This window comes from Bos taurus, chromosome 3 (genome assembly GCF_002263795.3).
Source record: "Bos taurus isolate L1 Dominette 01449 registration number 42190680 breed Hereford chromosome 3, ARS-UCD2.0, whole genome shotgun sequence".
Classification (NCBI taxonomy): Eukaryota; Metazoa; Chordata; class Mammalia; order Artiodactyla; family Bovidae; genus Bos; species Bos taurus.
Genome location: NC_037330.1, coordinates 116,944,953 through 117,010,261, shown reverse-complemented (window position 1 = coordinate 117,010,261; position 65,309 = coordinate 116,944,953). Strand labels below are relative to the sequence as shown.

The window sequence follows — 65,309 nt, the reverse complement described above, 5'->3', positions numbered from 1 at the left end:
ACCCTGTTCCCCATTTCACTTGGGCCTCATATTCTGAATAATGATAGGAGGCCAGCCAGTCCATCCTAAAGGAAATCAGCCCTGAATGTTCATTGGAAGGACTGATGCTGAAGCTCCAATCCTCTGACCTCCTGATGCGAAGAGCTGACCCATTGGAAAAGACCCTGATGCTGGGAAAGATTGAAGGCAGGAGGAGAAGGGGATGACAAAGGATGAGATGGTTGGACGGCATCACCAACTCAACAGACATGAGTCTGCGTAAACTCTGGGAGTTGGTGATGGACAGGGAGGCCTGGCGTGCTGCAGTCCATGGGGTTGCAAAGAGTCGGACACGACTGAGAGCCTGAACAGCAACATAGCAAAGGTCATTTACACCCCCCTGAACATCAACCCGAGGAGCCCATCCTGGGTTGTTCCCCCCAGACATGTGCAGGGGCCCTGCAGCCCTTCCCCAGCCCCCATCAGACTTTGAGGAAAGTTCCAGAGCAGCTCCCAGCCCTCAGAGGGTCACGTGTGCTTCTCTTTCCTCCCACGGCTGCCCATTCCCGGTGAAGAAGGTTTTGCGGGGGGGCAGGTGGGCTCCCTGGGGGTCTGGAGTGGAGGTCGGGGGGAGGGGTGCTGGTGAGGGGGGTGTCCACAGAGCGTGAGGGGCAGAGGAGGGGCCCAGCCCACACCCCAGCTGCAAGCTGAGGCCCCTGGGATGGAGTCCGTCCGGATCCCTGGGGATCACCGGGTGAGCGGGGGTCAGAGTGGCTCTGCTGAGGAGTGCTGCTGGAAGCAGCACTGAGGCCAGCCCCCGTCTGGAGGGTCCTCTCCTCCTCTCCCTGCAGGGCTGCCCAGTGAGGCCAGCCCCCGTCTGGAGGGTCCTCTCCTCCTCTCCTCCTCTCCCTGCAGGGCTGCCCAGCACCAGGCCCTCGGGGGAGCAGACTCCGTGAGACCAGGGCAGCTGGAGGCAGCTTCCTGGGCAGACCGTTGGGGGAGCATGTGCTTGTGTGTGTGTGGGAGTGTGTATGTGTGCATGAGTGTGTGGGATAGCAAACCCTCCCCTTTCAGCCAAGCATCTTCGTCACAGTGCAGGGTTGGTGTTGATGAAAGAAATGTCCACATACTGAGGCCTGGGGAAGTCATGCTGGCTTGTAGGGGAAAGGAAAAGTCGCTCAGTCATGTCTGACTCTTTCCAACCCTGTGGACTGGAATTCTCCAGGCCAGAATACTAGAGTGGGTAGCTGTTCCTGTGTCCAGGAGATCTTCCCGACCCAGGGATGGAACCCAAAACTGGGATCTCCTGCATTTCAGGTGGGTTCTTTACCAACTGAGCCATCAGGGAAGCCCCACTTGTATGTGAGTTACCCTGAATTTGATACCAACTAGAACAGCCTGTTTGTGGCCCATCAAACATACTTTGTGCAGCTGCTTAAACTCAAACAGGAAAAGGCTCACTGCCCACAAGGAAAGAACACCACTGTTGCGCATGCTCAGCCGTGTCCCACTGTGCAACCCCAGGGACTGTGGCCTGCCCGGCTCCTCTGTGCGTGGGATTTCCCAGACAAGAATACTGGGGTGGATTGCCATTTCCTCCTCCAGGGGATCTTCCCGGCTCAGGGACTGAACCCGTGACTCTGTGCCTCCTGCATTATTGGGGGCTGGGGGGTGTTCTTTACCACTGAGTCGCCTGGGAAGCCGCCCAACGAAGAATGTCCATGTTCAAAATAAAGATGAGATGCCTCCCGTCCTGGGACCCCAAGGCTGGTCCTCCTTTGATAAGACTCCCCTCCCAGGTGCCAAGGCCTGCTGACCCCCTGTGCACGGGCTGATCTGTTCTGCTTTTGAAACCTTGAAGGGATGTATCCCTGACTTGTTTAATGTTTTTTTGTTCTGTTGAGACGTGAAACTGCTGAAAGCCGCTTCTCTGGAGCGGATTCTGAGTGATCTGAGAGGCCATGTCTCGGGCCGTAGCCCTCAGCTTGGCTCAGATAAAGCCCTTTCCCATTCCCGCCGTAGACTTGACTTCACTTTCCTGTTGCTCGCTTTACTCGGGGCTCCACCAGCCCTGCCCCCTCATCGCAGAGCAGAGAGCTCGGCCCAGCTGACAGAGCGGAATGATGCCCCCCACCCTGTGGTCTCTGGGGGCAGTCATCAGAGGACCCAGAGTGACTGAGGGGCCCTTGGGGAGCTGAAGATGTCATGGCAGCTGGTGGGGCAAACGCAGGTGAGATGCTCTGCTGCTCTTGCCAGGACCCCTGAGCCCTAGGGAGTGCCTGCAAGATGTGTTTTTTTTTTTTTGGCAGGGGGTGTTCACGTGGCACGTGGGATCTTAGTTCCCCGACCAGAGATCGAACCCACGCTCCCTGTATTGGAAGCATGGAGTCTTAGCCACTAGGCTGCCAGGGAAGTCCACACGTGACCTTTTCCAGAACAGGGTCTTTGCTTGTGCGATTGGGGTAAAGATCTTGAGATGAGGGGACTGTCCTGGAGAATGCAGATGGGCCCTAAATCTAGCGAAGAGGGTCCTTGTGAGAGGCGGGCAGAGGGAGGTTTGGGACAGACAGACAGGAGACACAGGGATGGAGCCTGGGTGGCAGTGGAGTCGCAGACTGGAGGGAGGAGGCCACCGGCCGAGGACAGCGGGGGTCGCCAGAGCCGGGCAGAGGCCGCGGACAGCCTCTCCTGGAGCCTCTGCAGGGAGCACGGCCCTGCACGCACCTCGCTTCTGGACTTCCGGCCTCTGCCAGAGAATACGCTTCTGTCGTTCTAAGCTGCCCAGTTTGTAGCAATCTGTTCAAGCAGCTGGGGGCCCATGGAGGTCAGGCTGTGTGTGGTGTGTTTTCCAAGACACAACATATTCGGTTTTTTGCTGAGATGGTGAGTGAATGGGAGATACTGGCTCCTTCCTCCTCTCCTCATTCTGGCTCCTTTGGGGTTTCCTGGTGGCTCAGATGGTAAAGAATCTGCCTGCCAAAGGGTTCGGAGGGTCCTCTGGAGAAGGAAATGGCACAACACTCCAGTATTCTTGCCTGGAGAATTCCAAGGACAGAGGAGCCTGGTGGGCTACAGTCCATGGGGTTGCAAAGAGTCAGACCAACTGAGTGACTAACTCATCACTTATTCCTCGCTTCTGGCTTCTTAACCAAACAAAACTTGCTGTAATTATAAAACAAGAGAGCAAACAAGGCCGGACTTTGAGAAGAGCCTCAGGGGGGCAGACAGGCACCTGGGAGGGAAGGTTTGGGCGGTGGTGGCAGAAGCCGGGGTGCGGGGAGGCTGGGGTGAAGATGCAGGAGGTAAGCATGGTCTGGTCCTTCCTCCCTGCTTGGCGCTGCCTGGGACGATGCTTGCCAGCCCCTGCTGCCCAGGTCAATGCCACGGGCCCGGACCAGGGGTCAGCACAGATTTCCCGTATGCACTCAGCTCTGATTTCGTAGCACAGAAGCAACCACAGACACAAGAAAACACAGGGACGTGGCCAGATCTGCTGACCCGACACAGGCTGCTGGGGTGGGCAGCCTCAGGAGGGAACAGGAGCAGAGGGGCTCTGGAGAAAAGGGAAGGGCTGATCTGCCTTGGATGTTGTCCCTCCAAACCGACAGGACCGTGGGGCCCAGGCCAGGGGGCTGCCTCCTCTCAAGGCTCCCCGGGGCTGCAAAGGCAAGGTGCAGAGGGCTGGCAGTGGGGTTCTGGTGACCTTTCTGACGCCCCAAGTGTGGCAGGTAGCAGCCAGTGGTCCCGGGAAACCCAGGTCCACAGGACACAAGGATGCTCTCGAGAGGACAATCACACACTGGACCACAGGTCGCCCTGGAAACAAAAGCACAGCATCCATGCAGCACAAGCTGGTATAAAACAAGCACAGGAAGGCACTGCGGGCAGAGGCCAGGGGGCTCGTGAGACCAGGCCTGGCATCCTGGAAACAGCGGCGTGCACGTCTTTGGCATAAAAATGTATCCCAGGGATGTCCCTGGAGGCTCCACTTTCCAATGCGGGGGGAGCAGGTTTGATCCCTGGTCAGGGAACTAACATCCCACATGTCTCGTGGCCAAAAAAAACCAAAACATAGAACAGAAGCAATAGTGTAACAAATCCAATAAACACTTTAAAAGTGGTCCACATCAAAAATAAATTTGAAAGAAAAATCCCGAGTCAGTGACACAGCTGCTGACGGAGTGGGAGGGCGGAGGTGTATGCAGAAGGCAGAGGCCAGCTTTCCCGACACAACGTGAGGGTGAAGAGAGGGCAGAGCCTTGGCCAGAGCCCCGGGGAGGATGGAGCTGATGTGAGTGGGTGCAGCAGGGTGTGGGAGATGAGATCCGAGGTCAGCAGGACGGGCTGACGTTGAGATGCTGGAGGAAGGGGTGGCTGGTCTGTGCAGGGGACCTCGGGGCGTTTGGGCGGCAGACCAGCCACGGGCACCTAAAGCCATGGTCCTAACAGGGAAGGAGAGGAGGCAGGAGGGGCCGGGGACCCAGCACAGGACCGGGAGAACTCACATCCCTGACGACCCGGCCACGGCCACGGATGAACACAGATTCCTGGGCTGTGCCACCGTCAGGTGATTGAGTGAAGGAGTGAGAACAGCTCTGGACCTAATCGGAGACCCCTGCGAGGGGGCTTTGGAAAGAAGGACCAGTGTGTTTCCAGGCTGGAAGCTCTCTGCACTTAAGTTAGCCGTGGAGCGGAGTGGCCACTCTGGTCCTCGGTGGGCCTGTTACCCTCACCTCCAGGGAGGGCTCCAGGCCAGCCAGGACCGCCTCCCCCCAAGGCTAGGAACTCACAGCGACCTCCCGTTTACTTTGTGAATAAGGAGGACTGCACATCACAAAGGACCGACCCTCTTCCACGTACAGGCGTCTTTAATAATTTCCAGCACTGAATTGAGGAGCTGCCTATTTGAAGCAGCTTTCATTCGGAGAAGGAGGATCACCTCCATCGTTTCCACAAACCCCAGCACACTGCCAAAGCCCAAGTCATCTGGATCAACGCGGAAGCCAATTCTGAAAGTCCCCCTGGAGCAGCCATGGGCCAGCTTGTGGGCAACGTGGCCCCTGCGGGGACTGAGACCCTGTGGGGTCAGTGGGGATGGGATCAAAGCTCGTGGTGCAGAATCCATAAGCCGTGGTGAGACAGTCAGGTTGGAAGAAAATCTTAGCGGGCAAGGCTCTTGGGCATCACAGATTCACCATCTCCTTTCAGTTGCCACTGAACACAAGCACCAAGCATTTGCGAGAGGGAAGTGAAAGCTGACCTGAAGTCACCTCGGAAAGCATTAGAGGGTCACGAGGTGGCTTCCAGCCCAGAGGGAGGCTGCTTCACCCTCGGGGCTCCACTCTGCAAAATGGGCTGCTCTGATGGTCAACCAGGTCCCCGTGAGGCCCCCAGCCACGCCTGGGAGGGGGGATGCGGTTACTGTGCCCAAGGCAGCTGCAGAGGGTCCCAGGGGGCTCCCCTTAAAGCTGGACCTCACTCTGACTTCCAGATTGTCCGAGGTGGAGGAGGACTCGGAGCTCGTCTACGGACAAACGGCAGGTGGCCGGTGGGTGTCACCAGCTGGTCCTTTGCCCCAGTGGATCCCACCACAGTGAGCGGCAGTGCCAGGCTGGAGCCCAGCCTTCTGCCCGCCCGTCCAGAGTGCCTGACACCTGGGCTGTAGTAGACACCACCTGCTCCCCCTGCACGCTCTGTCCTCAACCACAGGGTCGTGTCTCCCAGCTTGCAAAGCACGGGTGTACTTGAAGACAGGGTGTGTGTGTAAGGAGACCTGACAGCCTGCCCCCCTTCTTGTTCAGAGAGACAAGAGTCCAGTCACTGTAAGGAGATCTGACAGCCTGTCCCCCTTCTCGTTCAGAGAGACAAGAGTCCAGTCACTTGTCCCGACGTCCAGGAGCACTCACACATCCGGCAACGCTCAGGCAGACACACTCAGGAGTACATAGACAGCCAGGGCGGTCACTGCGTCCTCTCCTGTCCATGCCGGTCATGAAAGCAGCATTAGGAAGCCAGCAGGGAGGGGGTAAAAAATCACACTGAGGAAGATTTTTGTGCTCTTCAGAAAGCTTAAACCACAGCGCCCTGGAGGAAAGACGTACAGCCTAGATGCCTCTTACGAATCAGAGCAGCCTCGGACCAGGGGGCCTTGGAGGTGGTCTGTGAACTTGGGTGAAGAGCTGACGATCTGAGGACTGCTGTCAGCTCATGGGCGGGTTTCCAGCACGGGCCGGGGTCTCTTCTTCCTCCACTGGGCTATGTGCAGCGGAAAGCGTGGGGCAGGAGCGGGGACGCGGTGACCGAGGCGGAGGGGAAGAGGGTGGGTGTCCCGTTCAGGCGAACCTCTCCTCTTAGGGCTGGTGGGTCATCACGGGTTTCTGTGAAGCACAAACACACATGGACACACCATATGCACAAGTGGGTGTGAGATACACAGCCATACACGTAGGCACACACAGGCACAGAAACTCACAGGCGAGGACAGAGGATCATGGAGACACACAGGTGTGCACACGAGTAAAGATGCGCTTAGCTATATGAGTGTGTGCACATAAAAACACACGGGCATGAGCACAGACGCACACACGCACACACGCAGGAGGGCACACAGCTGCACACGAACCCACGGACCTGCGGTCAGAAGGCATCGGTCAACCCCCTGCCGGTTTTTCACTCAACCCCTCTCTGCCTCCGTCTCCCCAGCTATGAATTTGGGTCCATGACACTGGCCCTCATCAAACAGGCTGTGAAGATGCAAAGTATTTTGACAACTGGAAGCGCTGAAACACAGGAAGGTGTGTTCTCATTTGGAAGCACCTAGATTTTCAAGGTCCCATTGGCGATTTCATTATCAGTCTCCTGCAGTGAATGGCCCTGCTCTGGCCACAGCCCAGGTGGCCTTTGCCCGGCTCACGTGGGGCTGGGCAGGGAGCCTTGTCTGGGCTGGGGCTGACGCTGGCTGTGTCGGACCCGTGGGCCCCACCTGCCTGCCCGTCTCCCAGCCCCAGGCATCAGCAGTGAGTGTTGTGAAATCCTTTGAAATCCGTTTAAAGATGGAGTCCGTGGAAATAACAGAGTGGGCACTTTGTCTTCTCGGATAGCCAAGGCATCTGCTCAGACTTGCGTAACCGGGATGAAGTCAGAATTGTTGCTGGGTGGTTGCAGCTGGCAGGTGTGGTGTGGGTGTGGACAGCAGTGGGGATCCAGGGTGTTGGGACCCTGATGGTGGCCACTGAGGCCTCCTGCCCATCCCTGGGCTGTGGGCATGACTCTGGTCCCTCAAGGTCGGCTGTCTCACACTGTGACAGCACTGTGTGTGTGTGTGGACCGCTGTGGGGGCCCCAGGAAGGCAGCACCTCCATCAGAGAACCCGGCGCTTCCCCCAGGATCTCGTGCAGCTGGAAACACCAGGGACCGTGGTGTAGGAGAAGGCCTGACAGAGGTGCTCCTGCAGGCGTCAAGGCCACAGCCGCTCCCGGGCCAGCCTGATGCTCCCTGGGCTTGGGGAGGAACCCCAGACTCCTTCTGCATGGAGGTCCCTCCCAGAGAAGGAGGGGCACAGCGCCGACCCCAGCATCTGCACTGGTGGCTCAGCTGCACGACCTTTAGGCATGCGGGGCTGGGTGGGGAGTCCCCACTGCCTCATGGGCTGTCCCGGATCCCAAGCCCAGACCCCCGGGGGGGTGACGCCCCTCAATCAGCCTGACACTGGGGTACCTTTAGATATGTTTTCCATTTTCCTATAGATCTTTTGTTGATCTTACTTTGCTTGTGAGTTTATCCCAGTTCTTTACTTGGAAGACTTCACGTGTCAGCCGGACAGGTCACAGAGTTTTAAAAGCCCCAGTGAACAGAGAACACTCACTGCAAAGCTGTGGTTGGTGGCTCTCTTCCTGCCGTTGGGGTTTCTCTGGGTCAGGGACCCACGGTACATGGACTTCCGACTGAAGGAGTCATCATCTTTGTCTTTGGGGAAGACAAAAGGGGGCTTGTTTACTAATCACATGCTTACCTCAAACAAGTGTCTTTGCCTCCTAAGAAATTTTAAAAGGAGCATGAAAACAAATGCACCATCCAGGACGAATGCCGTCCTTGTCACCACCAAGACATCAAGAAACTGTGTCCCACGCTCTGTGTGAGGTCTGGAGCTGAGCACCGTGCGAGCGCGTGCCTGCTCAGTGATGTCTGACTCTTTGACACTCCGTGGGCTGTAGCCCCCCAGGCTCTTTTGTCCATGGGACTTTCCACGCAAGAAATACTGGAGTGGCTTGCCATTTCCTTCTCCAGGGGATCTTCCCAACCCAGGGATCGAACCTGCGTCTCCTGTGACTCCCGCACTGGCAGGCCGATTCTTTACCAGTGGCGCCACACTGTGTCCGTACAAATCGTATCACAGACACAGACACCACACCTCCACTTCTACGTGCTTAAAGTAGCAAATTCCAGGGGTCCAGGCGTCAGCTCCCTGCAACAGTCCCGGGGGGTGGCCAGGGACACTGGGGTGTCCTGTGGGTGTCAGGGCATGAGACGCTGGGTCCCCTGGCTTACTTACAAATCTGGGGCCCTGATCAGTCATTTTCTCGCTCTCTTAGGCCTGGGGAATGAGGGGAGCAAGTGACTTACCTTGGCTTTTGGGGTAATTGCTGAGCTCCCTCCTCACGAGACAGGGCACAGCCTCCACCTAGGAGAATGACAGTCTCTGGGTGTCACTATGTCACTGCGATTGTAGGGGCACCAGAAGCTAAACGCAAAGTTCTCATCATTCAAGCAAATTCTGACAAGTGAGGGTAACTGTCTTCTGTTCTTTGGCAATATTAGAACTTTAAAGTACTAAAATGCATGTTATCAATAAATCACCAAATACCAGAATATAAAAGAGATGTATGCCTTTTGGAGAACTGCACATTTTGGGAAGGGATTCTCAAGAGTCTGTGGTCTTGGAGAAGACTCTTGAGAGTCCCTTGGACTGCAAGAAGATCCAATCAGTCCATCCTAAGGGAAATCGATCCTGAATGTTCATTGGAAGGACTGATGCTGAAGCTGAAACTCCAATACTTTGGCCACCTGATGCAAAGAACTGACTCACTGGAAAAGACCGTGATGCTGGGAAAGACTGAAGGCGGGAGGAGAAGGGGACGACAGAGGATGAGATGGTTGGATGGCATCACCAACTCAATGGACATGAGTTTGAGTGAACTCTGGGAGATGGTGAAGGACAGGGAGGCCTGGTGTGCTGCAGTCCATGGGGTCACAGAGTCGGACATGACCGAGCGACCGAACAACAATGATACATGCCCAGCACCCACGGTTGCTGACTCACACCTTCCCTTCCCTCGCCCTTTCCTGTCGCTCAACTCTCTACTCCGGGACAATTCTTTCCCCTTCCTCAGGGGGAAGTGAGAGCCAAACAGCCTGACTTCCCGGGAAGTCCTGCCAACGCCGGCCCCCTGGGATTCAGCCCAGCTCCTCTGGGGCTGTCCCAGGGGCCTGGCCATGGACGCCTCCAGGGCCGGGCATCCCGGGACACGTCAGGGAGGTCTGGCCCCAGGAGAGGCTGGGGTTGGGGCCAGGGGTCCTGCCTGAGACCCTCTAGCTCGGTGGTCTGTGTGGTCTCCTCCCTGACCCCCAGTCTCCCCATCACTGCAACGGGGGTGGCATCCGCCCCGGCTCACTGGGTGTTGTAAACCTCAGACGAAGGGATGGAAAAAATACTGTGTTTACTGGGAAGAGCGACCCAGCGCTGCTGTCACGGGAAGCAGAAGCGACTAGATGGTCACTCGAGATCCCCAGAAGCTGGCAGGACATGGGGCAGATCCTGCTCTCCGTGGGGCCCTGGGAGGCACTGCCCGCTCCCTCCCACCCCACCCCGTGTCTTCCTGACGGGCAGGCTGAGGGGTGTCGCCACCGCCCCCGCCATCTACCCTTGTGCTGCTGCCTGCACGGAGGCTCTGTGCTCCGTCCCACAGGCTGGACGTGCGGCTCCCAGAGCAGGGCCGTCCCCAGACCCTGTGCCAGTGGACACGCGTCCCCCGTGACCGGTGAGCACGCAGGGGGCACACGTCCAGCACGTGGTCCAGATGCAGGACGGCCCCCCTGTGACCTGCGGTGTCTCCGGGGCTCTGGGTTACCCTGAGCCGGGTGCCCTGCCTGGGGGTCTGCCCGCCTCCTCCCCAGCCCCTACCCCAGCCCTGCCCTCTGTCCCACCCTCCCACTCCCCTGCTGGGTTTTCCCAGCTCCCCCCTCCCCGCCCCCTCTCCAAGCCGTGCCTCTGGGGGAAGCCAGCCTGGGAGACTCGCCAGGCTTCTTAAAGTCTCAATATCTCAGCTCCACCGCCCACCAGCTTGTCCTGCTGCTAGAAAAGTCAGGCCAGTTGTTTACCCTCTCCCACCCCGTCGAGCCTGGGTGCAGTGAACACATACCTCGGCCTCATCCAAAGGGTCTGCGTTTGGATCCTTCAGACTCTGGCCAGATTTCCTGACAAGCCGGGGGAGAAAGATCTGGAGAACAAGGAAGGCGTCTGGGCGTCACGACAGCCTGTCTGACCTCCAGCCGCAGGGCAGGTGAGCGGGACTAAGGACGGACGTGCTCTCTGATACTCGGCCTGAAAGGCTGGGATGGTCTGTCAGCCCTCCAAACACACCACTGCAGTGCTGTGGGGTTCAGCAGGTTAAAGTACGGAATGCCCAGCTGGCTCTGACTTGCAGATCAACCATGAGGGAACACTGTAGTATACGCAGGCCCCGAAGAGCGCACAGGGTGTACTTATACGAGGAAATGACTTGTTGCACATCTGAAGTGTTCAGGTTCAACGGGGGTGTCCTGGGGCTGCCCCTGGGGCTCTCCTGGGAGCACCTGTCATTCTTCTGCCAGATTCCCTCACAGTGTGGTCTGCCTGGAGATTCCCGACTTGAATCTGGGAGGAGGATGCCGCTCTCAGGTCTCTGCTGTGGGCGGATCTGCACCCTGACCCTCGATCGCACCCGCTGTGAAGCGGAGCTCTGTTAAGCCTGTCCAGGCCCCCTCACTCTGCCTCCCCTGGGTAAAGTGCTCTTTATGTTAGAATCGGCAGTAACAGATGAAAAAGAATCCCATCCAGGTCACTGACATCAGGGGAGGCGGCTGGTGGGGGCCATTGCTGCCCCAGGCCGCTCCGTGCCCCTCCCAGGGCTCCGGGCACGACCCCCCAGGGCCCCGAAGTCCCTCCACTCACCGGGAGGTTAGACTTCCTCTGGGGTGTTCCCGAGGGCCGCACCGTGAGCCCCGCTGCCTGCAAGGCTGCAATCCTGGACTTGATATTCGAAACCTGGAGGAACGACAGATAGACATCACTCGGAAGTGCCTTCTCGATGTCGCGGGCCAGGAAGAGCAGCTGCTCTGGCTTCATCAAATTTGCTAACATGGTACTCCCCCTAAGATGCGTGTCGCGACCAGGGGCGCTTCCTGGGGACCTCATTTTCACCCATCTTCCATGGTCATCGGAAGGGTCACCCATCCCCAGGGGTGAGGAGAGGGGTTCCAGACATTGTCTGGAGGCTCATCCTTGAGGGTTGGAAGGAAGACGGTAGTGACTAGGGGGAGAGTGGGAGGAGGAAGCTTCCAGGAACAGGAACCAGGGCCCATCAGCTCCATTCAGATGCCTCCCGAGGCCCGCCATCATTCCTGAGGTCCCCAGGGTTCTCTGGAATCGGCCCGCCCCTCACACCTCACTCCTCTAGTGTCAGGGTTTCACTGTTGATCCCTGAACATGCCTCGTTCACACCGCTGCAGGGCCTTTGCACACGCTGCCTTCTTCTTCTTTTAATCTTTGCTTATTTGTCTGCACCAGGTCCTAGTCGCAGCGTGCAGGACCTGTAGTTGCAGCATGTGGGAGCTAGTTCCCTGACCAGGGATCGAACCCAGGCCCCCTGCATTGGGAGAGCGGAGTCTTAGCCACTGAACCACCAGGGAAGCCCCATGCCTTCTTCCAGTGTTATCCCTTCCTGACCACCCTTCTAAGCGGCCTATCCGAGTACTCCCTTGGGCTCTCCTCTCCTCGTGAACCGAGATGACCTCCTTGGTCATGGACTTGCTCTCTGTCTCCTCCCACTAAGGATGTGAGCTCCACGAAGGCAGGGGCTTGGTCTGAGGTGTTCACTGCTGCATCTGTGTGTCTACATGACACCAGCCACACTCGGGAGGTTGAGGACTGTCTGCCCCACAAGAAGGAATAAGTGAACCCAGAGTTCCCAGGCTAGCTTGCTCCCCATAGCCTGCCCAGCCTGGCAACACACTCCTCTTCCCAGGGATGGAAGGGCACGTGCTGGAGAGAACAGAAGCAGGAATGAATGGGCAGTGGGGGCTGGGTTCCCCCAACTCTGAGGGCTGAACCCCTATTCTCCAGGGTCCCCTGGAGGGGGCAGGCAGAGTAGAGCCCAGGCTCCTTCACTGTCTCTGGAAGCCCCTGCTCCATCCTTTGATCTTTGCACACCACTGACCCACCCCCACCCCCAAACTCAGGCCCTGGACCCAAGCACACAGGGTGACCCTCGGTCAGAATTTGAGCCCTGGGGCCGTCCTAAAATCTAAGCCTCCTTCTGGACAGCCCTCCCAGGACAGGGAGGGGAAAGGTCAGCCTCTTCCTCCCACACTGCCTGTCTCTTGCCGACCTGAAGGGGAACAGGCAGGGCTGGGGTGCTGGGGGTGGATGGAGGGCGGCTCCCACGGACACCCCCAAAGTCCTGCTCTGGAGCTGACAGCGTGGGCTCCGCTATGCGAGCTCTTCAGGGCCCTTCCCCAGGCTTCAGGGCCCCCACCACCTGTCTGGGGCACCCTTCGGTCCCCGAGGAGAAGGGCGTGTCTCTAGGCCATGCACGTTCCAGGCGGCAGGCCAGCCTGGGGACTCCGGCTTCACTTATTCCTTCTCGTGAAGCGAACAGTGCTCCATCTCCTGAGCGGGGCAGGCATCGCGCGGCCAGCCGCCTACCTGGCTCTCCGTCCGCCGCACCTCGCAAGTTGTGGCGGCCACTCGGCCCTCCAGCTCTGCCAGCTCCGCCTCCGTGGTCCTGCTGGGCTGCTCGGGGTCCCCAGGACTCAGCGGGTCCTTTCCCCGGCTGGGCGTTTGGCCTGCAGCCGTGCGGACCTAGGACAGGGAAGCCCCAAGTGTGACCACGGGGCAGAGAGGCCGCAGGGCTCTCACTGACGCACGTCCCGTCCTGACGATGCTTCTCTCTGCACTCCAGGGGCGGCCGGGCACCCGGGGCCCTTAGGACCCACCAACGGTTGTGTCTGGTGGCTTAGTCACAAACTGCTGATCCCTGGCCCTGCCTCCCCGTCTCCTGCTGAGACTGCTCGGGGGACCTCACCTCCCGGGTGGCCCCAGGGTGGTCCTCGACAGTCTTGCTTCTGCCCATCTCAGCCCCTGCATCCATGCCCTCCTCCTCCTCCGCGGATGAGGCCCCTTGGTCACTGATGTGGCTGGTCAACTCCTCCAGCTTTCTCTTGAGGGCCGCCTCTTCTGCGTCGGCATCTGTGGGCTCGTCACCACCTGGATGCTGAAATGGACAAGCGGGTGGGTCTCACTCAGCAGGTCATGTGGAATCACCGTGCTCAGAGGCAGGGCTCCGGGAGGCGCCCCGTCCTCCGCCCCCCTGGGACTCGGCTGGAGCTGTGGTCTCATCCACCCTCCACACGAGCATGGCCAAGGTGCTGCCCACCCCTGCCTCCAGAACCAGGCAGGGTGGGGCGTCCTAAAGATCCTAACAGCATCCAAGCCATTGGAGAGGCACCATTTTGAATAGCTCTCTGTCCCCAAACTGGGTCCCCAAGCTATTTCCCAGGGCTTAGCATCATTGTTAAGGTGCCAAACCAAGATCTCGGCCTGGACTGTTTGGAAGTGGTTGGCTGAGGCCCAGCGAGTTGACACGTTCTCTGGGTTTTCCTCTGTCCGCTTCATGTTTATACTGAAGTAGGGCTCAGGGGTGGGTCCTGAACTTGCATAAGAACAGTGGCATTCACGTCCACTGACCACGGCATGTCTCTGCCTGCCAGGCTCTGTGCCCACGCCTCCTGTCGGCTTTGCAAGGGGAGTCAGAGTCGCAGATTCCTGCCTGGAGCTGAGACGTGTCCACAGCATATCTGTGACTCTTGTGTGAACATTGCAGGCGTGTTTTCTGTGACACCGTGAGCAGCACCTTTGCCGCGAGTCCCTTCTTGAATCTAGAGCCAGGGAAGTTTGTCATCTGGCTTGGATGAGATTCATACAACCCAGAATGTCTACTTATCTGCCTCAGCTGCTGAGAAACATGGAGGAAAATAGTGCTTGTATCTGGCAATCTCTGCTCCAGGCTCTTATCTGTGTATGTGCTTCTCAAAACTAATTTTCAGGGTGGGATTATTTTGTCAAAATTGTTAAAATCTCTGTTATAAATGCAGTTGCGATTGCAGCATAAACAGGGGCTGGAATAGAAGGGAACCAACATGTATGGATGTGAGAGTTGGATCATAAAGAAGGCTGAGCCCTGAAGAATTGATGCTTTCAAACTGTGGTGCTGGAGAAGACTCTTGAGAGTCTCTTGGACTGCAAGGAGATCCAACCAGCCCATCCTAAAGGAGATCCGCCCTGAATATTCATTGGAAGGACTGATGCTGAAGCTGAAACTCCAGTACTTTGGCCACCTGGTGCGAAGAGCTGACTCATTTGAAAAGACCCTGATGCTGGGAAAGATTGAAGGTAGAGAAGAAGGGGACGACAGAGGATGAGATGGTTGGATGGCATCATTGACTCAACGGACATGAGTTTGAGTAAACTCTGGGAATTGGTGATGGACAGGGAGGCCTGGCGTGCTGCAGTCTGTGGGGTTGCAAAGAGTCAGACGGGACTGAACTGAAATGCCTGAGACTGCACCCCTGCACGCCTCTGAGTTTCCTGCACCTTCTGCTGGGCCCACTGAGGCACAGGCTCTAGGTACAGCTGATGGCAGGGGGCCTGGATGGGGCAGGGGACTCCACTCACACCACCACCGCCCCCACCCCAGCTCTCTAAGCACCATGCATAAGCTCACAACCCAGGAAATCTCAAGAGATCTGGGTGGGTGCCTCAACCTCCCTTAACAAAGGGGCTTCAGCTCTCTCTCCTTACTTGGCTGGGACCTTCCTGGCCCCTGCCTGGCCCCTGGGGGTCACCTGCCTGCCAGAAGCATGACTGTATCAGCAGGAAATCCACAGCTGACACCTGCATATCCGCTCACAGATCTGGAGCAGAGGGTGGGACTCAGTGGTTGGAAGATGGAGCCGCACCCGCCATCAGGACACTGACACCCACCACCCTGGGAGCTCCAGACGCCAGTCGGTGGAAGGAGAGCTAAGCGCGCCATCGGGGACATGGGCTGGGAAGGGAACTGGGAGGCCTCTGTTCTGACCAGAGGGCTCTGGGGCGCCAAGCTGCAGCAGGAGCAGGCAGCAGGGCCTGGGGAACATGACTAAAGCAGGAAAGGTGACACGTTCGGCGTCACTGCCGTGGGCAGTGGACACGTCACCACTGATCGTGAGCCATACAGGAAGGTGGGAATTGATCGCGCCAGCCTGATGGAACGAAACGGCCAGTGCCCCGGGTCACCGTGGGCCAGGAGGCACCAAGGTAACGACCTGAAGTGACTCAGTGTACGGCTTCCTCGTCCCTGAGTCACCAGCTCTTGAATCTTGAGTCACAGTCTATTAGCTCCCAGGCTGGGACAGAGGAAATCAATTCTTCCATTTTCCTGCGAGCCCAGCAGATGTATCTTTCCTGCCATTATCTTGTCCGTGGGCCGCCTTGTCTTAAGAGGCAAATGGCGCCAGCGGGCTGGGAAGACTCTTCCGCGTAGTTTCGTAGGTAATTAATTAGTTTGATCTTCACAGCAGCAAGGGCCCTGAGTGGGCAAGTCTGCCCAGAGAAGAACACGAGCTGAGAAACTTAAGCATGAAGGTTTCAGGCAGGAGGGGCCCTGCCGTCACCTCAAGTGGCTGCTGGCAACTGGAACCAGCTCTGGTCGCACGCTGTGTCATCTGAGAAGCAACAATCAATCCCTGGTGGGGCGGGTCGGGGTGCTCAGGGGACAGCCTTGTGTCCCCAGGGAGCATGGCTGGCCTGGAACACGTGGCCAGAGGGTAAGAGCTGAACCAACCAGAGCCCAACACAGGCACAGTGAAATGTCACATCCAGAGTGAAACAGAAGGAAGCACACCCATGATGAGAATCAGGAAGTTCTCATCCTGACAGAGAGGGGCTGGGGGGCAGCGTGGAGCCACAGGGAGGCCACAGTCCTCAGTCCAGGAGGTGAGCTTCAGGCTCCACGCTGCTCTCTGGGCGAGGACTCGGACATCCGCCTCCTGGACGGCACGGACACGATGCACAGAGCACTGTCCTGCTTTTCCACCTGGGATCAAGAGCTGCTGGCCCCATGTGGACTCCCCCCTCCCCCAAGGCACACCTGCCTCTCAGGCGCTCAGGAACTCAACGCTCTTGGCCCTCCCTTCTGCAAGAGCGGGAGTCACTCTGCTCCGTGTGAGCTCTGTGTCGAGGTAAATCACACGCTCCCGGGACACACGGGTGGCAACTCGGAATAAACTCCTAGTGTTCTCAGCTCCTTTGCAGCAAAACGTAAACGAACAACTTACAAATACAGTCCAGACAGACACAGGCCGTGGAGGAAAACAACCACTGTCGCTTGCTGCTGGTGAGGCCCTTTGTGGGGAAACTGAGTCAGGTCCCCAGCGCTCACCACCCACCACTCGGGGTGGGGTGCGTGCCATGGCGTGCCATCTCAGGGCCTTGGAGCATCCATCCTCGGTACCACTGCACCATCTTCGGCTGCCTCTCGGCACGAACGATTGTTTATACAAAGTCTTTGCTGAGTCCCTCACCCAGAAAGTCCCGACCATGAGTACAGACTCAGACAGACAATAGGTCACAGGAGGACCATTCAGATGGACCCCAACAAAAGATTATTCTTGAGAACTCTTGCCCTCCCACAGGCATGTCTGTGAGACCTGGTTTAGAAGAGCTGCTCTGAGAGATGGGCGGAGGCAGAGACCTTCCTCCAGGGCCCTGCAGCAGCTCCTCCACGAAGACCCTGTAAGGGTCGGCCCTGGGTCTTCACTGACACTTGGGGATGCTGCTGCCTTGGGAGGTCACTCTTGGTCCTGCCCAACTCCCTGTTCATAAAGATGTGGAGGACACCCTGCAGGCGAAATGTTAGTTGGAGTAAATAAAGTCAAGAGAAAGAAATGGAGAATTCCAGAGACAAGGTACAAGCATGAAATTCAAGGAGGCAAGAAGGATTGGTGTCAGTAGGGCAAATACCGGGATCTGTGTTTTCCTGAAAGTCACTGAAGTTGCTAAATTTAAAACTTGCTGAAAATAGACAGTTTAATTCTAGTCTTCATCCCATTGTCCCTGGGAACTGGGAACTGCTCTACCAGATGTGTTCTGCAACCCACAGAGGTCTCTGCCTGGGGAGGTCTCTATCTGGGGAGGTCTCTGTCCTGGGGAGGTCTCTGTCTGGGGAGGTCTCTGTACGGGGGAAATCTCTGTGTTGCAGTGGCCTTTCCCTCCACCACCATCCTCCCCCACCCTCCTCTGCCTGGGGAGGTCTCTGCCTAGAGAGGTCTCTGCCTGGGGAGGTCTCTGTCCTGGAGAGATCTCTGTCTGGGGAGGTCTCTGTCCTGGGGAGGTCTCTGTCCTGGAGAGGTCTCTGTCTGGGGAGGTCTCTGTCCTGGGGAGGTCTCTGCCTGGGGAGGTCTCTGCCTGGAGAGATCTTCGCCTGGGGAGATCTCTGTCCTGGGGAGGTCTCTGCTTAGAGAGGTCTCTGCCGGGGGAGGTCTCTGTCTGGGGAGGTCTCTGCCTGGGGAGGTCTCTGTCCTGGGGAGGTCTCTGTCCTGGAGAGGTCTCTGCCTGGGGAGGTCTGTCTGGGAGGTCTCTGCCTGGGGACGTTTCTGCCTAGAGAGGTCTCTGCCTGGGGAGGTCTCTGTCCTGGGGAGGTCTCTGTCTGGGGAGATCTCTGTCTTGGAGTGGCCTTTCCCTCCCCCACCATCCTCCCCCACCCCCAGGGGCCAGCCAGTGACCCCCGGTCTGAATCAAAGCACGCTTCCTTTGTGTCAGCATCTACCTAGCTGTTCCCCAAAGGAATTGAGACCCCCCTGGGTCGCACGGCAGAGAGAGACCGCTCTTCCCTGCAGGCCTTCTCAGGGCCTCTCATGCCCTGCTGAGCTCAGGGCAAAGGGTCAGCGACACCTCTCAGGGATGGAGGTGGGAGCAGGAGGAATGCCCGGCCCCGGGTCGGGCGACACCTCCAGGTGGTGTTACAGGAACGAGGGCCAGCGGGCTGAGGGCACGGACTCCGGAGAGGGAGACACGCAGAGCTGAAGCCGCGCATCTGCCCCACTGATGCTTTAGCCCAAACCTGACACTGATTCACCGAAGAGCCAAGCAAAGACAGGCTCCTCCTACAAGTCAGGAGCTCCACAGGCCACCTTCCAGAGTGCAGTCACGAAGGGCCTGAGGCTGGAAAGGCCCCTCGCCCGTTCCAGGCCGGCTTGGACGGAGGACAGGCCGGCACCCCACCCTCCCTGCTGGAGAAGGGCAGATCTCCTGCTGTCAGCGCTGGGGCAGGGGGCTCAGCGAAGGCCCTACCTGCTGGGCAGCCCTACTTCTCATCCCCAAGGCCCTGGGGAGCAGTTGGTAGCCTGTGACGCCAGGCTGGATGAAGTACAAGCTGGAATCAAGACTGCCGGGAGAAATATCAATAAGCTCAGTTATACAGATGACATCACCCTCATGGCAGAAAGCGAAGAAGAACTAAAGAGCCTCTTGATGAAAGTGAAAGAGGAGAGTGAAAAAGTTGGCTTAAAACTCAGCATTCAGAAAATGAAGATCATGGCATCTGGTCCCATCACTTCATGGCAAATAGATGGAGAAATAATGGAAATAGTGAGAGACTTTATTTTTTAGGGCTCCAAAATCACTGCAGATGGTGATTGCAGCCATGAAATTAAAAGATGTTTTCTCCTTGGAAGAAAAGCTATGACCAACATAGATACCATATTTAAAAGCAGAGAATTACTTTGCCAACAAAGGTCCCTCTAGTCAAAACTATGGTTTTTCCAGTAGTCAAGTATGGATGTGAGAGTTGGACTATAAAAAAAGCTGAGAGCCGAAGAACCAATGCTTTTGAACTGTGGTATTGGAGAAGACTCTTGAGAGTCCCTTGGACTGCAAGGAGATCCAACCAGTCCATCCTAAAGGAAATCAGTCCTGAATAATCATTGGAAGGACTGATGCTGAAGCTGAAACTCCAATCCTTTGGTCACCTGATTCGAAGAGCTGACTCACTGGAAAAGACCCTAATGCTGGACAAAATTGAAGGCAGGAGGAGAAGGGGATGACAGGCTGAGATGGTTGTATGGCATCACCGACTTAATGGACATGAGTTTGAGCAAGCTCCAGGCCAACTCCTGATGGAAAGGGAAGCCTGGCGTGCTGCAGTCCATGGGTTTCAAACAGTTGGGCATGACTGAGAGACTGAACTGAACTGAAAGGCTTTGGAATAACAGGTTGCTTCTTCCTCTTGTGAAATATATATATATATGTCTTAAGATCCCCAACCACTGATCGAACCCGAGTCCCCTGCAGGGGAAGGTCAGAGTCCTAACCCCTGGACACCCAGGGAATTCCCTAAAGACACAATACTTGATAAAGTATAAAATAGATATTTTCATTACAGGGGATCAAGTACTGATACCTGCTATAACGTGATCAACCTCAAGAACACTGCTCTCAGTGAGAGAAGCCAGGAACAAAAGGTCACAGATTGTACGATCGCATTTATGTGGACTGTCCAGAAGAGGCAAACCCGCAGAGACAGGAAGCAGGCCGGTGTTTGTGGGGCGGGAGGGTACAAGCTTCCCTTTGTGGTGACAAAGACGGATTGGAGCTGACAGAGGTGGCGTTTGCACCACCTTGTGAATCTGCTAGATGCAGATTGGTTATTTTGCTAAATGTTCATTCTGCTAAATGCGTCGTTTATTTTATTTTTAGAATTTTATTTATTTATTTGGCTGTGCCGGGTCTTCACTGCTGCACAGGCTTTTCTCTAGTTGCAGCTCCCGGGCTCCAGAGCACAGGCTCAGTATTTGTGGCCCATGGGCTTAGTAGCTCCGTAGCACGTGGAATCCTCCCAGACCAGGGATGGAACCCGTGTCTCCTGCACTGGCAGGCGGATTCTTCACTACCGAGCCACCAGGAAAGCTCTGGACTGCTCACTTTAAAATGGTTAATTGTGTGCTATGTGAATTTCATGTCAATAAAAAATATATTTTGAAGACACCGCATCTCTGTTATGTGGGCTTGCCAATCTTGTAGTTTAAAAGTTCTGAAAGCTTTAAGCTCTCAGAGGTGAACTGACGTTAAGGTAAAAAGACCTCAGACCCAAAGAAGCAACCAGAATGTGTTCTTTCCGTCCCCCTTTACCTGGCTCTCAGAGGCAGTCCAGCCTTTCTGTCTGGGATGGTGAGAGGCCACTCTCTGAATCCAGATGCTTTCTTCATCCGAGGTGTCCACGTCGGCCAGATACTGGGAGGGCAGCTGCTCATTCCTGAGGATGTTTGTCCCTTTGGAGTGAGAATGGGGTTGTGTTATGTGGGGTGAAAAACTGAAGGTCAGTGGGCATTTTATCCAATGAAGAAAAATGAGAGATCAAAGACAATGGAGACATGGTTCTACTCCACTGACGATACGGGGCTGAAGATCCCTCAACTGAGATAAGAAGGGAGCGGAGTCCTTGTCCCCCTACGAGGAACTTTGGGGACAGAAGCCCCTGGCCCGGCCGGGACTCACTGGGGGCTCCAAGCATTGGAAGCTAGGTGGTGCCTGGTGTGACAGACGTGGGTCCCGGCAAGTTTCCACGCGTGGGCATGACTTTTGGAAGTCTTTCCACCTTAGTCTCTGGGGCTGGCTTTCCTGCCAGACTAGTGATTCCCAGACTCATGGGCATGGGTCACCGATGGTGTCACTTCAGAGGCTTATTCCTGGGCCCTGGTGGTGGCAGATCCCCCAAGTCCTCACCAGAAAGTACCCTCCAAGCTCTGGGTTGGCCTGGAGTGCACCATACACAGCCATGCTGGGACAGGGAGGGGGCGAGCTTGCGTGGGAGGACACATAGGAGCCCATGTCCCGGGAGTCAGCGTCCACAAGCTGCTCTTGTGTCTGACCTGCCGCAGGGCTCTGCTGACACCTTGCATGGCCTGGGGGCGGGGCTCTGAGCTCGGATGAGGCTCCGGCCCTAATGACCCTGTGGTTGCAGCCCAGGAGACCTGTGCTGAGGACCTGGGGAAGCCGTGCCAGACACCTGGCCCCTGTGGGCTTGTCAATGTGTGTAGCTTTAAGCCAGTACGTTTGTGATAAGTTGTTACTCGGCAATAGCTAACAGATACAACCATCCCATTTAAAGTCCCCAACAGTGTGGTGAGTTAGGTGCTGGCCCTGGTTTACAATGAGGACACTGAGCCCGGTGGTTAAGGGGTTTGATCAAGCACACACCGTACTCCTTTAAAGCTCAGACCTTGTGACTTGTCTGATACATTTATTGAGACGGCACTAAGGATCAGTCTCCCACACTTGCTGTAAGATGCTCCCGATTTAAGAGGCGAGGTGACAGAATATGTCTTAGAGTCCAGGAGATAGGGTGGCGAGTTGGTCAGCAGAGCTGGGCTTGGTACTCAGAGCTGCCTGGCCCCCCAGGCACCTGCCCCAGCTCCACAGAGTCTGTCTTCCCCTCCCCTCCCACTGCCCCCGCCATCCACGTGCTGGGGGTGATCAGGGATCCCGGGAGGAAACGTGCTGATCTACGTCTTCATCCAAAGACTCAGTCAATGTAGATTCACTTACCCATTGTTTATGGGGAAATAAAAGTCCCCTCCCCACCCCCCAAATGCCTCCAGCATCTTAATGGGTGTGTGGATCATGAGATTAGAGTCCCTATAATACAATGAAAAGGGAAAATGGAAAGAAGGCCCATTTCCTGGCAGACACTGTCTTAACTACATTTCCCCGGGAGCTGGCCCCACTGTGGTCAGGTCAGGTGGGAGCACATTGTGGCGGGCAGCCTGGGCTGTCTGTGGTCTCATTGGCTTCTACATCACTCGGACACCTGACCCCCCGGACCCCGGCGCCCACTCCCACAGGGCACAGAGACAGACAGTGGTTCGAGATTTCATCTCTAAGCCACTGATAACAAAATCAAACTGAGCGAACCCAGGGTCTCAGCACGAGCAGACCTCCCGGGTCACAGCAGGCAGGCAGGCAGCCCAGATGGACCTGCGCCCTATCTCGGTCCCAGGTTTGGAACTGCCTGGTCCTGCGGCCAGGAAGGTTGGTCCAGGTGACCGGTGACCCTAGTCATTTCAGGGACACCTGCGTGTCTCTATCCCACTCCCACTCGACATCCCCCGTCACGGGTGGCAGTGAGGTGTGACCAGCCAGGGGGTTGAGCTGGTACCTCTGAGGGTTACGGGGAGGCACCCTGCCCCAGGGAGCTCCACTGACAGCGGCGTCTGCCAGGACTGCACACGCTGGACAATCCCAGGAAGGAAGGGGCTCCTGGCAATCAGCCAGTGTCCCAGCGTTGTGAGGTGCCGGGTTCCAGCCACCCCCTACTCCCATGTGGAGCCTGTGTGGAAGACCACGGTCAAGCGCACTCACCAGGAGTGGCAGCGACCCCTGGGCCTGCAGTGCAGGACTCTCCCGGCAGGCAGAGCTCCGAGAGCTCGTCTGGTCCGGCAGGTGAGAGGCTGATCCTCTGCTCTTCTGGACGGGGGTGGCACCCGGGGGCCCTGGCATCAGCCTGGTCCAGGATCCCGGCCTCCTGGGAGGTGGTCTCCTCCGCGCAGGGGTCATCTGTGAGGGCCTGAACACACGGGAATGGTCAGCAGGTTTCACTAGGAACAGGCAGCTCCTTGGAATGTCTTTCCAGTCCAAGGACTGAGAGTTTTCAGGTATCATTTGACAGACCAAACACAAGTCACCCCTCCTCTCCACCCCAGCAATTCAACTCCCTTTCATTTCAAAGGGCTGGACTTGCCACCAGAGCAGGACCGTGGACCAAAGACCTGATGGGTGCTGGGTCCCAGCTCTCTTCCCTTTTGGACCCTGCACCCAGGGGTCCATAGATCGCCCTGGGTGGACCCCATCCTGGGCTGGCACCACCAGAGCCAGGGCACTGAGATGTCAGGGCTCCAGCTGGGGCGCCGTCACTCTGGGGATGGGGTGCGCCAGGCTCAGTCTCCAGTCCCTCGTGGAAGGGATTCCGTGAGGCAGAGATCACTCCTTTTCCAGATGAGGTGGGAGGCAGGGAGCCTCACACAGGTTGCCCAGACCAAGGGCACAGAGCCAAGGAGCAGAGGGACCACATGGCCGGGCTCTCCCTGGCAGCCCTGCGGAGGCCCCGTGTCCTGGTGTGATTACTAACAGCCTCTTCCACCACAAGACCATCCTAGCTTGGGCAATAAGGTACAGGAGCCCTGCGGATCAGACAAGGGGTGTGGGACTCGGGGACCGTCCGACTCCTCTACCCTGCACTCCTGAGTCACGGGGGGTTTGCCTTCATTAGAGGACAGACAACCCAGGCCCCCGACTCATTGGCCCTGCACCCCTCTTCTCAAAGCAGCCCACCCAGGCTCTCCAGGACAGGAGGGTGTGAGGCCTCTGTACCCCGACTCCAGTTGCCTCCCCCTGATGCTACGCCCACAAGCATAGCAGACTGTCCCCCAGAATGCTGTCCTTTCCTGGGGCCCAAAAACCTGTCCCCCAGGTTAACTCAGGGGCGAAAAGAGAGCCCACTGACCTGCAGGCCGTCTGTGGCCCCTGAGACCGAGGACAGGCTTGGCGGGTGACCACAGAATGGATCGGAGTCGTCTGAGTCGGCCTCAAAGTCCCAGCCGTGGATGGGGAGGAGGCGCTTTTTCTGAGCAGGTAGGGATTTCAGGGAGAGAGGAGGGAGGGTCAGCCTGATGGTGGGGGCCAGACATCCCAACCCCAGGCAGCAGGGGGTCGGGAGGGAGGGCTCCTTCACGGGCCCATCTGCCTTCTGTGCTAGACACGAGCAGACTCCAAGGAGGCTCCAAGGGCTGCCCAGAGCCCACCCCCATCACAGGATCCGCACCCCCATCCCCTCTTAGAAGAGCAGGGGGAAACACCCGCTGGGCCTCCGATGGGCACCTGGCTGCTCAGAGGCACTGAGGTCACAGGCCTGGGCCGCAGCCTTGGGGGGGCAGGCAGGGTTTCTCGGGCTAAGGGGGGGGGCCTCCCGGCCCTCCCCCTTTGGTGAAGGAGGGGAGCCCAGCATGGAGAGAAGGTGGGGAACGGGGCCCCCAAGAGCTCCTTCACCTCTAGATGCTAGAGCAGAGCTGAGTTCCAAATCCTTCCTTCATAACAGTTTCCACCTTTTGAATGTATTTGCAGGGAATATTTCAGACACTAGAGAGTGATTCGGGAGCCCAGTAAATAGCACGAGTACAGTTCTATTTTCATAAGAAGATGCATGTGCTCCCCAGGGAGCAGCTGGCAGAACTGCCAGTGTGGCTCTCAGAGACTCCCTGACTCTCCAAGGGTCTCCATCCAGCACCACCCACCCTGCCCCGCCCCTGCCCCCATCCCCTTGTCGTCCCGCCCAGACCCCCAGAGGCTCTCTCTCCTGCCTTTATCTCCAAAAATAAGTTGAAAACTACGTGAAAACAGACTAAGGGAAAACGGGGCTTCCCTGGTGGCTCAGTGGCAGAATCCACCTGTCAATGCAGGAGACACGGGTTTGATCCCTGGTGGGAAGACCCCACATGCCAAGGAGCAACTAAACCCAAGCACCAGAATCACTGAGCCTGTGTTCTAGAGCCCGGGAGCCACAGCTACTGAGCCCATGTGCTGAAGGTCCTGAAGCCCGTGTAGCCCAGAGCACGTGCTTTGTAACAGCAGTGAGTGAAGTCGCTCAGTCGTGTCTGACTCTTTGCAACTCCGTGGACTGTAGCCCACCATGCTCCTCTGTCTGTGGGATTTTTCAGGCAAGAAGACTGGAGTGGGTTGCCATTTCCTTCTCCAGGGGATCTTCCCAACCCAGGGATTGAACCTAGGTCTTCCGCATTGCAGGCAGACGCTTTACCGTCTGAGTCACCAGGGAAGCCCTTGCAACAGCAGAGGCCCCTCCAGTGAGAAAGATGAGCACTGCAACTAGAGAGAAAGCCCCGCTCGCTGCAACTAGAGAAGGCCAACACGAAGCCGCAAAGCCTGGACAGGGCCAAAAATAACTAATAAATAAAATAAAGAACACAGCCTTGAAAAAACAGGTGAAAACAGGCATAAACCAATAAAAGCAAGACTCATGGTTGGCTATAAACAAAAGCAAGAAAGTTCACAGAGGAGAGCCGGAGGGGGCTGCTTCCCTGAAAGGTACAAAGGCTCACTCGGGGACACTGGTGCCCTCAGGACAAGCCCCAGGACTCTTGGCTGGATGGGCCAGGCTGGAGGTCCAGGCAGGCCCTGCCCTCCGCTGTGTGCTCTGGGTTCCCACCGGGATACTGATGCTGAGAGCTGAGAGGACATCTGGATTTGGTACCCAGCCATCTCAGAGACCCCGGAGCACGGCGGAGGTGGCTGGATCTCCGGGCTCCTGCCAGGTTAGCTAGTGGAGGCACGCAGAGCCTGAGGTTTCTCCGGAATTCAGAACAGAGGCTCCAGCTTCCGGGGGGAAGTGGGCGAGGTTGGCGGAAGACCTACTTGGCTGCCAAGGGGCTGGGCCTGGGCCGCTGTGTCCCCTTCTCCATCCTCATCAGTCTGCTCTTCCTCTCCACTTGGGTGTCCGGGCATCTGCTCAGGCCCACCTGCAGTGGATGCCTGCGTGACTCCACCAGGAAGAGAGACCGGGACAAACCATTCATCCACCCACCCACCCACGCATCCGTCCATCCCCCCACCTCCACCTGCTGTGAAGCTACCCGACCAGGCCCTTTGCTGGCCTCCAGAGCCCTGTCAGAGCATCGCATAGGGCTGGCCTGAATCCACAGCAGGAAACCAACGCCCCGCATCACTTTCACCAACAGTCGCCTTCACTGACTGCTTCCTAGGGATCTGAAGACACCGCGGTGCGGTGGCCGAAGGGGCCCTGGAGCTGTCATGCTCAGCCCAACAAACCTCTTCACCTGCAGTCCATTCACCTCCTTCTCAGCAGCCCCCGAGACTGGGGGGTGAGGCTCAGCCCCTGGCGTCCCTCCCCGCCTCTCTCCTGACCCCGGTGTTTCCTCACCTGCATCCCCAGGCCTGGCCCCCCCATCCCCTGTTATCCCCACTGCAGCCTCATTTTTTCCTCTTTTCTCCTGTTCGCCCTGGCCTGGCCTGGATTCTTCTCTTAAGACACTACCAGGATGACCCCGTGAATTCTGGGGTTCAGTCTGGCAGCCTCGGGGATCATCCCCCCTGCTCAGGGGCAGAGGGCACCCTGGCACCTGTGTGAGCAGGAAGGACTTACTGTGGACGTCGGGCGCGCTCCGCACTCCATCAGGTAAACCTACGATGGAGGAAAAGGCGCTGAGGGGACCGGCATTCTCCAGGAGCCACCTGCCCGAGCTGGGCTTCCTTTCCTGCCCCCCGACACTGCCTGCCCGTCCTGTTTCGGGGGCGGAGGAGGGAGGCGTGGGGAACGCGCCCACCGCTCTGAAGCCTCCCACGCAGGGAAGACCCCAGCGGGCCCCCCACCTGCTACCCTGCCTGGGCCAGGTTTCAAAACATTCACTTTGATCCTTTCTTCTCTGTAAGTTTGAATACTTTTTTTAAAGGCAAGACTTCCCCATTTCGCGCTCACTCCCGGCGCGCTTTCTTGTCTGCTGCCCTGACAGGGGCCAGCAGGGAGAAGGCAGCCCCCCGGACCATTACCCGGCCTGGGCCCGCCGCACTGCCCGCCGCCCCCCACCCGCAGCGGCCGGAACCAGGACTTTGATTGCTCCGCAGCGCCACCTCCTGGCCGGCAGCGTTGACAGTTCGGAAACGGGAGGTTCCGGGTGGTACCGGCTCCCGCAGCTTTGGGCCCTGGCTGGGCCGTCAGAATCCTCCTGGCTTTTTACCTAAGGCGGATTCCTGAGCCCACTCGGGTCTCTAGAAATAAGCGCCCCCCACACCGGGGCGAGGCCCAGGTCCTCAGGGTTGTGATGTGGCTGTGGTTTCCCACCGCGAGCGGGGACTTGAGATTCTCAGATGCTCCGCAGGATGGCTTTTCCCACGTTGCCTGTGGTTCCCACGCCTGAGCCCTGCGCAGAGGGGCCCCTAGGCTGGCCGACCGAGCCGGCATGGGGATTTACTGATAAGCTCCAGCCGAGATAGAGAGATGGGTCGTGGAGAAGCAGCCCAGGGAGGAGGTGGGGAACCCCCCCCAAGAATAGGGTGACGGCGCCTCCCTGCGTCCCCAGGGCACCCTTAGTGATGCTGGCTGTCTCAGCGTGGTTCTCAGGAGGACTGCTCTACTCTTAAAAATGTCCTGGTTTCAATGATTTACCACATGCCCCCACAGCCCCGCCCAGGGAAGGTCCCTCACCCCACGGTGGTCTGCTCCTCCAGGTGCTAAGAGCTATTCCAGGTGAGGGTGCCTCTGGGTGGTCTGTGCTAAATTCAACAGTGTCCTAAGGGACTGCCCTAGTGGTCTAGTTGGCTAAGACTCCAAGCTACCAATGCAGGGGGCCTGGGTTCAATCCCTGGTCAGGGAACTATATCCCTCATGCTGCAAGGGTTCAGATGGTGCAACGATCCCATGTACTACAAAGACCTAGGACCCCAAGTACCACAACTAAGACCCTGGGAAGCCGAAGAAATATGAACAAATACAATAAAAACACACGAGTGTGCTGAGACCCCTCTGAAACCTGTGCCAGGCCCAGTGCGTGTGCAAGTGCCCTGGGGGTGGCCATGCCCCACTTCTGCACCCTCCCATTAACCTGGGGCTTTAAGGGGCACAAGACACAAGGCGGCACCTCCCCAGAAGGCCTAGGGCAGACGGCCAGGCTGGGCGCAGTGAGGACACCGTCCATCTCAGGAGCATGGCACCTTTTCTGGATCTGCAGGGGATCCAGACCCGAGGGAACTGGCCTTGGTCCCCCAGGTAGAGACAGTCAAGATGCTGAGCCCCCAGACAGCGGCCTAATAGCTCTCATAGCCTGGATGCCTGGCCAGGTGTAACGGCAGAGCCTGGGGCTCAGGTGATAGGATGACAGGCTAGTGCTTCCTGAAAACACTGCTCAGTTCTCCCCATCCAAGTTTAAGAGGAACTTTCAAGTTCAGGCAACCTCAGAGCCTTCCCTGAAATATTCATCTACCCAAATGGCTTCAAGGTGGACAACACAGGTGAACACACGTGGAGTGTAAGAGCACAGTTTGAATTTCAAGTTCTTCATGGAATAAATACTTGGATTCAAAATATGAAAGCCACTGACTGAGTTATAATCCATCTCTTCAAGTCTTGATTATCATCAGACTCAACAGGAAATGTTTGTTGAAAAGACAGGGTCTAGGTGCCAAATCAGACACCTAGGGAGGAGGCCCACTCCTTACCTGCTCCCTGCAGCCGCCCGCAGAGGGACCGGACCACCTGGGCGCTCCCGAAGTGCTTGAAGCGGGCTCTCACGTGGCTGTAGTACCACTCCAGTGAGCCCATCTTCATGACCCTGCAGGCGGGGACACGGAGCTCAGGCCCACGCCTTGCCCTGGGGGGTGCACACACACACACACACACGAGTCCCTGGAAGGGACAGGCCAAGCCCCTCATCTGCAGGACCCTCCGACCTCGAGGTCCCACTCACCTGGCCAGGTGGCAGGGGTCACAGAGCCAGCCTTGCTCCTCCGGGTGGGGGTGGCCGCAGCCTCTGCAGGTGAAGAGGTGGCAGTCCAGGCATTGCCTCTTGGGGGTCTCAAGGAGCCGGTAGGGCTGCAGGCAGCGGGCGCAGTGGGTGTTGTTCAGGTGGGCCGTGTCTGAAAGCAGCTCCCTCTTGGAGTTTTCCTTCTTAATCTTGCCCTTCAACCCCCTTTATTGGAAACAAGAAAATATTGGACCCCTTGTTTTTGCAACAAGCTTTAAATGTGTACACACAGAGAGAGCTATCAAATTCAGAGATTCAGACAATAGCGACCCCAAAGTCAGGTAATGGTGCCACAGGCAGGCCTTACTGTCCACAGCACCGCCCTATCCCACTCCAGGGAAGACCAGCAGGCTGGGTTCAAACACGTGCCGTCCAGGTAGGCTGGAATTGAAACCCGCTACGTTCATAGATGTGAAACTGCATTCCAGCACTTCTGTGACTCTCTATGAGGTTATGTTTCCCCAGGCACTATGCCCATGACTTTCTTTCATTGCCAAAGGGGTGCAAACCATACAGATTCAGCCTCGTGGGAGGGGCTCCCCACCACGGCCCGCACAATCTCACGTGACTCAGTGTAACGTGAGGGGGATGGCAGAGGTCCTGGAGCCCGGGTTCATTCCCCAGCTCTGACCCTGAGCCCAGAGATTTTCTGATGCAAAGCCCACAGCCTGCAGGCTCCACCCAGGCACCCTGTGCAGCTGGACGAGCATGCACCGGTGGCCACTAGGACCCAGGGTCCAAGCTCCCTCAGACCAGGTGGGGTCAGTGGCTCCAGGAAACTAGCAGAGATGGAGCCAGGGGGGATCCTGGAGGGGTGCACCCTGGTCAGGCCACACGGTTATCTAGAGTAAATCTGTTGCCCAGTTTCATTGTTTAAGAGGAAATTAGATCCCATAGGCCGCAACTAAGATTTTACATGCTCTAACTAAAGATTCCGAGTGCTGCAAACGAAGATCCCTCGTGCTGCAACTAAGACCCAGCACAGCCAAATAAATAAACAGAAGAGGAGGTTAGAGAAGACAGAAAATCCAGGAGGTCCTGGTCTGGTCGGAACAGCAGCAGGAGTCAGAGAGGACGATGTGAGAAGCCTCATCCAGATATCTGGGTGATGCTGCCTTCTCCAGGGCCCGGCTGGCCACACCCGCTCTGCCTCCCTGGCCTGAGTGAATGGTGCAGAGCTGGGGACAATACTAGGTAAGTGGAGGTCAGGTCGGGACCTGATTGTGAGAGTTGAGAAGCTCAACCCAGACCAGGTTAAGGGAGCCATAAAGGTTCAGAATCACAGTGGTCCCACTGCTGCCTGAATGTGCTCAGTCCCTCAGTCGTGTCTGCCTCTTTGCGATCCCACGGACTGTAGCCCGCCAGGCTCCTCTGTCCATGGGATTCTCCGGGTGAGGACACTGGAGTGGGTTGCCATTCCCTTCTCCGGGGATCTTCCCAACCCAGAGATCGAACCCTGGTCTCCTGCATTGTAGGCAGATTCTTTACTGTCTGAGCTGCCCGAATAACCTCCTTAAAAAGGCGACACAGAGAGTCCTAAGGGTAAAGTCAGACAGTATTTCCTCCTGGAGCAGGTTGAGTTGACTCCCCAAGTTGGTTCTCCTGAATAAGACTGAAGAGTCCCGGGCAAACCAGTTCTTCATACCAGCAAGCGTTCAGTCGCAGCTTCCCGGTGAACTTGCCAAGTGGAACCGACTGGAAAATGTGCCCCCAACAATGAACACACTGCTCTTGTTCTGGCTGCAGAGAATGTGTGCCAAACGTAATATTTTTAGTTTTAGATGAGATAAAATTAATCCATTCTTAGCGACAGAGATTAGCCAGACACTAGATGCCATTGTCTCCAGAGAACTCCGCAGAAACTGTGGTTTCTGATGGGGACGCCCCAGAGCAGGGTGGGGGTCTAAGACAAGGCAGTGATTCTACGGAGCTCTGGGAACCTCCTGATCGAGCTAAGCGTTGGCTGCACTGCGCTGACTTCCCTCTCCCCACTGTGCACTAAAGTACGCATGAAGACAGACACAAAATAAGACTCTTGGCCCCCCAAGCCAAGAAACACAGTCTAGAAGTAGCAGGAACCTAAAAATACTGTCATTCACTGCCAGTCTAGATAAAACCGCATTGACAAGGCAAAGAAAGTGTCTGCCTCAGGCTTCCCACCTGGCCCAGCGGAGCACCTGGGCCCGGGGAAAGGGCCTAGTCTTCAGGTCCACTCTTGCTGTCTCTACTTCAGCCAGAGAACCTAGAGGCCACGCCTTGGCTCGGCAGGGCCGTGTCCAGCTTCTCTCCATAAGTGTCCTCGTTCTCCATCCAGGTAGAGTCAGACCCCCTGGGAAGAAAGATCAGGATATGGGGAGGCAGGGGGAGCTCAGGATGTGAAAGTGCAAGTGCAGGGCGTGAGGTCCTCTTAAACAAGAGCTCATAGAGTCCACAGGAGGTGATGCATTTCAGGTGTTGAATTTTGGGGGGAACAGATAAAGATACTCTGCTTTAGACTCTTTAAAACATAACTTCTCTTCTTCACAGCTGGAGAACAGGAGGGCGGGAAGAGGGGGACCCCGTGTTGGTCCATCAGAGTAACACCAGATGCTGGCCCGCCACAGAGCATATCCACCAACCTGGAGAATCCGAGGGGCCAGAGATATCTACAAGCTGCTGACAGCAAACATGGGGTTGACCAGATGTCCCTGCACTACAGGCGCTTCAGTGGGCAAAAGCCCAACATGAAGCTGCAGGTCAAGGTCACCTTCAGGAATACAGATGCCTGAATGAGATGTACCACCAGAAACAGAGGAAGGCTTGAAGCCATCTGTGTGCTGTGCTGAGTGGGCATAAGAGGGAGGAGCAGGAGGTAAGAAGAAGCCAGGCTGAGATGGAAAGACCACAGACCACATCCACTGAGATGGAGAAGACTAGGCTAAAGTGAAGATGGAAAGGAACCAAAGTTGGCGACGAGGAGGGGAACGGGCAGAACATCAAGTCCAGTGATTCAGAATAGTGGTTCTCAAAGTGTGGTCCAGGGACCACCAGGGGGTACCCCAGACCCCTCGACAGGGGCCATAATGTCAAAAGTCTTTTCATAATAACACTAAAGTTTGTCTTTTCTGCTCTTGGGCCCCTGCACTGGCAGTGCAAAAGTGGTGGTGGGTGAAAGTTCTGGGCCCAGAACAGATCAAGCCAGAGGAGCAGACTGTCCCTCTGCTCTCAGAAAGAAAAGCAAAGTGTGTCTTATGAAGTGTGTCTTTGATTGACAGCATGCTAAGTGGGACTTCCCTGGTGTCCAGGGGTTAGGAATCCACCTGCCAACAGGGGACACGGGTTCTTCCCGGGCCTGTGACGATCCCAGATGCTGCCAGGCCATATGGAAGCCCGCCTGCCCTGTTCAGTCACTCAGTCGTGTCTGACTCTTTGCAACCCCACGGGCTGCAGCATGTCAGGCTTCCCTGCCCTTCACCATTTTCCAGAGCTTGCTCAAACTCATGTCCATTGAGTCGATGATGCCATCCAACCATCTCATCCTCTGTCACCCCCTTCTGCTCATGCCCTCCATGTGCCCCAACATCAGAGTCTTTTCCAATGAGTCGGGTCTTTGCATCAGGTGGCCAAAGTATTGTTGGAGCTTCAGCTTCAACATCAGTCCTTCCCATGAATATTCACGGATGATTTCCTTTAGGATGGACTGGCCCTAGAGTTCTACAAGAGAAGCCATCGCAATGAGAGGCCCTCATACGGCAATGAAGAGTAGCCGCTGCTCACTGCACCTGGAAAAAGCCTGCATGCAGCAACAAAGACCCAGCAGTAGCCGCTGCTCACTGCAACTGGAAAGAGCCTGCATGCAGCAACAAAGACCCAGCACAGCCAAAAATAAACTAATTAATTAATTAAAGAGTACGTCAAGTGATGGTATTAGTTGCTGGTGACAAAATCCAGGCTTTCAAGCTCAGAGAAGCCTTTTGGAAAACTTATATGTCTCTGCTGCCCTGAGCTTCAGAGTTTTCTGTCGCAGAGAGGTTTCTGATGAGATCACAGCGATAATGATAAATGTGATTGCTTTGGTTATGTATAATGTAACGTACTGACATCGGCAAAGTCTGCACAGGTGTCAGCAAAGCACATGTGGATAGAAGAACCATTCCATGTGCAACACGGACCAGTGGGTTTTAATGTAACGGGGAAGTTCATTGACATGGCTTCAGATTCCACATTACAACTTTAAGAAACTACCAGTCACAGGGTTTTCATGTATTGTCAGAACATAACACCCATAATCATCTGGAAAGGCTCCTCCTTCTTTTTCCTACTACATCTGTATGAAGTCCAATTTTCTTCAACAACACATTAGAACAGCCTGAGTGCAGAGGAAATATCAGAATTCAGTCATCTCCAATCAAGCCAGACATGGAAGGAGTTTTCAAAAAACACAGAACAATGCCATTGTCCTCATTTATGTTTTTGTTTTGGAAAAATTTATTTTTCATAACATTTTTATTATGTTATAAGGGGGCTACTATACTTTAAATAAATGAACAACTACTTTTTAAATGCCCAGTTTCAATTTTTGATGAGTAAGTATACACAGATATAACCCAGGTAAGCAAAACCTCTTTGGAGTTTTCAAAAATTTAAGAATCTATCAGGTCCCTCAGGGCAAAATGCTTGAGAACCACTTATTTTGAAGCCACACGTTTACTCTCCTGAATGCAGAGGAAAGGGCTGAAGAGACAGGAGTGCAGAGAGAAGATGATGGCCAGGGCAGAGAAGGGCAAACACCTGGCAGGTAATTCAGGCACACCTCGGAGTCACTGTGGGTTTGCACCAGACCACCACAATAAAGCGAGTATTGCAATAAAGTGAGTCACAGGAATTTCTTGGTTTCCCAGTGCAAATAAAAGTTATGTTTGCACTATACTGAGGTCTAGTAGGTACGCAACAGCATTATGTTTGAAAAAACAATGCACATACTTTAAAGTACTTAAGTATTATAAATTGTTAACCATCTTCTGAGTCATGTTCTGTTTGATGGTGGGGGGACAGCTCTGTGCTGATGGCTGCTGACTGATCAGGGAAGTAGTTGCTGAAGGCTGGGGTGGCTGTGGCAACTTCTTAAAATAAGACAATGAAGTCTGCTGTGTGGATGGACTCTTCCTTTCACGAACAGATTTTTTGTAGCATGCAATGCTATTTGACAGCACTTTACCCACAGTAGAACTTCTTTCAAAATTGGAGTTAATTCTCTCAAATTCTGTTTTTGCTTTGCCAATCAAGTTTATGAATATTCTAAATGCTTTTTTTTTGTCATTTCAATAACCTTCACAGCATCTTCACCAGGATAGACCCATCTCAAGAAACCACTTTCTTTGCTCATTCGTAAGAAGCAACTCCTCATCTGTTTAAGTTGGACCATGAGATTGCATCAATTCCCTCACATCTTAGGCTCCACCTCTCATTCTAGTTCTCTTGATACTTCCATCACATCTGCAGTGATTTCCTTCATTGAAGTCTTGAACTCCTTAAAGCCACCTGTGAGGGCTGGAATCAACTTCTTCCACACTCCTGCTAATGTTGGTACTTTGACCTCTTCCCATGAATCACGGGTGTTCTTTAAAGCATCCAGAATGACAAGTCTCTTCCAAAAGGTTTTCCATTTATTTTCCCCAGATCTATCCGAGGAATCACTACCTACGGCAGCTATAGCCTCCTGAAAGAGATTTCTTAAAGAATAAGACTTGAAAGTCAACACTCCTCCTTGAACCATGGGCTGCAGGGTGGACGTGTGTTATAAAGTATGAAAACTCTATTAATATCACTGTTCATCTCCATAAGAGCTCTTGGGGGATGTTTCCCATTGTCACTGAGTAGTAATATTTTGAAAGGAATCTTTTTCTGAGCAGTGGGTCTCATCAGTGAGCTTAAAATATCCAGTGAACCATATTGTACACAGATGCGCTGTTCATCCAGGCTCTGTTGCTCCGTTTACAGAGCACAGGCACAGTGGATCTGGCAGCTCTTCAGGGCCTTGGGATTTTCACAATGGTAAACGAGCACTGGCTTCAACTTAAAGTCATCGGCTGCATTAGCCCCTAAAAGAGGGTCAGCCTGACCTTTGGCACTTTGAAGCCAGGCATTGACTTCTCCTCTCTAGCTATGAAAGTTCTAGATGGCACCTAAAATCAAGGTGTTGGCAGGAGTGTGATCCTTCCTGGAGGCTCTGGGGGAAGGTCTGGTCCCTTATTTTTTCCAGCTTCTAGAAGGCACCTGCATTCCCTGGCTCACGGCTCTTCTTCCATCTTCAGAGTCAGCAGTGGTGGGTTGAGTCCTTCTCACAATAAATGACACTTACACGTTGTCCTGTCTCCCCCTTTGTTTATTTATCAGGCTCCTTGTGATCACACTGACCTACCTGGTTAGCCCGATTGTGCCCCTGCATCCAGGCCCCTGACTAGCAGGTTTTATTGCATCTGCAGTTTTTATTCCCCTTTGCCACATAGCCCAACATACTCATAGATTGGGGGATTAGGAAATGGGCATGTTTTGGGGTTTGTTATTCTGCCAGGATTCAGAGGGGAAAGTGTGTGAGCAGAGATCTTACTCCCAACCGAGAGATTTCAAGTATGAACTTCCTACCCACGTCCTTCCTGAGAAAACAACTTGAAGATGTGCTCCAGAGGACTGAAAATCGAATCTCTAGTATGACCCTTAAGAATGAGTGCGAAAGAACCAATGGGGCACAGAACTGAGGGACAATAGTATTAAAAGTATGTCAACCAGATGAAATATAAGTGTCAGAGAGAATTGCTGAAAGAGGACAAGCATCAAGTAGTAAGGATCAAAAGAAAGTACATGATCTAAGGTCCTGACTATACGAATAAGTATCAGGAATTTTAATGAGGGAAACGGAAACTTGCTGAAGTTCAGTGGTTTTTCCAGCAGTCATATATGGATGTGAGAGTTGGACCATAAAGAAGGTTGAGCCCTGAAGAGCTGATGCTTTCAAACTGCGGTGCTAAAGACTCTTGAGAGGCCCTTGGACAGCAAGGAGATTACACCAGTTAATCCTGAAGGAAATCTACCCGGAATATTCATTGAAGGACTGATGCTGAAGCTGAAGCGCCAGCACTTTGGCCACCCAGTGCGAAGAGTTGACTCATTGGAAAGGACCTTGATGCTGAAAAAGATTGAAGGCAGGAGGAGAAGGGGCAGCAGTCGATGAGATGGTTAGATAGCATCACCGACTCGATGCACGTGAGTTTGAGCAAGCTCCGGGAGATGTGGAGGCCAGAGGAGCCTGGGTGCTGCAGTCCATAAGCTTGCAAAGAGTCGGACACGACTTGGGGACTGAACAACAACAGCAAAGTTCTTTGAAGTCTTCTGAACAGAGTGAGCAAATGATGAAAAAAAGATAAAGAGGAATTATATAGTGATGTGTGAACGACAGACCGCTGAGAGGGAGCCTCACCGAAATCTCGTAAGTGATCTCAGACCAAAGTTAATCTCCAGGCTTTGCTGGCAGCTGACTTCCTGGTTCAGCTTCTGTGTTTCCAACCCTGGAGCTGTCTGTCAGTGGTGCTAAGTGGCCCAGCAAAGGGCGACTTCAAATTCCTTATTATTGATTTATTTTTAGAGCAAGTCATGGTTTGCAAGCCATGCCTCACACCAGAAGCTCTTTCACGGATAATCTCAGGCATTTGGGTTTGTTTGCAAAGATTACAAATCCACATCACCACCTGTTTGCCTTTCTGGGGATGGTTCACAGCCTAATATTTGACTTGTGGGCTGTGCCCTTGAAAACAGTGTTCTATGTAGGAAAATTCGGGTCCTCACCCAGCGACATGAGTCACCCATGCATTCTCATTTACCCCTTTCCTTTTTGAACATGGGGGTTTCTGTGTTTTTCTAATTTGGAGACTTCTTTATCATTCTAATTTTAAGACTTTCTTTATAGGTCAAAGATGTAACTCATTGCCATTTCTGTTAAAATTTTCTTCTAATTTTTAAACATTAAACACTGTCTTTTAAAATTCAGATGTACATGTTTAGTCAATACTTATCGATATGCTGTGATTTCCACCTGTCTTGTCACAGGTAGGTTTCCCACCTCAAGATTAGGTACATGTTCATCTATATTTTCTTCCAGTAATTTTCATAGTTTCATGCTTTACATTTTTAATATATCAATTAGAAATTGAACTTAGGTCACACTCCCTCCCCAAGTCTTGTACTCACGGTCAACTGTCCCGACACTCTGCTTTAATTAATCCTTCCCTTTCTCACTGATATGAAATGCAGCCACTGTACTGGAAACTGTTACACACGCTTGGTCACATTTTAGAACGTACAGGCTGGTTCACTGATTACTTACATCTGTGAAAGGCCCATGTTATGCTAATTAATGTGGCACCAAATACGTTTTGTTATCTCCTGGAATACGGCCCTGCTTATTAGTCTTATTTAAATTGCTGTGTCTTACGTCTTCATTTGCTATAATGTTTTTTTCATATTCCCCAAATGCCTTAGGAATTTGACACTAATTCCTCAAGAGCCAACATCATTGCAGCATTCTTCCCATACAGAGGATGGGATACCATCTGTTACAATTGACAGTTTTGGTATGTTGTTTAGTGATGCTTTATACTATTCTTTATTGGCTATTACATATTTCTTTTTTTATTGGAGTATAATTTCTTTACAGTGTTCTGTTGGTTTCTGCTGTACAATGAAGTGAGTCAGCCGTATGTCTACATATAGCGTCTCCCTCTTGGACGTCCCGCCCACTCCCCCATCTAGGTTATCACAGAACATCGAATTGAACTGCCTGTGCTATTCAGCAGGATCCCACTAGCTAGCTATTTTATACATGGGAGTGTACTTATGTCAAAGCTACTCTCCCAATCCACCTCACCTTCCCCTTCCTCCTTACGTACTTCATATTTTCTTTTTATAAATAGGATTTTTCTATGTACATTCTGATTGGTTACCTCTGATGTCTACAAAGGGGACACTGATTTTATTTTATATTCTTGTATCTTATATAGCTAGACTACTAAATTCTCTCTCTTTTTTTTTAATTTTGTAGGTAACTATCTTAGTTTTTACCTTCTGCAGGTAATAGTTTTGGCTTTCCCTGTCCATTGGTAACTATGTATTTTGTTACTTTCTCTAAGTGCATTGGCTAGCACTAATAGACGGAGAAGGCGATGGCACCCCACTCTAGTACTCTCGCCTGGAAAATCCCACGGACGGAGGAGCCTGGTAGGCTGCAGTCCATGGGGTCGCTCGAGTCAGACACGACTGAGCGACTTCACTTTCACTTTTCACTTTCATGCACTGGAGAAGGAAATGGCAACCCACTCCAGTGTTGTTGCCTGGAGAATCCCAGGGACGGGGAAGCCTGGTGGGCTGCCGTCTATGGGGTCACACAGAATTGGACACGACGGAAGCGACTTAGCAGCAGCAGCACTAATAAAACATTCTAAATTGGTCATGATAAGTGGCAATGAAAGAAATTCTTTTCTTGTTTCTAACATTAATGTATCATGATGGCTATTGTTTGAAGCATTTTTTCGTCATGTTAAAAAAGTATCCTTTAATTTCAATTTTATTACTTAAAAAATCATCAAAAATAGTGTGCTACCAAACACTCTTCCACAGTACTGAGATAAGCATAAGTTTTGTCTCCTTAGCCGGTGACGTCCGATACAATTTCAGTGATGATGGAAACGTTCTGTATTTGCTGGTCCAGTGTGGCAGCCACTATCCATGTGTGTGGCTACTGAAAACTTGACATCTGACTGATGAGACAGAAGAACTGATTTTTAAGTTGCGTTCAATTAATTTAAATAGACACACGTGGCTAGTGGCCTCCATGACAGCCTTAGGCATATTAAAATGGTGATTTAACTGAGCTGTATTTTTCCTCCTTTATCTTTGTTAATATAGGCTATCAGAGTGAGCCTAATGAACTTTTTTTTCCTGGTCTGAAGCGGTTTAAACAGCGTAGGAATTCTTTGTCCTTTGGGTACGTGAAAGATTAAAGATCTGAAGGGGTCCAGATGCTTTCATGGACTTTGAGAAGACATGTCTTAGGCACCTTGTCCCTTTAATGCGCCAGAAGAAGGAAGAGGGGCCTTCAGAGTAACCACAGAGAAAAGCCAGGAAGGTGTGGGAAAAGAAACACCAGTTACAGACACGGGATCGGTGAGGAGGGCAGAGTCCAAGGTCAGGGAAGACTAGGGGCTGAGAAGGGGCTTCGACTGGGCCCCGAGGCGTAGCTGCCAAGACAGACCAGTGGGCCGTGAGGCAGATGGAAGGATGTGCAGCACTTGGATCATCTGAAATGAAGGGAGCAAGACGTGCCAGCATTTAGCAGGGCGCTGGGGCCAAAGGAAAGGCTTTCCGTGTTTTTTGTTTGTTCTTGGTTTTGCTTTGTTTGTTTCAATGTGGTGCTAGACCCTACTGACAGTCCAAGCAGAAGCCAGAGGACAGAAAGGGAGTAGCTGAGGCAGCTCCAGGAGCGGGGAGCAGAGGAAAGGTCAGAGTGCTGGCAAGGACCGGGAGAGGGAAGACAGGGTGGATGTGAATATGGTAAGTGCAGGGGTGGGGGAGGTGGTGCCTGGCAGCCTCGAGCCTTCGGTGAGGAAGCAGGCGAGCTCATTCCAAGGCCCGGGGTCTTGAAGGGGAGTGAAGGCTTGATGAGCTGCCTAAAGGTTTCTGTGCGTTTTGGGGTTTGGGGTCCTCTGGAGTGCAGCCCTGTGTTCTGAGGGGAAGCCAAGAATAACATCACACTCCGCACAGTAAATACCCCACTGCCCAGTCTCTGGTCGCACAAGCCAACTTCAGGGAGACATTATATCTGCCTGGGGCTAAATTAGAGGCTATACGGCGTCCCCCTTCCTCCTTAAATTCCCAAAATAGTCTGCAGGGAAAGCTTTTTGGAAGCTCCACAAGGCCTCCGTCACTCAGGAGCTAGCCTCCCAGGGACATCCTGCTGGTCAGTTTGGAGGGGAGCTGTCCGAGAGGTCTACCAGCAGGCCTGGTGGTCCCTGGAACAAATGTGTTCTATGCGGGGCATCTCGTTAGGAGGCTCGCAGCGAACACAGACCAAGATGCTCCAGCCTGTGCCCTTCAACACCGGCTGGCATCCGTCTTCCCCACGGGGCCGCAAGTGTCCCCCACAAACGGCAGGAGGTCAGGCCTGGCCGAGGGGTCAGAGGCTTTCATGTTGTGGGGATGGTCTACTGGGCATTAGGCATTAGGGTCAGGGCCTGGGCCAGCTCACTGGTCACTCACTTTGGCAGGAGGAGTCAAGGTGCTGGTCCTGCCACGTGGGAGAGGGTGCTGGAACCTTCGCCCAGGCCCTGCCCCAGTATCCTTTACAGGGGGATGCTCCCACTTGGGGAGAAAAACGGAGCAGCAACCCATCTAACACACACTTCTGTTCACTTTGTAAATATGAAATGAAACGCATTTTTATTTGATTGTTTCCTAATGGGTATATTTGGTGCATCGTCTCTCAGTAAATCGACCTTGCTGCTGGTGAACCGACGTTGAGCGCACACACTGTGTCCATCTGATGTGATGGGAAAGTTCTTTCCGAGTAATGAATATGTTTGGTTCTTGGTTTCACAGTTTTTACCCCCCTATTGACTTTGTTCTCTCAATGACCTTGGTAAGGTTTTGAGCTGGCCCATCCATTTGGTCTCTCTTTTGGAGTGTGTCAAAGACATCAGAAAATCATCTAATTGCTGTACATTTGAAACTAACACAGCCTTGTAAGTCAACTATATTTCAATAACAATTAAAAAAAAACCCTGCTCATCTGAACAACCCCTGAGCCGCTCAGTTTGTTACAGGCCCCGCTCAGTGCTCAGCTGAGGGCCAGTGCCTGCATTCAGGCCGTTGTTGATTCAGAGATTAGAGACCCAGGAACTGGGAGCACCATGAGGACCCCAAGGGACCATGCAGAAACCCCAGTGTGCTACAGAGACTGGGATATTGTGGTTGCAGGAAATGGATGGTTAACATGGAAATTGGTTAAATGCGGAGATTAACATTGAGATAAGGCCAGGAAGAAGGAGGTTTATGATTTTTTAAATGTCTTCAGTTTCGTAACAGACTGCTGGTATTTTAGCCGATGCACTCACTCTACAGGACCAGCGTCAGTGTCCACACGCCGAAAGGTCCTTATTCTGGGCTGTGCCCTTCCTGAGTCTCAGCCCCGCCTGAGTGGAACGTGAACCCGTGGGTTCTGGCCTCACGGAGCCGCATGACCACATGCCTGGGTCCTGCTCCCCGGGGGTCAGGGGGACACTGGAGAAAAGGCTTGTCACAGGCAGAGGTGGCTTCACCTCTTGCTGCACGGATAACCAATGACACCGAGCAAGAGACAAGAGCATCGGTGTTTCCACGAATGCCCTTCACTCAGCCCCGCGGCTTATCTTTCCAAGTGCATCACCAGTGGGCCGGTGCGCACAGGAGGAGCTAACGGAGGAGCACTCCCGGGGTGCCAGCATCCTCGCCTTGGCTCTGGCGTGGATTCTCCCAACCACCACCTCTCCGCATGCGGACACTTCCAGGGACCACGTCCTGCGCTGTTGTATTTAACAAGCTCACCCCTGATTGTCACATGTCTGGCCGAGCAGACGCTAAATTCTGAGCAGGAGGCTTCGGGGCCTTCTGAACAAGGACGTCACCCTGACCTTAAACGACTGACCAGGGACCTGACCTGATCCACCGGCCCCCCCAGGAGAGGGGTGTCACCAGCGGGATCCTTTGGAGACTTCCTTTCTAGCAGTAACTGGAGGCTACCAGGTTGTGTCTCCCCTTTGCAACCTGAAATGGCTACAAGAAATATGGAAAATAGGGTGATGGGGGTCAGCAGGGTGTGGTGCTCCCTATAGGCAGGAAACAGGAATTTCTGCAAAACTACCTGGGTTCTGCCTGGACAGAGGGAGGGGCTGACGCCCTCAAAGGTCTCCCTGGAGAACTGGGATCCCCTGCCCTCCGATCGATCTGTGCTTCTATAAAGGCATGGAATGGGAGGGTCTGAGCTGCCATTAAAAATAAGAGTGACAAGAGCTGGGCTGCCTGGGGGGCTGTGATCCCCAGACAGGAAGGACCAGGCGGGCTCGGTCACTAACAGCCTGTGGCCGTGGTCCCAGGCGCAGCTTCCAGGTTGAGGCAAAGACAGGAGACACGAGGCAAGGCGGGCGCCTGCCCCAGTCAGGACTGGGACGACGCCCGAGGCTGGCTCTGGGCCCTGGTCCTGGGGTTGTGGCCACTGATGGGAGTCAGGGCTCCAGACACCAGTGGGGTGAAAGCTGCTTCGTAATGAAAACCCTGGGGGTGACCTGCAGCCCAGGACAGAGCAGAGGGGAGGAGGGCTGTGCAGAGAGGCAGCAAGAAGCCTCCTGGTGCTGCCCCAGACCCTTCCCCACCATCACCAAGGGGTGCTGGGCTCCACTGAACTTGTTTCACTGGACAGCTTGTCAACACCTTGACTCCTAAGCTCCAGGCCCAGAAGAGAGTTGTGTGCTTGCTTTAGGCCACGGGATTTGGCTTGATTACAGTAGCCATGGCCTCTGTAGGTGGATACTCCCACAGTCCTGTCTTGCTGGGCTCCCGTCTGGTATGTGGGGGGCCGCCCTGTCCACCTCACATCTAATGGGCCACCCAGTGTCCACAGATCTGTGTCCTGGTTCCCTCCACACCTGTTCCGTCCTCAGCTTTCCCGGGTGAGGTGAGGACCCCTCCACAGCCACAGTTACTCAGGCCCTGACTCTGGAGTCATCCGTGACCTCAACGCTGCCCCTAAAATCAAGACCCCACAGCCAGCCCTTCGGCAAACTTGCTGGCTCCCCCTTGACAGCTCACCTGACCGCTTCTCAGTAGCCCGCCGGCTGCAGAGCAGAATCTGGGTCTTGTTACTCCCTCGCCTAAAGGCCTGCGGCCACGCAGAGAACAGCCAGTCCACGTCCCCGCTGGACCCTCGGCCCCCACCCCAGCTCTGACCTCCTCTCTGCCCTCCACCGCCAGGAGCCTTTCAGGCCTTTCCCTTGGCCACTTCCCACCTGCCTTGAGTCTTCACTTAACTTCTCCTTTGCAATAGGCCTGCAACCCACAAAATACCCCAAGGCAACAAGGGAGCCCAGGAGACAGCTAAGCCTTGGAGGTTTGGTGGAGGAAGAAGCAAAGCAGAGGAAGAACATTTAACACCAAGGGGGCTTTAGTTCAGCCCACGGGAGAGACCTGCAAGATGGTGCTGGGCCTCCACAGTGAGGATGGAGTGCCCCCAGTTCTGCTGGGAAGACGTAAAAGCCCGCCTTTGTCCTGAAAACCCTTGATCCTGGCTTCTGGGTGTTGCAGATCAGCATCAAGACTTTCCCTCTTCATCACCTTTACTCATGCAAGGCCGTGGTCTTAGCATTAGCAGAGAATGTCACCCTGGCGCTGGATCAAGTTGAAATAAAACTATTCAGGGAACATCTGACCATCAGGAGGGAAGTCAGAGCTCCTGGTTTTAATTAAGGGGGAACTGAGGCCAGAAAGCACGTGACTTTCATCCAGTGTCCTCCACCGAGTTACTGCTGTCTGCCTGCCCAGAGGCCCCCAGGGATCCCCTCCAGAGATGCTAGGGCCAGCTGCACGGGCCCCAGCTGCATGGGTCCCAGGTGTGAGGGTCCCAGCTGCAAGGGCCCCAGCTGCACAGGTCCCAGCTGCACGGGTCCCAGCTGCGAGGGCCCCGCCACACACTCACTCTAGTCTTTCCTCTTCTTTCCTCCGAAGGTTGAAGTCCCGTTGAACCACCTCCCAGACATGCTTGGCCTCTTCATCCGTGAGCTTGGAAAGATCCAGTGTCTTCCCCATCTCTGCTGCTCGTCAAGGTCACACCTGGAGTAACACAGGGCCCAGCAGTCAGCCCAGGAAGCCTGTGCGGGTGCCGGGCGAGTCACAAAGGAAGAGACAACACAGAAAACACCAATTTCCCAGGAGCTGGAACCTGGGTTAGGTCGTTTTTGAAAACAGGCAAACATGTGTCTGGAAACACACACAGTCAAAATAAGGGAACCCACGTGTAGAGTCCCCACAGCTCAGAGTCAGAATTCAGATGACACTGCCCTTTCTGGACACTGAAGATCTCAATTCACACCAAGAGGACAAAGGAAGGAAAACCCAGCTGTCACAAACCAAGAGAAGCAGAAGCAGAACCACCTTTCTCGCTACTCAGGGTGCGCTCCGTGGACCAGCAGCATCTCCCGGAGCCTGTGAGAAATGCAGACTCCCAGGCCCGGGCCCTCCTGATTCAGGATCTGCGTTCTGACAAGGTCCTCGAGGGGTCCTCCACCTGTCTCCACCCCCCACCCCCCAGCACGCCCACCCCTTGAGCGTGTCTTCACACCTCCTAACAGCTGGTGGAGCATCATTTCATATATCGTGATGACCGTGACCTCCCCCTGGCACTCGGGGACACATTTTGGTGCCCCCACCTCTCTGGTCTGTGGCAGGTGGACAGCGGACCCTTGGCCAGAGACCACGATTGCTGCACTCAGTCCAGCTCTGTTCTGGCAGGAGGGGGCTGGGGGGCAGATTCTGTTTGGGTGATGGGATCCTGGTGGGAACTGAAAGCTCAAGAATCTCTGTGCGACTTCAGCGAGTCTTCATGAAGGACCGAAACCCGCTTTTCAGGAATATCAGAGAAGGGACCCAGTCTGTCTGGTCTCACTGGGAAGCCTCAAACACCAACCAAAGACGCAAATCTGCTTCTGAATTCTGAGCAGCATCTCCATTCACTGACGCTGACCTCCTGAAAGTGATCTCTGTGCAAATGCAAGCAACACTTGCTCTGTGCTAGAAAGCAAGTTTGCTGTACAAGAGGTTAATTATGAAGAGTGTCATTTTCTGAATAACACTCTGATACCACTTGAAATGAAAGTGGCCACAGAGATCCGGTGGCTGTCAAACTATGCCTTAAAATAGGTGAAAAATAATTTCTAATTTTTTTTTGCACTGACCCTCTCAATATTTCCAAACTCAAGCACTGCACTATGCATGTTGTATTAATAGGATGCCCTGATGGGTCAGAATCATTCAAATTATTTTCTTTACACTTGAACTGAGATTTTTGGACATGAAAAACATTAAACCCAAACTGACTCTTGATGCTTCCCCAGAGCACATAGCTTCTGTTTGTCTTTAAAAAATGGAACAAAAAGTCATTTGATGGATGCCTGGGGTTTATTCCTCTTTGCTTTTTACTGTCGTTGAGAAAATTCTATCATAAGAAGAACATTCATTTGAAATTCTATTTTCAGAGCAGATGAAAGCTGTGACTATCAGCTGAGTAGTCAGCATTCTCTCTCCTCTCCTAAAGGAAAAGTCACAATTTCAGGCTTCATTTCAAGAAACTTAACTTGTGAGGTGTGAGGGAGAAAAACAAAACAAAAAGAAACCAGTATATTTTCCTTGCCATGCAAGCTTAACTGTCTTAGAGTGGGTCAGTGACTGATGACCCATGGATGAAGGACCCACTGGGGGTCAGAACGCCTGCCTGGAGGCTTCGCACCCAGAGGACGCACCCCGTGCCCCTCTCAAGCCTGTCTCTTCTGTTTGATGCTTCTTTCTAACGAGGATGGCACCTGGCTTCCCTGCGCAGACAGCAAAGTCGATCGCAGCCTAGGGACTGGCGATACTGGGCCAGGGAGTCACCTCCAGAGAGCAGGGTGCCTGCCAGGGACGGGGTGGGGAAGACACCCAGGCTGGCTGCCCGCTGCCTGGAGTGAGGCCGGGCAGAAGCTGCTGAGACGTGAACAGAGAGATGGCCAGGGCACAGTGCTTCAAGGGAACCAGGGCATCATGACTTAGCACCAACTCAGAGGTGCCAGGGTTGACCCTGAGTTATTAAGTGAAAGTGTTCATCTCTCAGTCATGTCCGACAGCTTGTGACCACCCCCCACCCCCTACACCCCATGGACTGTAGCCTGCCTATGTCCATGGGATTCTCCAGGCAAGAATACCGGAGTGTATAGTTATTCCCCTCTCCAGGGGATCTTCCTGACCCAGGGATCAAACTCAGGTCTCAAACACTGCAGGCAGATTCTTCACAGGTCTAAGCCACCAGGGAAACGGATGTGTGTTCATGATGCTGTTTGGTGAAGCCAGGAATGAGGTGATACAGAGTTTGAAGAACAAGCATCCCACGTAGCTAACCCAAGAGCGGACTGTCGGTACTTCATGGGGTAGACATAATCTGAAAACTTTTACTCTGGTGCCTGTTTTTAGCTCTGGCCCAACTTCTGGGTGAGCAGGCGGTGCTGGGAGAGGAGGGGAGGAGAGTGATTGCAAACTTCAGACCCACCCCATCCAGCGGACCCTATGCCATGCAGCCGGGAGGTGATGCCTCCCAGGGAAGCAGGTTCCCAGGGCAGCCAGGGGTCAGCAGCCTGTGGTCCCCGACACGGGGCTTTATTACGGTGACCAACCTTCCCATTCAGTGAGTTGATGAAGTGCAGAGGCTTAAAGGTTTTAATTATTTTTGTTAGTTTACTTTGGTGGTGGTGGTGGTGGTGATGGGTGGGTGGAGGTGGTAGTTTTAAAGCTTTTTTTTTCCATCTTGGACCCAGTTGGTTCTAGCTAGTTTTTTTTTTTTTTTAACTTTTAATTTTTCATTAGGGTGCAGCCAATTAACCGACAGTGTGATAGTTTCACGTGAACCGCCGAGACTCAGCCATACATACACATGTATCCCTTTCTCCCCCAAACTCCCCTCCCATCCAGGCTGCCACATAACATTGAGCAGAGTTCCCTGTGCTATACAGTAGGTCCTTGATGGTTATCCATTTAAAATATAGCAGCGTGTACATGTCCGTCCCAAACTCCCTATCCATCCCATTCTCCTATCTTTCCAAGGGCAGTGGTAAGTTCATTCTCTTTGAGTCTGCTTCTGTTTTATAAATTCATTTGTATAATTTCTTTTTAGATTACACATATAAGGAATGTCAAACCATATTTCTTCTTCTCTGACAGACTTTGCTCAGTATGACAATCTCTAGATCATCCATGTTGCTGCAAATGGCATTTCAGTTTTAACGGCAGAGTAATATTCCATTACTTAACCAACAAAGTTCTGTCTAGTCAAAGTTATGGTTTTTTTCCAGTAGTCATGTATGGATATGAGAATTGGACTATAAAGAAAGCTGAACACTGAAGAATTGATGCCTTTGAACTGTGGTGTTGGAGAAGACTCTTGAGAGTCCCTTGGACTGCAAGGAGATTCAACCAGTCCATCCTAAAGGAGATCAGTCCTGAATATTCATTGGAAGGACAGATGCTAAAGCTGAAACTCCAATACTTGGCCACCTGACGTGAAGAACTGACTCCTTGGAAAAGAGCCTGATGCTGGGAAAGAGTGAGGGCAGGAGGAGAAGGGGATGATAGAGGATGAGATGGTTGGATGGCATCACGGACAAAATGGACATGAATTTGAGCAAGCTCCGGGAGTTGGTGATGGACAGGGAAGCCTGGTAATGCAGTCCATGGAGTCGCAAAGAGTTGGACATGACGGAGTGACTGAACTGAACTGAATATTCCATTGTATATATGTACCACATTTTCTTTATCCATTTCTCTGTTGGTAGACATTTAGGTTGCTAAAGCTTTTTAAAAACTATCTTTAGAAAATAACCTTAAACTGAATGGAGAATATGCTTGATTTCAGAAACCAAAGGGCATAAACTGAAAGACACTGGCAATTGGGCCATGAGCTGTTAGCACCCTTCCGGCTTGTGTCAGGCTGGTATGTTGATGGGGCACTTGGGATGTGGTAGAAGGGCCTGCCAGATGCTCTGTCAGGTATGGCCACACGTAAGGACCCTGGATTCATGGAGGGGGCAGCCTTTCAGCCATGGTCATCTCTCCCACCACTCCCCTCTTTGCTCACCAAGACCCTGGTCTCCACCAGGTATCCCTCCAACCACCACAGTCAGGGGGGAAATGTGGGAGCAGAGCCTGACCTGGGTCTGCCTAAGTGCCCTGCTAACACAGGTCATTCCAGACCCACAGAGCGGACAGGGTTCTGACCTGCCCTGGCCTGGGGGAACCTCCCAGGGTGTGCGTGCTGGGGAGGGCAGACTCCCCAGGCTCTATCTGCCCCTGGTTCCACTCGGGTGTAGATAACACCTAGTCATGAGCTTCCTGAACAAAACACTTTCAATTTGTGCCTGGTCCAGGGCTCAGATTTAATCACATTGTTAATCTTTGAGACTGTTAGCCCTCCCCAGTCATTTGTAAGTTGTAATGGAGGAAAGAGAACCTTACATGGAAGTTAATGAGTTGGAAAGAGACAGTGGAACTGGTTTTACAAAGTGGGTAGCCTAAACCCGGATCACTGCATTTCAGTCGTGGCTCATCTGTGTCTGTTAAAGATTTGAGTTCATATTTTGACCCCATTAAGGGGAAATATGGGTGGGGGTTCTTCCTACACACAACTTGGGCTGGAGGGGCCCCCTGAGCCTGGGAACAAACGCAAGAATGAGTCCTCACGGCCATCACCGCCTGAGCTGATAAACTTTCCAGCAAGCCCAAGTTCCTCTTCAACGCCCTACTAACAATGGCAGGAATGCGCTCTGACTCAGAACCAGGTGGGTGACCCTTACCGATAAAGGTACAGGCACATTCAGGGGAAAGGCTCAGGTGCTAGCTGGGGGCAGGGGGGCTGTGCATTAACCCTTTGTGGCTGCTTCCCAAATGCTGTCCTCAGAGTGGGGCTGTGAGGTTACTTCTGCAGGCAGGGCTGGCTTCCCAGACACGCAACCAACCCCTCAACCTTCCTCAGCAGCAACATGAGCACGTTTCCATCCTGCCCCTGCAGGTGCTCTGAAATCACCCCAGCATCTCGGGCCCTGCTGCTTGCCTCCCTCTTGCTCCATCTCTCCACTCTCTCAGCTCCCTGGGGAGCTGCTGGAAACCTTGTTTCTACACGGACATCCTTCCACACTTGCACGAATCCTCAGCTACAGACTCCAGAGCAAGGATGGAGCCCCAGGTGATGCTGCAGGACAAGGATGCCCTGAGGGTCAGGGGCTGGGCTCCAATCCTGGTTCAGGCACCAGCCAGTCCCCATGACTGAGGACCAGTCCCCTTCCTCTGCAGTCTCAGCGTTTACAGCTGTGCCATGACTTCTCCAGCTCTCTCTAGCTTTGGGTGACACCAGGATGTCGGAATTAGAGGGAGAGGTCATAGGGTGGGTGCAGGGGAGGGGGCCTCATCCTCCAGAGATTGCTTCTGCAGAGACCTAATGGCAGGGGCGGGGGCCCCCATAGGCCATCACCATGCTGCCATCCGAGGGCCCCAAAGCCACCCTTCCGAGTAGCCTGCAGGGCTCTGGCTCCTCTTCACCAATCCCCAAGCCTCCCCCTGAGCTGGCCTTAACGTTTCAGTCACTAATGCCTTAATCAGTAAGGTCCCTTGCCTGCTAGTCTGTGTGCCTGGACCAGTCCTCAGTCACTCCTGCGGGGCACCTACCACTGCGTCCAGAGTTTGGACGTAGGGGGAGCGCAGGGACCTATGACTGGTGCTTGGATTCTAAGGCATGAGGCCCTGGAGGCCCAGGTACGGGGCTTTTGCCCAAGAAAGCTGGGTCTTGCTGAGGCCTAGTGGAGTGGCCAACAGAGGGCTAGATGGTAAAAGATGGACGTGAGTGGCTGAACCCAGGTGCCAATGTCACTGCTCCCCCACCATGGTCTTTAAGCCTGACCGTCTCCCTGGGCTTCATGCCGATGGGCATTGCTGCCTTCGCACCCAGTGGGCCAGTGGGGCCTCGCCACCCCCTCAATCACTCCAGCCTCTCAGAAAGCAATATGGAACTAAGATGGAAAAAATCAAACACAGAAAAATGTAAAGGTCCCAGCCCAGCTGAAAATGGAGTGGGGTTCTCAACACATGGTTAAGGTGTGCAGGACACAGGTGTCTGAGCTCGGGAGACCGGAGGGCCTTTGTAGGCAGGGCTGGCTCGGGCTTCCCAGGAGGTGCTCGTGTAAAGAGGAGATGCCAGAGACAAGTGTTTGATCCCTGGTGGGTTGGGAAGGTCCCCTGGAGGAGGGCATGGCAACCCCCTCCAGTATTCCTGCCTGGAGCACCCCATGGACAGAGGAGCCTGGCGGGCCACAGCTGAAGCGTGCCTCACTTTCTGGCTTGGGCAGGGGCCTGGGGCCAGTGGCCACTACCTGACTCCCTTCACCTGCAGACCCGTCCCCTGGGCCCTGTGGGCTGGTCTGCGGGCCTGTCAGCAAACACAATTCCAATACCAGTGGGGCTTTCAGGGGCCCCAAGTCCAGGACACCTCCTCCCATGCCAGGACGCCCTAGGGCTCTCTTTCTGGCAGGAGTCGCTCCCCAAACAGCCTCCGCCCGAGGAGTGACCTGCCCCCACTTAGTCTCGGAGCGGCAGGCTCAGCCCTGTCTGCAGAGCCATCGCCAACAGGACTTCTGATGGAAACCATCGATTTACCCAAAATGGGCTCCCGAGGACCCAGACCTCCGGTTAGGCTTTCCAGGTGAAGCTTGGCTTTCGGGTTCGGGGAGGGGGGATGGGTGGGGGGCTAGGAGCGTCCTCCTCACCAGTCAGGAGGGACCGAGGCCTGGGGGGCTGTTGGGGGCGTTTTCACACCGGCGGGGCTGCAGCCAGCACCGCGGACCCGCCCCACGCCCGGGTTCTCCCTGAACTCACCGACTCCGTTCCCAGGGGTGTCGGCCCTGACCGCCGGGACTCCGGGGTTGCCCGCTCCGGTCCTGCCAGGGAGAGCGAGGCGACCGGGCGGCGTCGGGGCTCAGGGCTCTGAGGCCAGGCGGGCCGATCGGGCCGGGCAGGGCGCAGGGCGGCGGGAGGGCGAGGTCCGGGCGCCCGCGGGGATCACGAGGGCCGCGCCCGCCCCGCCCAGCTCCGGGAGCAGCGAGCACCTCCGGGTGCGGGCGGCGACTGGGGCGGGCACCCGGGCGCCCGCGCGGGAGGCGCCCGCGCCAGGCAGAGACCATCGATCCTCGCCCACAGCCCGCTTGGCGGAGGAAGGCGGCGGCGGCGGGGAGGGCAGGCCCGGGCCCGCACCTGGGGAGTCGGGCCGGTAACGCGGCCGCCGCGGTAGCCCTCGGCGCGGAGGGACCTGGGGGCCTTTCGCGCCCTCGGACCGCAGGCTTTCTGACTTAATTCCCATCCCAGCTCTGCAGTTTACTCTGCTATTCACTCCGGCTTCACAGAAGGGATACCGAGGCTCAAGAAGGCGCCTTCCCTAAAGCCTCCGACTAACGCGTGGGAAAGCCGGCGGGTAAGGGGGACTTTGGAGCGAGAAGCCTCAGCCCCAGGATCGCCGCCGCGGGAAGGGTCCCGAGACCTCGCCCATCAAGAAAAGTCGGCGTAGTCAGCATCTGCACGCAGACCGGGCGGGAATAGACCGGAGGGTGCCCTCGGTGGGGAGAGCGGAGGGCAGCCGGGGAACCTCCTCCGAGCCTGCCGCCGCTTCTCTTTCCACGAGCTCAGTTCAGTCGCTCAGTCGTGTCCAACTCTGCGACCCAATGAACTGCAGCAGGCCAGGCCTCCCTATCCATCACCAACTCCCGGAGTTTGCTTAAACTCATGCCCATTGAGTCGGTGATGCCATCCAACCGTCTCATCCTCTGTCGCTCACTTCTCCTCCCGCCTTCAATCTTTCCCACGATCAGGGTCTTTTCCAGTGAGTCGGTTCTTCGCATCAGGTGGCTCAGTTCAGTTCAGTTCAGTTCAGTCGCTCAGTCTTGTCCGACTCGTTGAGACCCCATGAATCGCAGCACGCCAGGCCTCCCTGTCCATCACCAACTCCCGGAGTTCACTCAAACTCACATCCATCCAGTCGGTGATGCCATCCAGCCATCTCATCCTGTCGTCCCCTTCTCCTGCCCCCAATCCCTCCCAGCATCCAAGTCTTTTCCAATGAGTCAACTTTTCTCATGAGGTGGCCAACGTACTGGAGTTTCAGCTTTAGCATCATTCTTCCAAAGAACACCCAGGACTGATCTCCTTCAGAATGGACTGGTTGGATCTCCTTGGAGTCCAGGGGACTCTCAAGAGTCTTCTCCAACACCACAGTTCAAAAGCATCAATTCTTCGGCACTCAGCTTTCTTCACAGTCCAACTCCCACATCCATACATGACCACTGGGAAAACCATAGCCTTGACTAGACGGACTTTGTTGGCAAAGTACTGTCTCTGCTTTTGAATATGCTATCTAGGTTGGTCATAACTTTCCTTCCAAGGAGTAAGCGTCTTTTAATTTCATGGCTGCAATCACCATCTGCAGTGATTTTGGAGCCCAAAAAAATAAAGTCTGACACTGTTTCCACTGTTCCCATCTATTTCCCATGAAGTGATGGGACCAGATGTCATGATCTTCTTTTTCTGACTGTTGAGCTTTAAGCCAACTTTTTCACTCTCCTCTTTCACTTTCATCAAGAGGCTTTTGAGTTCCTCTTCACTTTCTGCCATAAGGGTGGTGTCATCTGCATATCTGAGGTTATTGATATTTCTCCTAGCAATCTTGATTCCAGTTTGTGCTTCTTCCAGCCCAGCGTTTCTCATAATGTACTCTGCATATAAGTTAAATAAGCAGGGTGACAATATACAGCCTTGACGTACTCCTTTTCCTATTTGGAACCAGTCTGTTGTTTCATGTCCAGTCTAACTGTTGCTTCCTGACCTGCATACAGGTTTCTCAAGAGGCAGGTCAGGTGGTCTGGTATTCCCATCTCTTGAAGAATTTTCCACAGTTTATTGTGATCCACACAGTCAAAGGCTTTGGCATAATCAATAAAGCAGAAATAGATGTTTTTCTGGAACTCTCTTGCTTTTTCCATGATCCAGCGGATGTTGGCAATTTGATGTCTGGTTCCTCTGCCTTTTCTAAAACCAGCTTGAACATCTGGAAGTTCAGGTTCACGTATTGCTGAAGCCTGGCTTGGAGAATTTTGGGCATTACTTTACTAGCGTGTGAGATGAGTGCAATTGTGCGGTAGTTTGAGCATTCTTTGGCATTACCTTTCTTTGGGATTGGACTGAAAACTGACCTTTTCCAGTCCTGTGGCCACTGCTGAGTTTTCCAAATTTGCTGGCACGTGAGTGCAGCACTTTCACAACATCATCTTTCAGGATTTGAAATAGCTCAACTGGAATTCCATCACCTCCACTAGCTTTGTTCATAGTGATGCTTTCTAAGGCCCACTTGACTTCACATTCCAGGATATCTGGCTCTAGGTGAGTGATCACACCATCATGATTATCTGGTCGTGAAGATCTTTTTTGTACAGTTCTTCTGTGTATTCTTGCCACCTCTTCTTAATGTCTTCTGCTTCTGTTAGGTCCATACCATTTCAGGAGCACCTCAAATCCACAGGGCCCCAAGTACCGCCAGCAGCTCCAGCCCACCGTGCCCGCTTGTCCTTCCCAAATCCCCTGGACATTAAGGGCGTCACCACCTTCCCTCTCCTTTCCGGACTAGGGCGCATGAGAGCCATGCTCGCCTTCTCCCTCTCCCTTACCGAAAGAAGATCGAACAAGAAGTACATTCTTACCCTCAGAAACTAGTTTTCCATATCTGTGAAATGGGAATACGAACATAAAGAAATACATAAATGATCAGGGTTATTAGGTGAATGGACACGAATATCTCCATTTTGCAGAAGAGGAAATTATACCTTACAGGATTTTTGTGACCTCACATTGGATAATTTATAAGGCGTTTTCAAAAGCCACACATTTCTGCTCTGGTTAGAGTGTTGGTTGTCTGCTGTGTGAAGCACTGTAAGTGCATTTGGATTATTTCAGGCCCCCAGGGTGGTAGCAGCTCTGGCCAAACACCATCCGCTGTGTGTGCGAACCCAGAAATAGGGACATTTAACCCAGAGTTTCCAGAAACCCTATGAACAATTCTTGTGTTTTTCATTTCCTTACTATAAACTTTACAATTGCTTATAAATTAACAGATCCCTTAAAAGTTGCTATCAGAACTGTAAATTGCTTAAGGCAAAAGTTAATTTTTTTTAATCTTTCACCGATTTTTTGTTTTTAAATTGAATATAGTTGGTTTACAACACTGTGTTAGTTTCAGGTGTTAGTTTCACAGCAAAGTGATTGACACACACATATTGCTTTTCAGATTCCCTTTGCATTATAGATTATTACAAGATTTTGAATATGTTCCACATATTATACAGTACGTCCTTGTTTATTATTTCATATATGCTATGCTATGCTAAGTCACTTCAGTCGTGTCCGACTCTGTGCGACCCCATAGACGGCAGCCCACCAGGCTCCCCCGTCCCTGGGATTCTCCAGGCAAGAACACTGGAGTGGGTTGCCATTTCCTTCTCCAGTGCGTGAAAGTGAAAAGTGAAAGTGAAGTCGCTCAGTCGTGTCCAACTCTTAGCGACCCCATGGATTGCAGCCTACCAGGCTTCTCTGTCCATGGGATTTTCCAAGCAAGAGTACTGGAGTGGGGTGCCATTGCCTTCTCCGTATTTCATATATAGTAGTGTGTATATATTAATCCCAAACCTCTAATTTATCTCTCTCCTCCTCTCCTCTTTGGGAACCATAAGTTTGTTTTCTGTGTCTGTGAGTCTCTCTGTTTTATAAAAATAAGTTCATTTGTATCCTCCTTTTAAATTCCATATATAAGTGATATCATATGATATTTGTCTCTATCTGATTTACTTCACTTGGTATGATAATCTCTAGGTCCATTCATGTTGCTGTGCATGGCAATATTTCATTCTTTTTTATGGCTGAGTAAGCCTTTGACTGTGTGGATCACAATAAACTGGAAAATTCTGAGAGAGATGGGAATACCAGACCACCTGACCTGCCTCTTGAGAAACCTATATGCAGGTCAGGAAGCAACAGTTAGAACTGGACATGGAACAACAGACTGGTTCCAAATAGGAAAAGGAGTACGTCAAGGCTGTATTGTCACCCTGCTTATTTAACTTATATGCAGAGTACATCATGAGAAACGCTGGGCTGGAAGAAGCACAAACTGGAATCAAGATTGCTAGGAGAAATATCAATAACCTCAGATATGCAGATGACACCACCCTTATGGCAGAAAGTGAAGAGGAACTAAAGAGCCTCTTGAAGAAAGTGAAAGAGGAGAGTGCAAAAGTTGGCTTAAAGCTCAACATTCAGAAAACGAAGATCATGACATCTGGTCCCATCACTTCATGGGAAATAGATGGGGAAACAGTGGAAACAGTGTCAGACTTTATTTTTTTGGGCTCCAAAATCACTGCAGATGGTGATTGCAGCCATGAAATTAAAAGACGCTTACTCCTTGGAAGAAAAGTTATGACCAACCTAGATAGTATATTGAAAAGCAGAGACATTACTTTGCCAACAAAGGTCCGTCTAGTCAAGGCTATGGTTTTTCCAGTGGTCATGTATGGATGCAAGAGTTGGACTGTGAAGAAAGCTGAGCGCCGAAGAATTGATGCTTTTGAACTGTGGTGCTGGAGAAGACTCTTGAGAGTCCCTTGGACTGCAAGGAGATCCAACCAGTCCATTCTGAAGGAGATCAGCCCTGGGTGTTCTTTGGAAGGACAGATGCTAAAGCTGAAAGTCCAGTACTTTGGCCACCTCATGAGAAAAGTTGACTCATTGGAAAAGACTCGAATGCTGGGAAGGATTGGGGGCAGGAGGAGAAGGGGACAACAGAGGATGAGATGGCTGGATGGCATCACCGACTGGATGGATGTGAGTTTGAGTGAACTCAGGGAGTTGGTGATGGACAGGGAGGCCTGGTGTGCTGAGATTCATGGAGTCTCAAAGAGTCTGACACGACTGAGCGACTGAACTGAACTGACTGAATATTCCGTTGCATATAATACCACTTCTTTTTTTTTTTTTTTGTAAATTTATTTCTTTTAATTGGAGGCTAATTACTTTACAATATTGTAGTGGTTTTGCCATACATTGACATGAATCAGCCACGAGTGTACATGTGTCCCTCATCCTGAACCCCCCTCCTACCTCCCTCCCCATCCCATCCCTCAGGGTCATCCCAGTACACCAGCCTTGAGCTCCCTGTCTCATGCATCGAACCTGGACTGGCGATCTGTTTCACATATGGTAATATACATGTTTCAATGCTATTCTCTCAAATCACCCCACCCTTGCCTTCTCCCACAGAGTCCAAAGGTCTGTTCTTTCCATCTATGTCTCTTTCACTATCTCTCATATAGGGTTATCGTTACCATCCTTCTAAATTCTATATATACGCATTAATATATGCAATATATGCACTGTATTGCTGTTTTTCTTTCTTACTTACTTCACTCTGTATAATAGGCTCCAGCTTCATTCACCTCACCAGAACTGATTCAAATACATTATTTTTAATGGCTGAGTAATACTCCATTGTGTATATGTACCACAGCTTTCTTATCATTCATCTAGGGCATCTAGGTTGCTTCCATGTCCTGGCTATTATAAACAGTGCTGTGATGAACATTGGGGTACATGTGTCTCGTTCAATTCTGGTTTCCTCGGGGTGTATGCCCAGCAGTGGGATCACTGGGTCATATGGCAGTTCTTTTTCCAGTTTTTTAAGGAATCTCCACACTGTTCTCCATAGTGGCTGTACTAGTTTGCATTCCTATCAACAGTGTAAGAGGGTTCCCTTTTCTCTGCACCTTCTCCAGCATCCATTGTTTGTAGACGTTTTGAATACCACTTCTTCTTTATCCATTCATCTGTTGATGGACACTTACGTTAATTCCAAGTCTTTGCTATTGTGAACTCTGCTACTATGAACACTGGGGCACGTGTATCTTTGTGAATTAGAATTTTCATCTTTTCCAGATATACACTCAATGGTTGGATTGCTGGATCATGTGGTAGCTCTATTTTTACTTTTTAAAGTAACTTCCATATTGTTTTCCATGGTCTTTAAATTTTTTTTTAATGCATTTGTGCTTATTTATTTGAATTAGTGGGTTTTTTAAAATGTGCAAAGCTGACATGTGGTGATATATGATAAATATATGCGGTAAAGAATATAAACAGTATAAAATGACAAGTCAAGCTCAAGCTTATCCCCCCTCCCAAGCCCATTTCCCCAGAGCAGTCATTAGCAGGGGTGTGTGTGCGCTCTTCCCGATTACTGTGTGTGGGTAAGCATGTGGACTCTGGAACCAGCTGCAGGAGTTGGACCCCGGCTGAGGACATCATCGCTGGGCTGCTACTTAGCCTCCCCCGGCTCAGTTCTCCCTTCTACATGGTGCGGAATAGCAATAGGATCTACAGAGCAGGCTTGTTCTGAATCAATATACACAAAGCGCTCAGATTAGACCTGCCACGGGCTGAATGCTTGGTGAATATTAACTACTATTTGGAAAAGACCCTGATGCTGGGCAAGATTGAGGGCAGGAGGAGAAGGGGACAACAGAGGATGAGCTGCTTGGATGGCATCACCAATTCAACAGACGTGAATTTGAGCAAACTCCAGGAGGGGAGATAGTGAAGGACAGGGGAGGCTCGTGTGCCACAGTCCATGGGGTTGCATGACTTAGCGACGAACAACGTTTAGTATAGACCCGATTCATTCTTTTTAATGGTTGCAGAGTAGCCACTGCCGTGAGTTTACTGTCATTATTTCACTACTGTCCTATTGATGGACTGTTAACTTTGGGTTTTTTTGCTATTTAAATTATTTCTGCCATAAATATATTACAGATAATGCTTAATATTACCGACATATACATGTTTAAAGTGATATATGTGTGTGTTAGTCGCTCAGTCATGTCCAACTCTTTGCAACCCCATGGACTGTAGCACACCAGGCTCCTTTGTCCATGGGATTCTCCAGGCAAGAATAGTGGAGTGGGTTGCCATTTCCTTCTCCAAAAAGGCTGATGAAAGTATGTAAAATCAAGATGATAACCGTACTTAGCGCAGTCGCAATAAAGCATCACTGAGATCTGAGGAAGTATTGTCTTAGGAATTCCTGCTTTCGACTGAGTTAGCTTGAGACAGTGAATCACCCCAGTGTCCTAAATCCATCAACAGGAACACAGATGCTCTATTTGTTATAAGTATCTATTAAATCTTTTATGACAGCTAGCCATGCTGAATTAAGAAGAATCTTGTGATATATAAATATAATTATATGTGATATATAAATATAATTATACATACATATGTATCATTCTACACACAAATGAAAACAATTATATCTATCCAACAAAGTCCTAAAATTGAATTGCTGAGTCAAAGGACGTATGCAATTCTTAAGAGAAACTTCTAGACTAGAATTTAAAAAGTTTAAGTTATTGAAACAATCTCAAAATAACAAAAATGTACAAGTATTATACAAAGAACTCCTCCCTCCAGTGTGTAAGTTGCTGACCTGAGGCTTCAGTGTGGGTCGTGCGAACAAGGACAATCAACAAAATTTCAATCCACCCACCCAACTCAGTAAACGATATGTTGCTGTGTATAATCGTGAGAACCCTTTCCAGTTTTGTCATTTGTCTCAACAATATCCTTTATTTTGAAGGATTCGGTTCCGAATGATTTCTTAATGTAGCTTTGGCGGGGGCAGAGGACAGGGGAGCGGGGAGGTGAGCCTGGTGGCCGCTGGCCAGGACCTCGGGTGGGTTGCTGCTCCTCCTCCTGGCACTCTTGCCCCGCCCTTATCTTTGGGGCCCTGGCCCCCTCCTCCACTTCCGAGCTTCTCAGGGGCCCCCGTGGGCCCTGGTGCTGCTCTCTGGCTCCCTGACTTTTTGCCTCTGCCCTGTGTCTGTCCTTCCTGTTCACTTGCTTGGAGCTGGCTTTCTTTTTCTAGACTATGTGGTCCAATCCTGTCTCTTAGAGAAAACTGATGCTTGGAGAGGAGCATCAGTTACACCCAAGGTCATACAGGGAGTCAGGGAGGCTCGCCTCCGCAACAGGGAGACTTGCGTAAAGCCATCGCAGGCCTTCAAGAAGTCGGCCTGGTGGGTGGACACCAGAGGGCAGTAGAGGGCCCCTCCCCACCTCCTTGTCTCAAAGTGGCTGGAGAAGCTGGTTTCTGAGATTTGAAGTGGACCGGACAAGCAAGGCGGGATGGCTGTCTCGTCCATGACTTCAGGAAGATCAGCGTGGAAGGTGGGTCCCACGGGAGGGCCCTTTAATGTCCCTGTCTCTTGGGGTAGCTGGGCAGGCAAGTCCCTTTGAGGGCTGGGCTGGGACTCTCCTAATCTCTGGTGGTGAAGAGGGCACCCCGGGGAAAGGAGGACCCTGGCCTGCTGGAGAGCATCGTATAGTTTCTGGAAGTGCCAGCTTCCCCGAGAAGGCAGGTGCAGGGTTCGTGCTGAAAGGCCTGTGGTCCCCTGTCCACCACCTTCCCTGGGTCCTCTTCAACTGACCAGCAGGCAGCAGTTCAGTCCACCCTGCCTTCTCCCCTGTCTGAATCCGCTGGGCTAGTGTGCCTTTGGGCCTCCCAGAACATCTGGATTTTTGAGATGAACACCCAGAAAGTTGAACACATGTGGAGTATCACCCTCAATCCCAGTCATGTTCTGAAAACTATAAGTGAAGTTGCTCAGTGTCCGACTCCGTGACGCCATGGACCATAGCCCACCAGGCTCCTCCATCCTTGGGATTTTCCAGGCAAGAGTACTGGAGCGGGGTGCCATTGCCTTCTCCAGGGGATCTTCCCGACCCAGGGATAGAACCCGGGTCTCCCGCATTGTGGGCAGATGCTTTACCCTCTGAGCCACTAGGGAAGCCACTCTGTAAACTATAATTTAAAAGAAAATACATTTAAATGGCACAGTTCAGTCGCTCAGTTGTATCCGACTCTTTGTGGCCCCATGGACTGCAGCACGCCAGGTTTCCCCGTCCTTCACCAATTCCTGGAGCTTGCTCAAACTCGTGTCGGTCGAGTCAGTAATGCCATCCAACCATCTCATCCTCTGTTGTCCCCTTCTCCTCCTGCCTTCAATATTTCCCAGCATCAGGGTCTTTTCCAATGAATCAGTTCTTCTCATCAGGTGGCCAAAGTATTGGAATTTCAGCTTCAGCATCAGTCCTTCCAATGAACACCCAGGACTGATTTCCTTTAGGATGGACTGGTTGGATCTCCTTGCAGTCCAAGGGACTCTCAAAAGCATCAATTATTCGGTGTTCAGCTATAAATGGTGCAAATGAACTTATTTGCAAAACAGAAATAGAGTCACAGATGTAGAAAACAAACTTACGGTTACCAGGGGAGAAAGCAGGGAGTAGGGAGGGATAAGTTGGGAGACTGGGATCGACACGTACGCAATACTATATATAATATAGGTGACTATGAGGACCTTCTGTATAGCATGGGGAACTCTGCTCGATACTCTGTAATGACCTACATGGGAAAAGACTCTAAAAAAGAGTGGATATGTGTACATGTTTAACTCATTCACTTGCTGTATACTGGAGACTAATGCGACCTTGTAAATCAACTATACACCAAGACAAATTTTTACAGAAGAAAATGCATTTACATCAGATACTGAATAATTTTCTTTCTTTTATAAATCTGAAAAACTGAGGAGAGTCCTGCTTTGGAAAGCGTTCCCCTGGCCTTGTGCTCGTTCTTCTGGGCGGGGAACCCTTGGGCCTTGGAGGAGGTGTCGCCTGACCTGCTGCCCGCCAGCTCTTCGGTACACAGGGCCCCGTGACTGCCCTCCACTCGGTGCAGTGCACACAGTGACCCCTGAGCTGTGTGTCTTGGGTCAGAACCACGCCAGGAAAGCGCCCGGCTGCTCTCCCAGCCCCCGCCCTCCTTCCCTCGAGCTCTGGGCTCCAGTCCTTTTTGAAATGATGTCCCTGCCCCACTTGCTTGCTCGTGTAAGCCCCACTGCATTAGGGTCTCAGCTCAGCTGTCCTTCCCTCCGAAAAGCATTTCCTGATGGTCCACCCCTCCCCACTATGAGACTCCCCATTTTCCCCTGCACGTTCTTGCAGAACCTGTCTCCTGGCTTACCCACCACATTTGTGAGAAGGTCTGGTAACGTCTTTGCTCCCCTGCTGTAAGCTCTGGAGCTCCAGGTCTGGGATGTTCACTTTCTGTAACTGAGGCCGTACATGGGGCTACCTTCCTTTTCGGAAGGCTGTGTGGTTCAGTCCTGTCTCTTACAGGTGAGAAAACTGGTGATCAGAGAGGGTGTGGCATGCACCCAAGGTCACACAGCTCTGGGAGTCCCAGGACTGTGGGATATTCTTGCTGCAGTACACGGTGCTTGGCACATGGTTGGCCTTTGAGAACTACTTGTTGAATAAATGCTGCTTGATAATCATAATTGCAGATTTTGAGGATGCTCTTGATTTTAACTTTGACTGATGAGTATTTTCCAAACAGAGCCCTGCCCCCACTGCCCTGGTGGACTGAGCTCATAGCATCTTCCCAGGGAGAAGGATCAGTTGAGAAGAAGGATGGTGGGAAGGCGGGTGGCAGGGATGGAAGAGGGAGACCTTCTGGGGCTGTCCTTCCCCTCTTTCCCTCACCCTCCATAGCCCAATGCCCAGCTCAGCTCAGCCCCTCCCCGTCTCGGTCTGAGATCCTTGCATTTTCTCCCTGGAAGGGTGTGTTGGAGGGCGCGAACAGCCCCTGTCTACTCAAACCTGCAGGGGATTTATTTGCCTGTTTCTACCCCATGTACAAGTGCTCGTTTTGGCAAATTGCTTCCCCCTCATCTGAACACATGAGGGATTGATTTTGATAAGTGCTGAGAAGGAGCTCTAATTAGCCAGCCAAGCCAGCCAAGAAGAGGGGGAAATCTCCTGAGGAATGAAACCCTTGACTCTAAAGCCATCAGACCATGCAGATTTTTGGGGTTTTGGAAGCGTCAGGTCATGTGAGGCTGGTGGGCCCTTGCCTTTCCCTACAATAGCTGAACTAGGAGTTTTCACCGTCAGGGATTCAGAAACTGAGCAGAAAAGGTTCAAACTGAAGGAGAGGAACTGAGGCGATTAAGTTTTATGCTCTGTTCTCAGAAGACCTCCCTTCTGAAAATCGCAGTCATGCTTATGAAGGGGAGGAGCATGGAGGAAACTGGCCTGAAGACCTACTGCGTGCCCAGTGAGCACCGTCTGGGTGCCTGACTTACATAATCTTGATTGCGTTGGGTATCTGACCTTTACACTCTGTATTGTATTACAGCTAGTTCAAGTTCATGCAGTTAGAGACAGGAGATCAGATTCAAGCCCAGGTCTGAGTGTCTCAAAGCCTAGGCTTCCACCTGGCCAGGGGGCAGACTTTCCCTGCAGAGAAGTGACCTGCTCAGTTCGCGCCCCAGAGCCAGGAGCGGAGAAGCTGTGACGAGCAGACCTGGAAACGCAAACCCGGAGTCCCTCTGGGGGTTACCTGCCAGGGCCCACGGAGGGCAGCGGCCAGGCGAGCCCCCAAGGGCCTCCTGCCCTCGTCACCCCCAGGCCTGGGTCCCCGCATCATGGTGTGACCGTGTCAGTTCCTTCCCGTGAACCCGGCATTCAGGCCCATGAGTCCCAGAACGACCTGATTTCAGCTTCAACAGCGTATGAGTGGCACTTCACGTTCAACTCTTGGACGAATGTTCTGGAATATTTGCAGTGCTGCTGATGACCTTCCCTGCGGGGAAGTCGGTCACAAGACCTCTCACTGGAGCCGCCGCCACCCTCACTCTCTCTGTCTGGTGCCAGCACAGGGCTTGGGGGTCAGTGCCAGCTGGAACACGACCCAGAACAGGAGTGCCTTGCAGCAGTGTCTCGCCCCGCGGCCAAAGCCCGCTGCCAGCTGAGAAATGCACCCCCACCCCACCCAGCCCATGGAGCCTCCTGCCCTCTCCCCCAGCCCCCTGCTGTCTGCCACACTCGTGATAACTGTCCAGTTCCCCACATCCTCCCTGAACCCCACACCCACTTACAGTTCCCAGCTTCCTGACCCCACGAAGCCTCACGGGCTTGCTTGTTTCCTAAAGTATAAGCTACGCCCTCCATTCGGGGTGGAAACTTGATGTCAAACTGGGCTTTCATGCCTTTCCTTTTTTTCTCCTTCACCTTCCAAACTGGCTCAAATTCTACCTGCTTTAGGGGCCAAGCTAGGACACTGGTTTTGAAATTAGCTTTGTAAGTGTTATTTCGGGTTTCTGGAGACACTTGATTAGAATGTTCAGGTTCGAAGTCATTTAAAAACTGTAATAAAAACCCAACATCCTTGTGAACCAGAGCAGCAGGCTTGGGTCTCTGTCCTCAGGGCTTGACATGAAAGCTGGAATGTTGATCATGGCAGTGTTTGCAGAAACCCATGTTTCCAGCCACCTATGGGCAGACTGTGCTGATAATCAGGCAGAATTTACCGTGGAGTCGCCACTAGACGGTTTCCAGATAAAACATAGGATGCCCAGCTAAATTTGAATTTTAGATAAACAATGAACAATTTCTTTTGCATCAGCTTGTTCTAAGTGTTTCATGGAGCATACACACTTATACTAAAATATTATTTGCTGTTTATGTGAAATTCAGATTTAACCAGGCATCTTGGACTGGCATCTGGCAGATATGCGCCAGTGCTACAGAGGGAACACCCTGAGTATGTTTTCTCTGCTAACGTCGGGACCTTGGGAGGAAAGTGCTGGCGTCCTGTGGCCTTAGGATGGGAACATTTGGGTGGGGAGTTTAAACTTGAACACCTAGATTTCCCAGAATGCTCTGAGCATAGAGAAGCAGGTCTTTTAGATGCTGGTACCCAGAGATGGGAGACTTTACTGGAGGTGGATGTCTTACAATGGGATGCTTGTCCTCAACATATGTCCTCATCTCACCTTATTTCCTCTAGATTACGAACTGGGGCCAGGTCTCAGCAGAGCCTAAGCGGGAAAATAAAACTGGGAACAAATATACTCCTCACCAACACAGTGACAGATTGTGGCCAGCAGGTCTCACCCAGTGACAGAGCGAAATGTGTGGGTGTGAACCTTGGAGATGCTGAATTGACTTTATTAGTTTGCAAGAATGCTCCCACGCGCCAGGATTGGACTTCCTGGCAAGGACGCTTGGAAATTATTTTAACAGACTGCTTTGTATCTTTTTTGTGAACCCGCTAACCCACCCCAGTCTCCCCAAGTTTTCAAGGGGGTGGGAAGGGCTCTGCAAGTCTTGAGCATGATGTAAATGAGATGTAGGCACTGCGATTGTCTTGCTAGAGTATGAAGTAAGAGCGTAGAGGGCCTAGGGAAGTAAGAACGTGAGATTGGCTCTATTATGTAAGGTTGTGTTAAGTCTCTGCTACCTGTCACGGTATCATCCTCAGGAACCTTGGCCATGCTTGTTCAGCACACGGGTGAACCTTTCCTAGTTAGACCCAGTGTATGGGAAGTGGCAATCCCTCTGGTTGTCCAGGTAAGACTTACAGGCTCCAGAAGTTGGAAACAGATCCTATAAAGATTCAGGGGGATGCAGCTTCGGTGAAGTTTTAGGGGTCTAGTGATCTAGAGTAGGCTGGAAGTTATCCTCTAAGGTAAAGGCAATTTATTCACTTTGGGGTCCCTACCACAGAGACAGAGCCACCCGCTGGATGAAACTCCGGATTTTGGAGGTGACTTTTGCCTCGCTTGGGAATACCCCTACAATCCATTCAGCAAATTTTTTGGAAGGCTGGCAGGTTTGAGTGGGGCTAGAGGATAGGAGAATTCCACCGCAGGTTTAGGCATTAAAGCAAGCCTCTCTGATTGATCAGGGAACTGGAGGAAATAAGACAGGAAGACTGGAGACAGAGGGGCGTGCGTGTGAATCTCGGGAGTACCATGGGTGACGCCTGCATCTCAAGTCGGTGCCCAGCAGAGGCTGTCTCCAGCAGAAGGGACACTAAATGGATAGATATATTGGGAGCCCTTCCTGAGGAGGGCAGCCTCTGTGCTTAGCCACCTTAGTGTCTACATGGGTCCAGCTGTACAGTGTCCCTCTCACCATGGCTGACCTAGCTGCTTCTGTTGCCCAATATCTGATGTTAAACCCTTTATATGGTACCCTGCCTTGAGACATTAGGAGTCCCTGGGATTGGTGTGTACTAGGGGTTCTTGCCTTGAGAACCCCATGAACAGTATGAAAAGGCAAAATGATAGGATACTGAAAGAGGAACTCCCCAGGTCAGTAAGTGCCCAATATGCTACTGGAGATCAGTGGAGAAATAACTCCAGAAAGAATGAAGAGATGGAGCCAAAGCAAAAAGAATACCCAGCTGTGGATGTGACTGGTGATAGAAGCAAGGTCCGATGCTGTAAAGAGCAATATTGCATAGGAACCTGGAACGTCAGGTCCATGAATCAAGGCAAATTGGAAGTGGTCAAACAGGAGATGGCAAGAGTGAACGTCGACATTCTAGGAATCAGCGAACTAAAATGGACTGGAATGGGTGAATTTAACTCAGATGA

At 52.9% G+C, this 65,309-nt stretch overlaps 1 protein-coding gene across 4 annotated transcripts; it reads right to left on the bottom strand.

Annotated features, from left to right (window-relative positions):
* Window positions 1-4,818: 4,818 nt before the first annotated feature.
* MLPH (melanophilin) lies at window positions 4,819-50,751 on the bottom strand. Of its 4 annotated transcripts, none has more exon segments than NM_001081597.1 (16): window positions 4,819-6,356; window positions 7,844-7,944; window positions 8,602-8,659; window positions 10,398-10,475; window positions 11,189-11,281; window positions 12,941-13,096; window positions 13,320-13,508; window positions 20,462-20,601; window positions 22,691-22,895; window positions 23,832-23,951; window positions 25,754-25,857; window positions 26,502-26,540; window positions 28,571-28,683; window positions 28,819-29,040; window positions 43,628-43,761; window positions 50,593-50,708. In NM_001081597.1, coding segments are annotated over 15 exon segments (1,755 nt in total). In that variant the 5' UTR covers window positions 43,738-43,761; window positions 50,593-50,708; the 3' UTR covers window positions 4,819-6,329.
* Between the last annotated feature and the right edge of the window lie 14,558 nt (window positions 50,752-65,309).

Coding starts and splice junctions, on each gene's coding strand:
- MLPH (XM_024989426.2), bottom strand. CDS start 43,737: ATGGGGAAGACACTGGATCTTTCCAAGCTCACGGATGAAGAGGCCAAG. Junction 29,041..43,627: donor AAAGAAGAGGAAAGACTAGA/GTGAGTGTGTGG, acceptor TTTCCAATAAAG/GGGGTTGAAGGGCAAGATTA. Junction 25,879..26,501: donor GAGCGCGCCCGACGTCCACA/GTAAGTCCTTCC, acceptor TTCCTGGTGGAG/TCACGCAGGCATCCACTGCA.